This window comes from Ammospiza nelsoni, chromosome 3, assembly GCF_027579445.1.
Source record: "Ammospiza nelsoni isolate bAmmNel1 chromosome 3, bAmmNel1.pri, whole genome shotgun sequence".
NCBI classification, from domain to species: Eukaryota; Metazoa; Chordata; class Aves; order Passeriformes; family Passerellidae; genus Ammospiza; species Ammospiza nelsoni.
The window spans coordinates 22,906,542-22,977,526 of NC_080635.1; the positions used below are offsets into that span (position 1 = coordinate 22,906,542).

The 70,985-nt window shown below is 44.0% G+C and overlaps 4 protein-coding genes across 7 annotated transcripts in view; 2 read left to right on the forward strand and 2 right to left on the reverse strand.

Annotated features, from left to right (window-relative positions):
• Window positions 1-17,494: 17,494 nt before the first annotated feature.
• Window positions 17,495-22,789, reverse strand: TATDN3 (TatD DNase domain containing 3). 4 transcript variants are annotated; one of them, XM_059468965.1, is made up of 10 exons: window positions 22,691-22,789; window positions 22,574-22,606; window positions 22,420-22,493; window positions 22,151-22,235; window positions 21,338-21,400; window positions 20,209-20,318; window positions 19,763-19,818; window positions 18,838-18,950; window positions 17,987-18,061; window positions 17,495-17,710 (listed from the first exon to the last, which is right to left on the reverse strand). In XM_059468965.1, exons 1-10 carry the CDS (start codon window positions 22,742-22,744, stop codon window positions 17,567-17,569), a joined length of 807 nt encoding a protein of 268 aa, XP_059324948.1. In that variant the 5' UTR covers window positions 22,745-22,789; the 3' UTR covers window positions 17,495-17,566. The 4 variants fall into 4 exon arrangements, with proteins under 4 accessions (XP_059324948.1, XP_059324947.1, XP_059324946.1 ...); XM_059468964.1 differs by having other exon boundaries at window positions 17,987-18,064; XM_059468963.1 differs by having other exon boundaries at window positions 17,987-18,067.
• NSL1 (NSL1 component of MIS12 kinetochore complex) lies at window positions 22,743-32,299 on the forward strand. The gene is made up of 6 exons (XM_059468962.1): window positions 22,743-23,108; window positions 23,308-23,392; window positions 25,051-25,181; window positions 27,530-27,584; window positions 30,157-30,224; window positions 30,795-32,299. The coding sequence occupies exons 1-6, from the start codon at window positions 22,743-22,745 to the stop codon at window positions 31,071-31,073; spliced, it is 984 nt and encodes a 327-aa protein (XP_059324945.1). The 3' UTR covers window positions 31,074-32,299.
• A 3,431-nt stretch (window positions 32,300-35,730) lies between these two features.
• BATF3 (basic leucine zipper ATF-like transcription factor 3) lies at window positions 35,731-41,305 on the forward strand. The gene is given in 4 exon segments (XM_059468497.1): window positions 35,731-35,788; window positions 35,791-35,828; window positions 37,490-37,594; window positions 40,003-41,305. Coding segments are annotated over 4 exon segments (387 nt in total). The 3' UTR covers window positions 40,189-41,305.
• A 27,447-nt stretch (window positions 41,306-68,752) lies between these two features.
• Window positions 68,753-70,985, reverse strand: part of ATF3 (activating transcription factor 3) — a 9,819-nt gene continuing 7,586 nt past the window's right edge. Inside the window, exon 4 of the mRNA XM_059467763.1 lies at window positions 68,753-70,985. This exon is cut by the window's right edge and continues 712 nt beyond it. The gene's annotated coding sequence lies outside the window, so the exon portion shown is untranslated.

Here is a 70,985-nt window from a genome sequence, read left to right on the forward strand (position 1 = left end):
GATAGATAGATAGATAGATAGATAGATAGATAGATAGATAGATAGATAGATAGATAGATAGATAGATAGATAGATAGATAGATAGATAGATAGATAGATAGATAGATAGATAGATAGATAGATAGATAGATAGATAGATAGATGTTTTGTTCACACCTCTGCTCCCATTTTCTTTGTCCATCTGTCTCGTGGTTCCTTATCTGCACAATCCCTGCACTCCTGCTCTGCTTCAATCCCCACATCCCAACATCTGTGCTGTATGTGCACACACACACACAGACTCACACTTCTTGAAGTCTTTTAAACTGAACTTAAACACTGTGTGACTTTAGCTGGCCGCATGAGAATGATGGGGCGATAGTAGATGTCACCCTGATTTTTTTTAAGATTTTTCTAAGCCTTCTGATGTTTATATTCTTGTAGCAAACTTTCTCACACACTTTCTGTAAATAACTTATTGTTTTGCGGGTTTTTTTTGGAGGAAGAGAAATTTGATAGACTGTTAGTTTGTCCAGTGTCATTGTGAGGTGGCACTTTAACCCTCCAATCCACTGTCACTTTTGGTAAACTACAAATGCTGGAGTCAGAAAATAAACTTCCCTTTTCTTCACCTTGAGAGCAGCGGTGTGTATGCTCGTGTTGTTTCGTGTCCTATGGTGACAAGTAATGATGTGAATCATCCCCACAACATCTCCAAGGAAGGAGCAGCGCCACCTCCTTCCTGTAACCTTTTTGGTGGCTGGTGTGCTGGGTGGGCACAGCCTGGTACTTTGTGGCGCATCCCTCACCTCTCCTCCTGGGCACAGGCAGGGCACCTCGGCTGCTGCTCCATCTGAGCAGGGACACATGGGCCACACCACTTCCAGCACATCCTGGGAAAATCCAGGGCCTTCCCTGCCCTGTTAAGATTTGTCTCTTTGCAGTGGTGATACATAGAAATGTGCTGAAGTGATAAGAGACAGATGGGCAGAGGCAGAGCCCAAACTGCAGCAGAGGCTGCCAGTACAGCACATTGTCAGGGCGTGTGCATCCACCCCTGTCCTTCACTGCCTCCAGAGCCGCAGGCAAAACATTCCTTGTTTCCACTCAACCTCTGAAATTGGATTTGACACATACCCCAGAAAACTGGCCCTCTGGCTCATGTGGATATCACTTCAGTAAGCAATCTTCCCCCAGACCCTGCCCGGTCCATGTCTGCACAGGAGCAGTGTCTGGCAGCCCCTGTCACTGCTGGTAATTCTGCTGCTGCAGACAGTGTCCCCTAATAAAGAGACAGATTATTCTCCAAAGCATAATAAGAAAATACAGAAATATTTTAGTTTGCTAACAATGTTAATAGTATTTTACTGGTTTCTGTGGGAAATAGTTTGGAACATGTTCAGCAAATAACACACTGCACATTGTTCATGGGTAGGTCAGAGCCTAATCAGATCTGTCTGGGCTGTGGATACACTCAGCCACCAGTTCTAAGTACTCTCACTAATTAGGAGTTGGTATTTTACTCAAGACCTGTTGACCTATGTAAGCCACAGTTCCTAATCTTATTTACAGTATGGATAATAATATGAACATGTGCTTCAAACTATTAATTTGCCTATGTTTGCTTTCCCTGAGCACGTAGCTGAGCAACAGCAGGGATGATTGCAGGCACCATGGAATTTTAGAGACTACTGCAAGTAGTCCTGAATTTGCAGGTAGGAGGTGTGTGCAAGAAATCTGCTCTTAAAAATAAAGCTACCTATGTCAGATTCAGGCCCTTCTTGCCTCTCTCATTCCTGCCAAAAAAAAAAAAAAACCTGATTTATTTTTAGTTTTCCTCTGTAAGATCAGGTGCTTGGTAAATTTCTCTCAGTTTCTCTATCTGACTTGTTCTAAGTACTGTAGTAATAGAGCTTTTTTCTTTTTAAACAGGACCTCAAGAGGAAGAAGTATATTGGGAACTGAAACAAACATTGTCAAAGCAACAGAATAACTGGCTTTCACTTTAGGAGTGTATATCCATATTGCACATTGTGGGCTGAAAACACAGCTGAGACTCTGTCAGTGCCAGTGCTTGGCCCTTCATGAGCTCTGGCACAGGCTGTGGTTGCCCTTGGGGTCAGGGAAAGGGCTGGGACACTTTGGCTGGTGGAATAGATGCAGTGTTAGCATCCTAAACTATTCTTGTTCTTTTGGAAGAAGGTGCAAACACTGATCTACAGCTGACTTCATTTAACATTTTTTCCCCTCGAAATTTGGGTGATCTCAAAGTCCATCCAAAGACAGCATTTACTCCTTAAAACCAGATGAAAATAGGCTCTGTTCTCCGATTCTTCCTTTCCCTGCTGTTGCGTCCTTGCCTGCTCTCAGCTGCTGCCAGCTAACAACCTCAGAGAAGGGCTCAAACTCTTCCTGTGCTAAGAATGGCCGGCACATCTTGGCTTTCACCACTGCCATGCCCACAGAGCATCGTCTGTCCTTGCTATCCAGCCACTGCTCGGCACACTCGCTGTCATGGGCTTCCTGCACGGAAGCAGCAATGAGACACCAGGGAACTGCAGGGACAAGGAAAGAGGCCCTGGATGCAAGCCAGCTCCGGGAAGGAGACTTCTTCCAGAGAGAAGCAAGTTTATTTACAGCAGATGGACACAGAGGCAAATCCACCTTTGCTGCGCTGCGCTGGTCTCAGTGAAATCAAACCCAGAGTTTGATTTTGGTGAGGCACAACCAATGCCTTTGCATCCTGGGGACATTTATCTCCAGCAGCACCTTCCTTAGAAAGAAAAGACAAAGCAGATTTACAACATGATGGCTGTGAAAAATGGATATTTTATGACTGGATTTTTGCAAATATTAAAATGAATATTATATGTGTTATGTTAGAAAGTTGTACTGTATTAATTTTTTTAATACTGTGTTAAATGTAGTTTTAGGTTATAAAAAAATGTTAAAATAGAAACTATGCTATGTAAGATACTTTTTTTAAGGAAAGGATTCACACCAGATAGCAGCCACAGGACACCTGAATCTTTCAGAGAAAGAGAATTTATTGCCCCCTAATCAGAAGAAACGAACTTCTTCCCGCCTTGCTCAGCCATGAAGACGCCATTTAGGATTCAGAGGAAGAAGCTGGCACTGACCAGAGAGAATCCCCTGTTTGAATGGAATTTATGCATCATGTATGAGATGTATGAATATTCAACGGGCTATTGCTTTTAAGGGTTAATCCTCTGTTAATGTGATGTACTTTTTGGACTTATGCTGCCCAGAAAAAGGTACCCAGATGTCCGTAACTCTTTGTTTCTGTTGTCTCATATTGTCCTAATCCAAATTGTCCAAAATTATTATTACTCTAATTATATTCCTATTTTTATAACCATTTTATTACTATTAAACATTTAAAAATTTAAAAACAAGTGATTGGCTTTTTTCATAGTGGCAAAGCTTTGATATTTATCTCCTGCTGTATTTCATAGGTTTCACGAGCATTACTTCTGGTTTATAGCCATTTGTTCAAAAAGCAGGGCCAAGGACAAAGTTGCCCAGCAAGAGAAAGTTAGCCCAGGGGAAACATCCATTGTAGCATTTTACTTAAAATGTGAGTCCCTGGATTTCTGCATTTCGTGGACAATTTATAAAGCTAAAAACAGAACACTGATATCAAGGTTTACAGCACAGTTTAGCTTAAAATTGCTATCTGTTTTAAATTTACCCTCTAACTGAAAACTTAGGCTCCCCTGAATACTCCTATTTGTGATAGAGCCAGAAATTTCTCACGTACACTCAAGCAGTAACAAAGTTATTTTCCTGAATGCTCTGAAAAGGCCAAAATGCATCTTATGTATCAGCCAGTGACTGGGAAGTATGTGATACAAATTTACTCCACAAAAATTATTTCCTTGTATCCAAATTCCAGAAGGCAGGCAGGGACCTAACACTTAAATTTTTATGCTGGAGAAGGTTCAAAAGCAATTAGAAATGCCAAATCCTTCCTTGCAGTAGTGGTTTTGTTCCTTCTGTAGCATATGTGCCATTGAAAGAGGAGTGTATCTTCACAATTATTTTGAAACTAAAAATTCATCTTGCAGCTACTGCATGTTTGTGCAAAAAAAATGGCTCAGAAAGAGCCTTTTAAATTCAATCCAGGGCATTTCACAAAATACAGAAACTCAGCTGTAGAGTGCTGCTTTCAGGGTGTTATTAGCTTTTGGACACCCCTAGCTGGGTATCTCAGTCATATCAATTCCTAGTTATGTCCTCCTTCCAAACCTCAAAATGGTATCTAAGCCCCCCATAAAAACCCCACGAGACCATCCATCTTTGGAAAACATGAGGCCAAGGTTAGGAGTCTGAAATGGAGATTGTAGAATCTTGCAAAAATTCCAGCAATTCTAAAGAAACCCTAAAGAAATTTTATGTACATCAGACACACAGTGAAAAGTTCCAGATCTTCTGGTTTTAATGTTTCAAACCATGTATCAGTCTGCAAGAAAAAAAATTAAACTTTATTTTACAATGCATTTGTATCTTGGTTATGATGGTCAGTGCAAAAGCTGATCTCTCCATGCAAAGAAAACCTACACGGCAGGAGAGCACCAGTCCTTGTCTCCCAGATGAGTTGTTTAAAAAAGAAAACCACAGCAGCTCAAGAAAGGGATTTCAGAACAAAAAGATCTGAAGTTCCAACTGAGCTAGAAATGAACAATTTTAGCTGGATATTAAACAAAGCTCAATAAGCTGGACTTGAAATAAAGAGTTGGCAAGTCACACGCCTAAATGTCTTGGTGGAAAGCTCAGAGAGAATTCAGGGGAAAATGTAAACATCCTTTTCCTCCTATGCTGTCCTCATTCCAACTACATTTGCCAGGTGTCCCCACAAGATAAAGCCAGAACCCTCAACTGCAGAAAAAGCATTTGCAACTCAAGGCATTTGCCTGAAATTTGGTTGTAGCTCCACGAGTTTGCCTGGCCACCCCAGTTTGGGAATATGACTGCCCACAGCAGGCATGTTTGCCAATGACCTGGATTCAATTTCTGATGTACTGACAAGAATATATAAGTGCAGAGAAAAGTTCTGAATTTTAAAAAATGGGTAATTAACTTCTCTACCGTAAACAATAGAAATTTGTGTTCCTGATCTCGATCCATACAAAAGATGCAGAAATGTACATCTGGCACTTCTGTTTCACTGCCATCTGCTTTTATTTTTGTAGCTAGCTATCAATTTCATATATGTAATGGAATTTTACCCCTGAGTTTCCTAGCAAAACAAGCAGGGGAAAAACTACTGACACAAAATAATTTTTTAATGCAAAAAAATAATCATGTCAACAAATATAGTTGGCAAAATTTATTGGGTTCTTATTCTCCAAGATTAACAAGCTCTTCATATATTACAAAAAATGTAACTTTCATTTGAATTCTTTATGCACAGTAAGAAAAGTGTAAATGCCCACTAAAAAAATTGATGAAATGCATGATCTGTAGAAGGGTTGTCTTAGATGAACATTCTCATTTTTGATCAGCACTCATTCACTGGGAGGTTATTGAATCTGGGGAAAGGCTTGGAGGCCTTTTCAGTGGTGCATCACAGATTGCCTCCACTGATACACCAGCACAGCAAGGTGCTCTCAGGCAATCCTCATGCCTTGGGTTCCTTTCCTTACTAAGAGATCACCAAAAAGTGACAGGTGGCACCAGCCTGGACCATCAGAGGGCTGTGGAACAGGAGGGATGGAGAAGCTGTGCAGATGCAGCCGGAGGCATCTGGGTGTGCTCCCACAGTGAGGAACTGCTGGGCTGCAGCTCATCCCACCCCAAACACACGCCTGGAGTTGTGTAGGACTCCGCCAACACACTCCACTCAGCAACTCAGCTTACAAGAACTCAGCAATGTGGGAGTTTGTCTGTAGGCTGCAGCAGGACCACAGGTGGCTAAGTCAGAGGGAGCCCTCTGTGGATGCAGAATATCCACTGAGAGCTCCTGCACACACCTGCATAGGAATGGTGAGCAAGCAGCTGGTGAAACCACCTTTCAGAGCAGCAACAATAAAATCTTCACTTCTAGGATGTCTCAGAGTTACAAAAAAAAAAAAAAAAGCACCTTGCTCTTGGAAACCCATGGTGTAACTCTCCTTCACTACCTGATTCATTACACTTTACCTGCCCGTCCACGCACACAGATCCTTTGAAAACTAAATGAAAGGGACATGTGATTTTGGAGCCACAAAGAGCCTGGTATGAAAATGTGTCTTATAGGCAGATTGCTCACCCAAGCTTGAGAAACACTGCTACTTTTACTGTTGAGGAAAACCAAATATTTAGTAACAGCTTGAAGTTCCCAATTCCCCTCTGAAGAGGTTATCAGCAGGAAGAGAGCCTCTAAAGGTCTACATGCATTCCATGGGGAAGATTCTGTCTGGCTGACCTCAGCTTCACTAAAAACCAGCAGGATTTTTCTTTGTTTAGACTGGGTAACAATAAAAGATTCCTGCCCAGGACCCTGGCTGTGAGAGTACATTATGGAAAATACATTGATATTCCAGCAAGGTTAATCATTCTAAAAGGAAGTCAGACAGACAGACACCAGGGACTCTCCTTGTTGGATCTCCTGTGTTGGGAAAGCACTCCAAGAGTTCTCCAAAGACCCTTTTGAACAGTAGCCTTTTGCATCACAGCTACAAGATATAAACTCTTTCAGATTAGCTGCAAACCCACAATCTTTCACAGAAAACTCTCTCTCTTTTACTGTCAGGGGAGACAAACTTAGTGCCCACATCAATCAGTGGGCAGCTCCTGTGGCAGGACAACCCCAGAGCAGGCAGAATTTCTTGCATGTGAGTGACAACACCTACTCCATCCAGAGTAGGTTTAGAGACCTTGGCCTTCTGCTCCCACCTCCAGCCTGCACCAAGCCCAGCTCAGCTCCAAGCCCAGCTCCTGGTGGCACCACAGGGCATGGAGGGCACTCAGCTCCTCCAGCAGTCACCCAGCTCCTGACACCCCTGAGTGCCCACAAATACATTCATCAGTGTGTTTCACTGGAGCAGCAGTCAGAGGGTATCAGCCCAGCAGCTGCAGTGTTGTGGTGGTGCTCACAGGGGTCCCAGCATGAGGGAAGAGATGAAAGAACTTGACTCCATGTTTCAGAAGGCAGATTTATTATTTTATTATACATATATTAAAAGAAAATGATATATTAAAATTATACTAAAAGAATAGAAGAAAGGATTTCATCAGAAGGCTAGCAAGCAAAGGAATGGAATGAATAATAAAATCTTGTGACTGACCAGAGAGTCTGAGACAGCTGGACTGTGATTGGCCATTAATTAAAAACAATCTCATGAGATCAATCACAGATCCACCTGTTGCATTCCACAGCAGCAGATAATTATTGTTGACATTTTGTTTCTGAGGCCTCTCAGCTTCTCAGGCAAAAAAATCCTAGCAAAAGGATTTTTCATAAAATAACATGGCAACATAGTGTCCACGTAAAAACTGTTTATCTTTCTTATGAGTACCCTGTGGCTCTTAAATGTAGGATGACAGAATTTATTTTGGAAAAGATCCTTGAGATCATCAAGTGCAACTGTTAACCCAGCACTGCCAAGTCCACTACTAAACCATGTCCCTTGGTGCCACATCTGCATGTCTTTTAAATACCTCCAGCATGGTGACTCCAGCACTTCTCTGAGCTGCCTGTTCCAACACTCAAAAACCCTTTCAGCAAAGAAGTTTTTCTTAATATCCAATCGAAACCTCCCCTGGTGCAGATTGAGGCCATTTATTCTTATCTGCCCCAGTGCAGGCAGGGATATAAACACGAGAGAACGGCCCATGAGAAGCAGTCTCACTACAGCAATCCATACAGCAACATGCAAAATACATCCCAGCTCTGCCAGAATGGCATTCAGACTATTTAAGCCTTTGGAGATAATCCTACAACTCCAATGAACTGCAAACACAGGGTGAACAGAGTATTTGTGTCCCCTAAGACCCCAGACAGTACCAACAGTTCAAAGCTTTCAGAAACCTTAGGAGGGGAATGAGGTGGAAATAACTTGGGTCCTGGGAATAACTGTGCTCTGAGTGCTCTCTCCTCTCTGCTGGCTGTGCAGCAGCCCTGGGAGCTGTGCTCAGGACAGAGGTGGTGTTGGGGGCCAGAAGGCAGAATCAGAGCTGCTGGGAGGCACAGGGCAGCTTCACACCCTGGAGAAGGACCATCAGAGCCAGGAGCTCAGGGACAGAGCCTGTCCCCCAGAGCGCCGTGCTCAGGGACATCCCTGCATCCCTCCTCCCAGCCCAAGGGAAGGGACAGGGACAGCTCTGATTGCCTCCCTCACCCAGGCAGATTTGGCATTCTTGGTGACTCCTGTCAGCCCAGCTGCTGCCAGGATAAATGTCAGTGCTGGAAGCAAAAGCCTTGTTCCCCTTCCTCAGAGCATTGGGAGGGGATGGAGCAGCCAGAGCCTGGGGCAAGAGCAGAGCTGGGAGATGTTGGGATGGATGGTGCTGAAGGTGAAGCTCCCGCTGTTCCCTGACAAGGGCTGCATTTATTGAGGAACTGAAGATACCCACATGTTTGGGAAATTTTATTTATTTACAAACACCAAACTGTTTCACTGAGAATGTCATACTGAGCCTTCCCTTTAGAAGTGTGGAAATGTTCATTTTTATCTGGAGAATACTGAAAAATAAATGTGCCTCTAGTTTCAAGGTGGGCAGGTTTTTTTCAAAACAACAGCTTATAGGAGGCTTAGCTTCAAACTGATATGTGACTCATCTTTCTCATTGGGTTTTTTTCCTTCCAAAATCAAAAAAATCCCAGTGTCTCATTATCACTCCAAAGGGAAACATGGGCATTGATATGTTTAATGGCAGCCCCAGCCAATTCCTCATCCATGCTAGTATTACTTTTCCTTTTACATTGATTCAGATACTGGAAAACGGTATTTGCAAGAGAGAGAAAAAGGTGAAGGCTCATGCAATCTAATTATAACCCTGCTAAAATAACTTTCAGGAACTCTGCAAGGATAAACCTGATCAAGCCTTGTAATGGCAAGAGGGAAAAAAATTAGCAAGAAAATAATAATAATAAAATAATAAAAGAAAAATAATAACCTGCTTGTCCCTTTTCTAGGATGACAGACTGTGTCTCACCAAAGTTATGGAGCAGCATGTCCTGAGCACCCACAGTGTACCTAGGAAAGCCAGGGAGCTGGGATCAGGCTGCAGAATTGAGCAGCCCAAACCCTGTGTCTCAAACTTCCTTATAGCAGGATGAGAATACTGAAGACTTTAAGCAGAACTACAGCCACTGAAAAATGCAGAGCTTGGATTTGTTAACCCTGCCCTCCATATGGTGAAATGGCTGCTGAGATTCCCTCAACCCACTGGTAGGTGGGCAAGGACAACCAAATTGACTTACCAGCCACCAGAGGAGTGGCAATGGGCACATTTCTCATTTAGCACCTTCCTGGTCCCAAATGGGACTTGCAAATACAGGAAAAGTCTTTGTTGCAATTGCTCAGCTGCCTCTCTTCCAGGTTCAAGGCACTTTTTTCTGTCCTGTTGTCTTCTGTCACGTTTTATTTTAAGATATTGTTTTTCTAATGAGTGGAAAGGATGTCTTTTTCCCCATCAAATGAGTAAAAGTTGGCATATACATATCTGCTTAAAATAGAATAGGGAGAAAAAAATACCTCACAAAATAATACTTTCTTCCATAATTAAAAAAAATCCACTATACTGGGTAATGCTGTGGCAGTGGCTCCACTACCTTCACCACTCCTCCCCCAAAGTTACAGTGCTCTCCTTGGTCCCGGTTTCACTAATTTTCAGGTGTATTTTGGGATTCCTTATGTTACTAGGTCTGTACTAACCAGCACCCTTGAGCCTCTGAGATGAGTAACCATAAAAAGAAGTCTCCTTTGGGAGAGAGAATCTTGAGGAAAGGGCTAGGAAGTCTGCCACGTCCTCATCAGAAGCTCAGCTGGAAAGGGACAGTTTTCCAGTTGGCTTTTGGCAAAGACAGCATGCTCCTAGATGTAAGTGCTCACAAGTATGGTTATCTTTTCATCTCAAACCACTGAACACTTAGATAAACTTCAAAACAATCACCAGTGCTCCTTAGGGGATGCCTGTGGATCTGTGATGCAGGAAACAGGTGTTGAGCCTCGTTAAAGTCCCACGTACAAAGGAGACACCCTGAAAGGTTCTGACTCCTCCAGGCAAGTCCAAGTCCAGCTGCTTTGCTGTGCCAGGGGCTGCACAGGGCTCTCTGCTGCTCCTCACATTGCTGAGCCATGGACACAACCCATGGAGTGAAGTCCAGCCCAATCCACACAAAAAGTCATCTAAAAGTCATCTTTGTGAAATGTGATGAACTTCAAAATGGGGGGATCTAAAGCTTTTGCCAGCTTCATTTTCTCAGGAGAGTGGCAGAAACTTTTATCAGAGAATAAACAGAGCAGCAGACAGCATCCTTCAAAAGACAACAAACCTTGAAATATAGTAACACATAAATAACAAAAATCAAGAAAAAGTGGTAACAGCTGCAAAAACACTCCTGGCACAGATTAAAGCAGCTTCAGTAGATTCCCTACAATGTCTCCATTGCAGGAAGACATTAGCATTTCAGACATCTATCAATATGCTCCCTGTGTGGGGTTTTGCAATTTTCATTTTACTCCTGCGTGGATGTTTAGCCAAGAAAATGAAGTTTTGGGGTTTAATCTTAACTCATTTCATATCTATCCATGCAGAGGGGTGTAAGCAGTCAGAGGTTACAATGAGTTAGCTTCAGACAGTTTCCACACAGCCGAATCAAGCACCCTCTGGTTCTGCAGAAATCAGAGCAGATTGCCTCACCAATGGCCTCCAGCTTTATCTTTGTGTTTCTTGAAGAGCAGGACAGATTCCATGGCCTGTAATAAACCAGCTGAGCTGTGGCAAACAAGGCCACAATACAAAACTGTATTATGGCACAACTTGAAAAGCAGACCATGAAAATGACTGTCCAGGACAGAGGCTACCAGTCTCCTGTGCTGCTGACAGCTTCTAAATAACCTAATTACCCAGCCCTTTGAGAACAGAATTAAAAGATGAATTCAAAGGAAGTTGGAGGGATGTTAGTCCAGGTAACTCTGCTAGTGAGCAAAGAAAGGCCCCATTCTTGGTCTTGAACTGAGCCTCATCTTATAAGTGCTGAGAAACCTCTGAGAAACCTTTTAAAAGGTCTCTGGCAGCTGGTCCTGTGTCCTTTCCAGAGGAAAGGCAGTGGTCAGTGCCAGGGAGCAGGTCCTGCTGAGCCACCCTCCAGCCCAGCCCCACAAATCACTGCCTTTTCAGCCAGCCCTTCATCACTGTGGGCTGTTGTGCTGGTTGGGCTGGGCTTGAGTTAACTTTCCTCAGAGGGCCTGGTACAGGGCCGTGTTTTGGATTTGCTTTCTGCACAGAGCTGTAAATAAATCAAATACCTCGACTCTGTGTGTGGATTGGCCTCTTGCACACAGGGTGAAATAAAGTGTAGGAAACCATTTTGGAACAACAGCAGCCTACATGTGCTGGTCAAGAAATGCCATCTTTGGATAAATGTCACACATGTGGATTGTCAGTGAATGTGCTGCACTCACCAGGAGCACAGGAGGGATTATTTTGGACAGTGCTGACATCTGCTTGTGCACATTATACACCCCATTAGCCCACAGCATGTGCACCCACCATTGCTTCAACCCATCACAGAAGTCCTGTGTAGCACAGAGCTGAGTTTCCACCCTGACTTTTCCAGGCAGGAATAATGACCCTAGAGAAACGGGAAATTACCTGGTGATGTTGTGACTGGAGCTCCCCACATGGTGCTCCATTTAACTTGTTCCCACAGCACTCCATTTGTTTGCTTCCTCACCCTTTGTTGTGTGTCCAGAAACGATCTGAGCACAAAAACATTCTCTCTATATGGTTACAACAATAAAGGCAGTGCCAAGCAGCACTTCAAAGCTGCCCTCTCCACTTCAGAAAGACAGACCTTCCTGCTAGATAACCCCAGGTCCATTCCACAGGTTCACCAGTGCTCATAGGCTGAGCAGACCTAGGAGGCTCCAAGCAACAGGTCCAATTCCGCCCAGGAGATGCAGCATCCCATGCACACACATTTCTGTGGAATTAATTTAACATGCTGACCCTTAGTCCACATCCACAGCTCAGAGGTTTTTTATAATGGTCAACAAATTCTGGCAGAGAGACAAACGTCTTGGAGGTACAAAGTCCCTAGAAGGTTTGTGGCAGTTTGTGGACAGGTAGGTGACACTGTCCCTATTACCTCTTGTGGCCACCAAGAGGAGTCACACACCCTGTGCTGAGTCTGATGCCAGCACTATCCAAACATGACTAATATCCAGACTAAGCTTGCCTAAATGACAATCTAACAGTCTTGGGGCAGGCACCACGGAAGAGACATGGGAATTACAAGGAGATGACAGGGACACAGAAGAAAGCCAAGGTGATGTGACAAGCAGAGTCCAGAGGGTACATGGAGGAGCTGGTTGTACCATGACAGAGTTTAGGGGGAAACACTGGGAGGAGGAAATGCAGCCCTGGGATTGCTGGGCTGTAATGGGAGCATCACAGGACATGGGTAGGAGATTGGGATCGCTGTGGTGAGGAGATCATAAATCCCTGGGGGAAAAAGAAGCATTATTGGTTGTGCTGGTTGTGAAACAACTTCTATCAATGTTGCATCATGTACTTTAAGGCGTGATTGGGCACCAACAAGGAACCCAGCACACATTTGCACTCTTGGTGACAAAGCACACAGCCCTGGCACAGCCAAAAGGGCAGATGCAAAGCCCATATGGGAACACGAAACAATTTAAACCCAGTGTCCATGCTCTGCTGCAGAAATACAAAATATATGTGGGCTGGACTGTGGCACTGCCCATCTGCTCTGCTCTGAGTGGGATGAACCCCATCCCACACAGGATGGAGTCAGGATGCCCTTGGAGGGCTGAGGGAGCAGAGACACGTCAGCTGCTATTCCCTGCAGCCAGGGCAGCCCAGTGCAGTGCAGGCAGGCAGCCACGGGGACCTCGCAGCACATGGAGAGAGAGGAGAGAGGAGAGAGGAGAGAGGAGAGAGGAGAGAGGAGAGAGGAGAGAGGAGAGAGGAGAGAGGAGAGAGGAGAGAGGAGAGAGGAGAGAGGAGAGAGGAGAGAGGAGAGAGGACATCGGCCACGGGGAGGGAGGGCTCTGCCGCTGCTCAGGCACCAAGGGCTCGGTGAGAGGGACTGACAGGGTGGGGAGCACAGAGAGCTCTCCCTGCACTGCAGGCAGGCTTTAACAGCCAGGCCAGGCACAGACCCAGCCTGTCTGCTGCTGATATCTGGGCAGCAGGGCCTCAATCACACTGCCCATACTGTCACTTTTCCATGTCTGCACTTCCAGACGAGGGGGATGTGGCCCTGCTTCCCCACATGTCACTGCTGCTTGGTGGTCATTCAGGCAGCTGCACTCACCCCTGTATGGGCAACTGAAGGTTTGCTCAGCCTCAGCGCAGCCAGGGCTCTGCTGTGGCAGGCTGGGCTCATGTGAATCACTGCCCACAGACACCACACAGCTGCATCACCTGCCCTCAGAGGCAGGGTACAAGGCAGATTACCTCACCCACACACTGCAGACAAAATCCACATATACTGATTCTTCCACTTTGGTAGGACATCAGATACTCTCCTCCAGACTCCTTGTCCTCAGTGCCATGCCTCAGACGTCCTCTAGTGCCTCAGCACTTCTGCTTCCTCAAGGGAACCCCTTCTCTCTTTTCATCAGCAGACCTGAGCAGGGTGGTGGCACTGATCTCCTGTGTTTGCACAAGCAGCATCCCTCTGAGCACAGCACCAAGCATTTGGGGAGATGGGCACAGCCCCTGCCCCTGGGTTCAGCAGGACCTGGATCTCACTATGGTTCCTCCTTGTTTTGTCACTCACAGGAGCTCAAAGGGGCATAAAAATCCACCAGCTCCTGGAGGAGGCACTTGGCACTCACTGCATGGTGGGGCCACCACCCAGTGCACACAGGGTTTGCATGCCCATGCCCCAAGAGATTCACACTGACAGAAAAGCCAACCCCAGCAGGGAAATGAGCAGATGGATAACCACCTGCTGAAGAGGAAAATGTTGAGACAACTGGGTGATATGGCAATTCATATCCTTTCTTTGATCCCAGCAGTGTCTTAGTACTGCATATAGAAAGCAAAGGGGAGAACAATAAAGCTTTATGCTAAGCCAGTGACTTTCTCAAATTCACTTTCCTGCTCTGTAATGGGAACAGAGGATTGAACCCCAGCCTGCATTAATGAAAAAACAAACAAAAGCAGAACTTCATAAGTGATGAAAGTTGCATTTCCAGCCATTCATTTATTTGCTTTTGCCTCTTAAGAGCCTATCTATGCGTTGCATAGGAGTCTGTTGGAAGGACCTCAGTAAAAGTCTTTAGTCCATTTGTCTAAACCCTTATCATGATGAACAGCAGGAATAAGCAGCATTTCATCAACTTGGCCTCATTACCATCTCCTCACTTGCTCCCATGTCATATTCTGGAAAAACTCCTTTGCCCCAGAGTTCAGGAGATTCAGGCCCTGTTAACCCATGTCTAAAAACAAATTTCAGAAGAAAGACCCTGGGAGGGTGATCCACCTGCAGCCCTCCAAAGACTATTTCAGTGAGCACAGATAGAGCCCTTTCTTGGTTTTTAATCACTCCATGTACATCCTGCAAGGTAAAATGACATGGGGAGTCTTGCAAAGTGCAACCAGATCCACTTGATGTTTGTAGCATCCCAAGGAAAGCTGAAGATTTGATGGAGATTGAGACCTACCACTTCCCACACTGCTGCAGACAATCTGTGCCATTCCCCTCTCTGAGATGGAGGGCACCTGGGCTGTGTGTGTCCTTCAAAAGTGGTGGCATGGCTGAAAAGAAGACTTAAGTCACCACTAACTTTCCCAAAAACTGAATTTGCACTGTGTCCTTCCTCCAATATATCCTTGGCCATTTCCATCTCCTGTGTTATGTAGGGGAAGGCCTGGTTCATCCAGACACCCTGAGAGGCTTGCAACAGGGTTTAGAACACACTCTAATGTTGCTAAGGCCAACCTCTGTGGCCATGAAGGGCTTCACAGTGCACAGCCACAGAGCTCCCCCAAAGCCATCCTGCCTTCCCCTGCCTCTGCAGGCCAGGTGTTAGCCTGGGAATGCAGGCAGAAATCCAAGCTTTCTGTTAAATCCCCCTTTTGAGGTAAAGTTACAGAACAACTGCTGAGGCTCAGTGATGTTTTCCAGCTCAGAAACCACGTTTCTCACTGCACAGCAGTACCCCCAGGGACTGGGGCACAATTTGCACAGGCCAACCAGCAGCACTGGGAAAAGGGTGCTGCATCTGACCTTTGTTGTGTCAGGGATGCCAAGGCAGGGTGGGAGTGACACTGTATTTTCCTTTTTGGGACTCCAGGTCACCTACTCCATGACTTAGCTCTGGCGCCACAGGTCTAAGGAGAGCACAGAGCTGGTTTGTTTTGCCATGGCCCCCTGCCAGGCTCGCCCTGCTGTGGCTGTTGCAATGCCAGCTCTCCCTGGCCCAGGGGAAGCAACTCTGTGCCTCCTTCACCAGGCTCAGCCACGCTCCTGCACCACCAGCAGCAGCTCCAGGAACTGGGCTGTCCCAGAGCCCCAGGGCCCCGGGGCTGCCCACCCTCGGCAGAGCCCTGCCCACACAGGAGCTCCAGCATGAGAGTGTGCTGGAGGCTTCTGCCACAGCAAAAGGGATTCAAACACTCAGGAATCATCCTACTGCAAGGCTAAGGCTGAACCAGAGCAATGCCACCCCCCTGCAGAGACAGGGATTTCAAGGAGACTCCTTAATATTCCCCCTTCTTGCAAAACCAGTGTTTTCACCCAATGCTAAGGATTCCACAGAGAAAAATAATTAGGTCAAAACTTTGCAAACAGCTGGATGCCGCCTGACTTCTCACCCAGAGCACCTCCTCACATTGCAATTGCATTGGAATTTTGCATTCCCAAGCAATACTGGGAGACTTCCCAACACATAGGCAGCAGGAAGCACATGTGAGGCTGCCTGGTATCTATCACATGTTTAGCATCTCCAATGACATGATTATTAATTAAGCGAATACGCTAGTATTCTGACTATTGCACACCTGTTCCCTAGCACCACCTGCAGGCAAACCCCGTCCTTCGCCCCTTTTAGTGGAAACGGTGCCTGCAGATCCAGGGTAAGGAATAAATTCCTCTGGATCAAACACTCAGCACAGATCCAGGTGTTTGCTGCTCTAAACACACGTTGTAGTAGAGACAAATTGTGCAAGTTTGGTGGTTTGCTTCAGGCTGAAAACTGTTTAGGAACACATGTTTAAACTTAATCAGCTACTTCTAATCAAAAGGCAGAACAGCTGTTCTGATAAAGGCAGCAAAAAAAACCTCTTGACAATGTGGTTTTAAGAAACTGAGGAAAACAAAACTTTAGGATGGGGCATCGCTTACACTGCAAGCTTTGGCCCCTTCTCCTCTCTGAGGTGGTCATGAACTAAGTTAATGCTTGTGTATTTTCTTCATTGACCTGGTAAGACTCCATAGTGAGAGAAAAGCTCCACTTTCTTACTGGCCCTCAGAACAGTTGGGTGAAATATAAAACCCACCCCATTCAATTGCTGGTTTATAATCAACAAAGTTCTGATCAGCATTTCACAGGCCCACATCCACACAGGTGCTGAGAGAGCAACAGATTCAGCTTTAGGACACTGGACAACATAGCTGAATCCACAGAGACCACCTCTAAGATATCACAAAACTGAGCTTGTCTCCCTTTCACATCCTGTGTCTCCTGGTACTGAGCAGTCAGAAAAGTGAGTCCTTGAACTAAGACCAAACCCAGGCTTTTTGCTTTGAACACAACTCAAAAAATAAAGTATTTTAAAAACCCAAGAAAATCCATCTTAAAGTAGCCAAGGAAAAGAAGAAGGGCTATAATTCTTCTAACTGTATTTTGAAAAGATGTTGCTTCTGCACCCCTCAGTCCAGTCAGCACAGAATACAGAGAATGTCCATCCAGCTGGGTTTTTTAATGGCTCAGAAAGGGATGTGCAGGCTGCCAGTTCTAATAGGAGATTTCTTACCATGCCTGGGTCCACAACTTGTGACTTTCAGTCAGCAGATACAAGGAGTGAAGGGGACATCAAGCACTGTACAGTGGCCATCACCCAGACTAGGAGCAGCTGGCAAGAAGCCTGAGAAACTAAACTGACAATTTTATGGTGCCCTCCTTTACAAACTATTTGTTCAGAGACATGAGAGATACAAAGGAACAACATGCCTTTATCATGTTAATGAGATTATTATGGTGCACACCAAAGGCCTTTGAGAAATTCCCTATTTTCATCCTATCCAGCTATATAAACACTCCTTGCTTCTTGAGCTTCCAACTGCAAAACTCCACTTTAACACAAGATGTACAATAATTGGTTTTATTAATTACACCACAAGTAATACTTTCTGCAACATCATATATTTCAGTTTCTGAATCTATATCCGAATAAAGTGCTGAAGTTTAGGGAATACTTTTAGTGCATTCTGTGTAGTCACTTCTATAACTTCTCCAACTGGAATTCCTTTAATTTTGGCAATGTATTCAGCAGCAATGTAAATGTTTTTGGGTTCATTTCTCACCTGAAAAACAAACAAAACCAATCAAATTACAGACCCCTAGAGATCACAACTGTTTCAGATTCAGGGCTTTCTGACACAACTTCAGTCACACTGTAGCACGTGTGGCAGAAAAATCACATGTATCCATTCCTCTTGGATGAAGTTCCCTTGGTAGCCTCTTTCCTCTCTTGTAACTACACTCAAGACTACTTCACTACCTGTGCCAGCAGCTGACCTCCTCCACAAGGTGTAGGTCTGGATGCAAACACACAGAAGTCCCTCCCTCCCATCACCTACCTGTTTTTCAGGCCCCAGAGCAGGAGAATCAGTTTCCAAGCACATATTTTCCAGTGGCAGCTGTTTCACAAGCTTCTGCTTCTTGAAGAAAATAAGACAGTCATTAAATGCTTTATGAACTTCAAACTGTGGGGGGAAAAACACGAAGGGAGGATATTCCCTACATTTAGAGACAACATCAAAAGACTTTGGTGCCGCTGTTTACATTTTATCAACAATTTCTGAATGGAAGCAATAACACCAAGAGCTGCTTGAGAAGTCCCTTCAAATTAAGGTTCTCCTGTTCTCTAAATGTCCAAAATACCATTATCTCAAAGCTGAATTCATTGTAATTTATTTAATCATGCAGTTATATTGCAGTTACAGAGTTGCCAGTGCAATTCTAATTTGCTGTTTTCTGTGCATATAATATTTGTGTACTTTTTCCTCCTCTCTGCTTTACCTCTCAACCCCAGTTTGTTTCACTTCCTCCTAAGTACCTAGCCTCATCCCCATTTATATCATTTATATCCACCCCTCATGCTCCCTCCACTTGAATCAAACCTTTTCCTCTTTTATATTTCCCGAGCTTATCACAGAAAGCAGTGCTATCACAAAAACTACTCCTTCTCTACGTGCCATGTCCCTGTTGTAAAACGGTCCAGTGACAGAATCTTCTGCAGAAGAGCTCACCGGAAACCACAATAAAATGAGAAAAATCCCCCTTGTTTCTCAGGAATAGCTGAGCTGTTTTAGCCAGAATTCCCCCTCCAAAGCACAGCTAAGGCAAAAGCCCCAGGCAGCGATTCAGCAAAAGTAAAAATGTGCAATGCATGGAGAAGGAGCAGACCCCAGCTGGAATAAAACATTACCTGTTCACTCCTTACAATGGAAGGAGGAATGGAGAAGTAGTATCCAGCTCTCACCCCTTCCATGGCTACAGATGGCTTCCCATCAAAGGCATGGAGCAACACCTTGGTAGCACCTTGGAGAAACAAAGCAAACCACATCAGCAGCAGGGTTACACAGGGCTGCCATGCCAGCTTCCCATGGCACCTTGGTCCCACACAGAATTAACACAGAAACTCTGCACTACTGCTCCTGTGAAAAATGCATATTTTATGATTGGCTTTTCGCAAATATTAAAATGAATATTATATGTGTTATGTTAGAAAGTTATGCTGCATTAATTCTCTTAAGTAGTGTGTTAAATGTAGTTTTAGGTTATAAAAAATGTTAAAATAGAAACTATGCTATGTAGGATACTTTTTTTAAAGAAAGGACTTGCAGTGAGATAGCAGCCACAGGACACTTAAATCTTTCAGAGAAAGAGAATTTATTGCCCCATTATCAGAAGAAATGAACTTCTTCCTGCCTCGAAGGCACTGTTAGGATTCAGAGGAAGAAGTTGACACTGACCAGACAGAATCCTGTGTTTGAATGGAATTTATGCATCATGTATGAGATGTATGAATATTCAATGGGCTATTGCTTTTAAGGGTTAATCCTCTGTTAACGGGTGTCCTTCCCAGAAAAAGGTACCCAGACATCCGTAACTCTTTGTCTCTATTGTCTCATATTGTCCTAATTGAAATTGTCCCAATTATTATTACTCTAATTGTATTACTATTTTTATAACCATTTTATTACTATTAAACTTTTAAAAATTTAAAACCAAGTGACTGGCATTTTTCACAGTCCTGAATTAAACACACACAAACTGATGTGAGGACATGGCACAACTAGAGAAATCCTGTTGGCCAAAGCCACGGCAGAGGAAATGCATGAAAACCTTACCTTGTTCCTTCAGGAGATTGATGGTTGGTCTTCCAGCTGAGCGGGAATGAACATTTCTGCACAGCAAGGAGAGGCCCAGCATTAGGAAATTTAGCCAAATACCCTTTTCTTGCAAATACCAACAAACTAACAGTATCTTGGGATGAAAATAATGACTCCATACAATAACTTTTATCAAGGAAAAAACCCAGCATTGTATATATTAATCTTTCAACTACAGTGAAGATATAGGAACAACATAGCATGGACAGGGTACATAAGATGTCTGTACAGAAATGCAAACATAAGGAAAATTCTACAATTAAATCTCAAACTGGAGACTGACAGGACACATTAAACTATGCCAGTTTAATCCATCTAAGGAAAGTTCTGTGGGCACTTAATCTGGAAGTATTTCAACATGTTACTGAGACCTGGCAAATCCTCCTGGTACAAACAAAACCTACAATGGCAAATCCAGTCTTCTTGCCAGCTCAATCTGCTTGATCAAAACCTGTCTTTGTCCTTCCTTCTGTTCATCAGTGCTGGCAAATCTGGGAGTGAAATCTAGTCCAACCTACAGAACAAGAAGAGAAGGGAAAAGTTTTACAGACCTAACACTTAACAGAACCATAATTAGACATACAAAGGCATACCATGATTCAAAACTGCAAAACATTTCAAAATATGAATAGAGACGGCAATTAAAATGAGCTCAGCTGCAGCTTAAATAAAAAAAAAAAAAGCATTCTCAACCATAAACTTTTCAACAATGAAAGCATTTATGGGCAGACAGCTACTAACAAGGGTATTTAACATTTTAGTCTGTAACTGGTTTTCTGGGGGTTTACATTCTATTGAATATTATGTAAGATTAAGTCTCTAATACGTATCCCCAGTACAAGCAAAATTTCTGTCCTGAACCCATAGCTTTAGTCCAATCCCTAGCAAAAATTACCCATTAGTTCTATACTTTTTTGATCTAAACATGTTCAAACGTTTGTCAAAGCAGTCCCATTCACAGTTAGATGAACAGAAGTTCTTCATACACAGTACAACATGACATATTTAGTTACAAACTCTGTCAAAACCTGCTTTTTCTGTAGCCAGTGCAGAACCAGATGCAAGTCCCTCTGGTACTAACAAACAAATCGAGGCAAACTCCATCCTAAAGCCTCAATTCATTTATAAACAAATGTAAGACAGCAGACAACAGATGGATACAGATAGATGAAGGATTAAAAAAAAGAACTGTACAAGTCACTGAAATCACAGCTTAGCCTAACTTTGTCAGAGAAGAAGGCAGCAAGGACCTGCCTTTGGGTACAACATGAGAGAGCATAAGTATGTAATCTTCCAAAAACTCCAGCAACATAAATTCCATCTATTTTCTAATAGCAATAACAAAGGAAAAGAAGGAATCAAGCAAAGCTATAATGGAAAGCACATTAAGAGAACTACCAATCAGCCTTAGTGCTTATTCAGGCTGACAGCAATTCTTATCACACACAGAAAAACAAGCATTGACTCAGTTTTTGTAATTCCAGTGACAGCTGCTGCTGGAGAGATTTAAACAAGTTATAGAATTCCACTCACTTCTCCAATCCCCACCAACTTGTCTTTGTAACGTTCTATAAGAGGCAGTGCAGCATCCAGATCCTGCAAGAATAAAAGATGCAACTCTCACTGCCCTTACAAGGGGAAAGGGTTATGAACCCAGCATTATGATAAAATTGGTGTTTCCTTCACTGTTCTGAAATTCTGTACTTCACAACTTGTCATTACTGTGAGCTCTGCAGTCAGATTTTAGAAGTCTGAAGGATTTATCTTCTTTACTTAATAACCATTTCATTACATATATTCATTACATATTGTTATTACATTCTATACCTATATCTACCTGTCTCTCTCCCTCTGTATATATATATATATGTGTGTGTGTGTGTGTGTGTGTGTGTGTATATCTTAAAACCTTATTCTAAATACTCCTGAGCTAACTTTTCACAGTAGCAGCAGAGATAATTAAAACAAGGCCCAAAAATAACTCAGTAACCTGAAATAGCTGCAGATAGCTCCCTGAGATTTTCAGGATAAGGCAATAAACAGTTGCCTTCCAGTTCCCATGTTAACAAAGGAACATCTGCACATGTTGTTTGCTGTAAGCAAAGCACGCTTGGGATTTTTAAAACCATTTCACTGCAGTAATACAGCCAGATGACTCCAGAAAACAATTCTGCTTTAAGGGCTAACAGGGACAAATGGATGTGCTGAGAGAGCCTGGGATTTGGTGCACTGGGTCTCCTTGCATGACAGACGGCAGAAAAACCACTGAAGGTAAATCAGGCAGATCGGAGCATCCTATCGTCTGTCCTGAAAAGTCCCAGCAGTATTTTAGAGGCCGCGTTTTACCTTCAAAGTAACACTGCGCTGCTCCTCTGGAGAAATCTCTTGAACGGGGTGAACTCCCAGGCATGGCAAGACAAACCCTGGGAATCTAGGCACGGAACAGACAGCGAGAGTGTGAAAAACCACAGAGAACCAAGTTTAACGCCAAGAGCCCGCAGAGAGCGCAGGTTTAGAGCCAAGAAGGGCCGGCCTGACTGAGGGGGGCAGCGCATCCCCCGTCAGTCCCCAAGGCGCGGACCCGGGTGGGCGCGGGATCCCCGCCGGCCTCGCACCTCTCGGACAGCTCCACGACGCTCCGGAACTCGCTCGCCTGCTCCGACACCACCACCAGCGCCGACACGGCCGCCTGCGGCACACAGAGACCCCCGGCCCGCTGAAACCGGCGGGGCCGCGGGCAGAGGGTCCCCTCAGGCCGCCCCGCCTCACCTGCTCCGCCGCCCGCACCACGGCCGCCACGTCCTGCAAGAGACACGCACCGCCTCAGCACCAAGGCTGCGACCGGCACTCGGGACTGCCCCCGGCCGCCCGCCCGCCACCCCTCACCGGCTGGAAGCAGGCCGCGGCCAGGTGGCAGTGACAGTCCACCGGCCCCGCCATGCCGCGCCCGGCGGGAAGGCACCGAGCGGCCGCGGGTTCCGCTTCCGGGCCGGCATTTTCCCCGCGTCCCGGGCGGGAAATGGAGGCGCCGCCGAAGCCGGAGGCGGCGGGCGCGGGGCCGGGGCCGGGGCCGGAGCCGGAGCCGGGGCCGGAGCTGGAGCCGGAGCTGGAGCTGGAGCTGGAGCTGGAGCCGGAGCCGGGGCCGGAGCCGGAGCCGGAGCCGGGAGAGGCGCGGCCGGACCCGCGGGTGCGCTGCTGCTCACGGCGCGGGCTGGGCGCCGTGCTGGAGCTGTGCGCGCCCTTCGTGCGGGCCCTGGCGCAGGGACAGCCCGGCGGGGCCGCCGCCGAGGCGGACGCGATCTGGGTGAGCTCTGGGGAGCGGGAACGGGAACGTCCCGGCACAGGGCCCGGCGGGCCCCGCTGGCAGCGCTCGGCAGCCGGGGTGACGGGCGGCTTGCACCGGGGTGGGCAGGGCAGTCAGGCGGGACGGGCTCTTCCTGAGGGATGCATGTATGGATTCACGGACGGACCGATGGATTCTCAGTCTGCTCCGTGCATTGCAGAACTTCGAGACAGCGGTGCGGGAGAACGTCACCATTAACGGGCAGCCCTGGGAGGAGGCCTCGGATGACTCCCGGCTGCAGAGCGGTAGGCCTCGCTTCCATTCGCTTCCCGCTCCCCGGGCTGGGTTTGGTTTGGTTTTGTCCAGAGGTAAAAGGGGCCCGTTTGAAAGGGGAGCTTCTGACTTGATGTATGGAAGTAAAAACTCATTCCTAGGATAACGGAGCATTGGAAAAGGCTGCCCAGAGCTTGTCTCCAGCACTTGAGGCTTCCACAAACCCTCTGGAGCAACCTGTTTTGAAATGGGCTTTGACTCTGCTGTGAGCAGGAGGCTCTGGAGGGCCCCTCCAGCCTCAGTGTTGGGGGCAGTGACCAAGATCTGTCAGAGGACCCTAGGAGACTGTCTTGTGCTGCTATTGAATATACGGATCAAGTGTTGAAAGTTATTGCTATATAAATATATGTAATAGAAACAATGTATTTATAATTACTGTCTTTTGAATAATAGTAGTGGAGATACTTGGTAGTCTGGTGCCCAAAGAAAATTTCAGTGTGGTTCATTCACTCACCTGTGTTGGCTTTAGGTGGTCTTTGCCTGTAGTTTAATGCTTTTTGCACTTACATAGAGCTGAGAATACAGATACATTGAGCTACCTATGGAGCTGTTGAACCAAAAGCATTGAACCGTTTTTTTGGTCGGGATGCTCTAAACAGTGTGATCTAGTTGAACCTATGTACCTGCTCATTGCAGGGGGCTTGGGCTAGATCACTTTTAAAGGCCCTTCCAACCCAGACTATTCTCTGATTCTGTGAAGTGTCTGCTGTTGTAGTTCTAGAATGATAAAACTCCAGGTACTTGGACTGCAAGGTCAAAAATGCACAGAACTCATGATGCAAAATGCAAAACTGAGACACTGTCATCTGCCCACAGCTGCATAAAGCAGGTGTAAGGACTGTATTGTGTTTTTAATTCCATATAGATTTACTCATGTGCCTAGCTCTGATCCAGTTTGAGTCACCAAGAGATCTGTCAGTTTGTGCCTTCCATATTTATGTTGATCAGTGGCTTAAGTCTTTCCTGTCAATATTTAAATGGTTTCATGGTGATCTTAAAACAAACAACCAAAACAAACTCACAGAGTCCTAAAACCTTGGCTTTTCCTTTCTGAGTTTTGTAATCACTTGATTCTGCACAGAATTACCCAGAGGGGGTGCTCAAAATCCATTGTTTACCACTAGATTGAAAACATTGCATGGCTTGCAAGTTATACTCAGCACATTAGTGGGAACAGTGAATTTTAATCTTAAACTGCTTATTTGTGCACTGCGTGATGTAAAATCAGCTAGGCTTCCAATTACTGTTTGTGCAGTTGGAGTTTGTTTAATGCTTGTAAATCACACAGATAAATAATTTTTCTTCTTAAAAGATAGCCATTGCTTCATAAGAGTTTCTTCACAGATTCAGAGTTCATAGGGAAATACATTTGTTATTTTTTCCCCTGGATGGTTCTCTCCCTCTCCCCACCCCAGATCATTTACTTCAGAATAACTGGCCAACATCAAGTTATGCTCCAATCTCTATACTCTCTTAGCAAGGAGATTCAAGACATACATTTATTTCTGTGTTGATAATCATGCATGATTTTTTTTTATTTGAGATCTGAAACTTCTTTTTCTTGACAGGTTTGTCTCAAAAAAAAAAATTTGAGAATTCCACAGTAACTATGTGTGTTTGTCACTTTCAGATTCCAATATTAAAATTCTGGAGGATGAATTTGATGAATTAATAGTAGAGACAGCAACTAAGCGTAAACAGTGGCCTAAAAAGATCCTGGTGCATGCTATTGAAACCATGAAAGCAGAGCAGGAGATGTTGGTGAGTAACCTAAGACTTCCAGAAAACCTTTGCATTAAGAAATCAATCATCCAGTCTTGACCTTTAAGCTCCTTCCCATGATTGCTTTGGATTCTTTATCATAAAATGAAATTGCTTTTTTTTCATTAACTAAGGGTTAAACTTAGGAAGTTTACTGATGGTTGCTACAAAGCATTGTGACTGTGTCTGAATTGGGTCTGTGGCACAAAGAAACTGCAGCAGATTGCTTCAGCCTGGTGACTCAGGATTTACAAGCCGGTAGGCACCTATTATCTTCGAGTTCCTCAAGTCCTTGCCCAAGGGCTGGACTGGCTGAGGTTGAGGTGCTAAATGTTACACTACATACAGATAGATAGTATCACATGCAGTGTACCGCTTAAAAAATGTCAGTGGCTTCCTAAGCACTTTTTTGGAGCTAGTAAATACTGGGAGTAATGACTTTCAGTAAAGCAAAAGGCAGTGTGGATTAATGAATCAGCACAGTCAGTTCTGTGGGATTTTTGACACACAGTGTAAAGTAATTACTGGCATTAAACAAGCCCGTTGTGTCCTCAGCTGCTGGATTTCTTCACTGAAGTTATGTTAGGCCTCTCTTTTGCTTACCTCCTGATTAATTAGGATTCCTTTGGCAAAAATACAAGAGGCTGAAGCAGAGTCAAAGACTGGCACAAGCTGCCCAGTGCAGCTGTGCCATCTTCATCCTTGGAGAGATTCATGGATGAGGTTCTGAGCAACCTGCCCTAGTTGGCCTAACTTCAGGAGGATGTTTAGAGGTACCTTCCAACTTCAGCTATTCTATACAAAAGCAGACAGGGAATTTTTTAGAAAGTTGTGTAGGAGCCTGCATTGTATTTCTGAGGACTAAAATTGACAAATGTTAACTCTCTGGGTTAGCCAGGCAGAGATGATTTACAGCAAGGAAAAGTGCACGGGTGCACTTTCATCTTACACCTGACATATTTTATGATATATATTGCTTTTTGTGATCTCTCTGTTTTGTCAGTATATTAAGTATGTAAAACAAACAAAATCAACTTAAATTAAATATGCTATTGAATAACCCCAAGATTTAACAAGACCTTTTAATCTTTCTGCTACCTGAGTGCCACAGTGGATTAGTTATTTGGAATGCCTCTCATGCTCCTTTTTTTCTCTTGCTGATCTCTTCAAAGTTTACACCACCACAACTAGATGAATTTTAATTAAAATTCTCTGCAAAAGTTTAGTTTATCTCTGTAAGAATATGTAAAAATACATGTAAGAAATATGGAAAGCTTAGTTTATCTCTGTAAGTGGTCCTTTTTTTTTTATTTCTCAGCTATTTCTGCAAAGGTACCGGTGGTTTCTTTGGTTTTGGTTGAGTGTTTCTTGTGTTCTTTCATCATCATAGCTAAATGAGTGATGCTTTCTGAGGCATAAAAGCAGCCATGAAGATGTGATTTATCTGGAGAGAACCAGTCATTTATTGTGGTGATTTACTTGTCACTGCCAAAGCAGGAGATCGTCCTGTGGGTTTCCAGTCAATGTGGTCTGTAGAGTTTGAGGCTAATGCAAGCCATGTTTGCTCTCCTGCTTGGAGCTGTTACTGCAAACTTGCTAAGTTGTGTGGACTGTGAAAAAAATTTCTCTCAAAACTACAGCAAGGAATAATTAGCTTTCCCCTACTTGATGTTGCCTGAAGAAGGTTGAGGGACAGCTCCTGAAGTGGAGAACACTAACTTGCAGATACTTCTGTTCCCTTGGCCTTGCTTTGTGTCCTTCTTCCCTGTTAGCTGCTTCTAATTGCACCTTTAATGCAACTGAGAATGGGTTATATTCAGTTATTACTAGTTCTCTTCATGTCTCAGTTAACTGATGTAAGGCACAAGACTCACAGTGTGTGAAGCAGAGTGTTCTTAGTTCTGTATAAGTAATTGCAGGGCTAGAGTGTACTTGTTTAAGTACTTTTCTTTTTCTTAGCTTTTTGTCTTAATGCACCTTTTGTTGGAGTTTGTGGCTCTGGGAAAGCATGCTGGTTCTGTGAATGGCTCTTGAGAAGCTAGAGCAGCTCTTTTTCCTCAGTCATGCAGCAGGTGGCAATGCTTCTTCCAAAATGCCCTGGATGTCAGTTCTCATGCTTTAATAATTAGAATTCTGCCAACTAAAGCAGATTTCTGGAGATGTGTTTACAGTGAGTGTAACTGTGTTAACCAGAATGCTATTTTCAGTAACTAAGTATCTATAATCTGTACCTCTAATACATTCTTGATCTAAATAATTTCACCACAATATCCATATATATATATATTAGGTATCTATTAAACCAAGGGAATATTTCACAATTGTTTTTTTTTTTTTTTAATATGCAGAAGCTCTACCAGCCTGTGGTAAAACCAGCAGACATAAGACCTCAGCCTTCTCAAGGTAAAGACTTTGTGGGGAGGGCAGCTGTACTGAGGAAACACTGCCTCACTTACTGGCTAACTGTAAATGTTTGACAAGTTTTCTTTCTTTAAGCTTGTTTAAAATTGGCTGTTTATAAATTAACAAAAAAGCTAGAAGTTTGTCATAAGTGAATGTATTGCTGCCTGAATTTTACTGTGTGCATTTCTCTCATTCTGAGTGCTGCCTGCAGTTAGGCACTGTACTTGAAGGCAAAAAGCTCTGTGTGTGTGTGTGTGTTGGGGAGAAATTGTCACACAGCTACCCCCAGAAGGCTTCCTTACTTCTTTCCTTCATCACTGGTGGTGCCAGATGAGGAACTGATGGATCACTGACATAGAACTTCATCTGTTCTTGTGTTCATTTTACACAAGTACTGGAAATGCTTCAGCCTCTCTTCCTAATCAGTCATTTCCTTCGGGGAGTTGAAAGCTGTTGTGTAGGACTCAGTGATGGCAGTGTTGACTCTCCTAACTAGGACAGAGATTTCATCCTGCCTGTGTCACTTGTGAGGGTTGATGAGGGAACAGAGCTGCAAACAACCTTGTAAGTTTGCTGCATGGATTGGAAAGATGCCTTGTGCAGACTCCTTGGAACAAGGTGGTGGATTTTGCAGCGGATGATTGGGATGTCCTCTTTTGAGGCTGGCTTTAATAAATGGGGAGTTGTGTGTTACCTGTTGTTAAGTATTGAATAATGACAGATTTCAGCAGTGCAGTTCTAATTTGAAAAGTGAGCACCCTCACTATGAATTACTGCACATGATATAACAAGCAGCAGTGCTTAGAGTTTGAGGAGCTGAGCTGAGTCTTCAGTTCTCACCCTGCTGATCTGACTTCATTCCAAACATCATTTCCTCCTTTTAGATGTGAGACACGGCTTCCAGCAGCAAAGCAGCCAGTAGCAGCAGTACAGTGGTCACTTTGTATCTGAGTTCCTTTTGGTTTCTAGTGTCCAAATCCAGGCTTTTCTCATGTCAGTCCACTGCTTGCAAGTTAGTAGCAGCTTGCACTATGATACTGTGGTTTTGGGTTTGGTAACAGCAAAGTTGTAGCAAAGATGCCACGGAGTTTATGGAGCATTTTGGTATTATGTAGTCTTTGGGAAGTTTATGTATCCCAGTTTAGCAAGTACAGTGGCCAGAAACCAAAAATGTTTAGATTACTCAATACCTTTCATTTCCTTGTTTCGTTTCCCTATGTTTTGGAAAGCCTTGAACACTGAGGAATATAATGCCATCTATGTCAAGGCAAACTCTTGCAGGCAAGTTTCATTTAACTGTGTGTCAGTCTTTCTGTACAATAATCCAGATAATTATTTCTTCTTTCACTTAACTCCATCCTTACCATTTCATAAGGTCACCAGCCTCCTCATCCCAATACTTTATTGTAAGAATGCTTCATTGTAGAGATATCCTTCTTTTAGAGAATACCCTTCCACAGGGCTCTGAGATGAGTTTAAAGAAGTTGCTTCTGGACTGCTGATTCTTCCAAACTGAGTGATGGTGCATTTTAGTGTCTATGTTCATGTAGGGATCATGTGTTCCTAAACCAGCTCTGAGCAGCACACTGGATACATGGACAGTTCAACAAGCACCATCCCTTGGTGGTTACCACCTTTCAGCAGGGAATCACTGTAACCCTGAGCGAGAATGCTGTGACTGACTTATAAATGCCTTCAGCAGCACAGATAAGATTGACTTCAAAACAGAGAGTTGTGTTTAACCCTGACAGGGTTTAGAGGTGTGTGCACCACCTGACACTGTGTCCTACTGCAGGCACTGGTGAAACCCTACAGAAAACTAATAGTAGTGGAGGTGAGGCTCCTTACTTCCCAGAAGTATGCTAGTGTGCTCATTTTAAGTTTTGTGGATGGAGAACATGCAAAACAGTTTCATAATAAGCTAGAGTTTAACTCTTGAATACAGAATTAAAGTATTGGTGATCTTATCACATTGCTACTAGAGTCAAATATATGCTGGTGTTCTGCACCTGCTGCCTGCTTCAGTGTTCCTGAAAGCTGGGGGATTTTTTCTTGTTAGCACAGCAGAATTAATACAGTTCATGTTATTTATGTTTGGTTCTTTTTGGTGTTGATAAATTAAACCAGAAGAAAAAAATCCCAGCCTTTATTGTATTTGCCCTTCTGAAAATGGGTTTTCTAAATCTCCTGTTCCCCACAGTGGTGTCTGTTCTCTGTGTTCTGTGTGGGTTTTATCAAATGGAATATGAGCTTAAAAGTTTTGAAAACAAATCTTCCTGTGTAATTATTTCTTTACAACTGTTCTCTTATTTCAAATACTGGCTTTGTGTTTTTTAGGTAAGAACTTTGGGGTTTTCTGTAGTTGGGACTGCTAGCCTCTGCAATTTGAGTGATACAGAGTACTACTAGTGAGATATACCATGCCAGCTGTTCTCAGTGTTACAGTGAAAGGGATGTGCTGCAGGTTTAGGTTTTATATGGGACTTTACTGGTTTTCTGTCCATTTTCTGATAGTGAGCAGTGGGGGAAAGAGTTATGTTTCAGAAGTTGATTTGGCTGTGTTTGTCTACAGATGCTTACATCGCAGATCTGAAGCAGGCGGCAGAGGTGGCATCCAAACAGATCAGCGAAGCCATGAAGGTGAGACCTCCATGTGCTCCAAGAGAAATATGTTTTTATCTTCTTGATCTGGTAATATGTCACAAAACAGGAGTTCTAACTCATCTTTCTTATAGTTTGGTAGAAAAAAGCCTGTGTGTGTACTGAGGAAGCAGGTAAAGCATTGTGTGTGTAAAACATTCTCCCTCATGTGGTAGTAAGGGAGATTACCCAGGAAATGCTTCCATTGAGATTTTGGAACCTGCAGCATCTGAAAAACATCTTTTGAAGACTTGTATGGCTTCATCTAGAGTATGACATTTGTTACTTCAGTACCTGCTTAGGAGCTGTGGTGTTCCTGTGATACTGCCTGAGCTTAGAGATATCATGTGGGAACACTTCACCTTGGCACACTCCTTGCATGGTTTCTGGGTGCAGACACCTCACTATTGGGGTGGTAGCTCTGCATTCACAGCCCTCACTTGCCATCCTGAGCATCATCTCTGCAGACACTGAAGCTTTTGTGCCTGTCAGAATCTCATTAGCATATTGCATGCCTTATGACCATTGTTTTTCCCATGTAACTTGAGATCCTTGGGTTTGTTTTTGCAGTGTATTCCAGCACTCATAGAAAAAGCAGAAGGTTTTTCCCAAGCATTGACTATGCAACCAACCTTGGAACTCTGCAAGCTACGGCAAGAAGTCTTTTCTGGTTTCAAGGTGAAGGAGGAAAACAATGTCCAAAATTCAGTACCACCAGGAGAAGTCACACCAACGGGAACTGTTTGCAATAAAAATCCTTATGTTTTGCTGAAAAGAAGAAAAGCTGCAGATTCCCCCGGGAGAAGGCGCTACCCACTGCGGCGGAGGAAGATCACTCTCAGTGCATGAATTTCTCATTTTGTGCTTTCACATTGGAATCTCAGTTGTACTTTTGTTCCATGTGTTCCATCTTTTTTCTTAGAACTCATCTCCTCTCAGTGCTATACATGGGAGCTTCTTTAATGACCTCTTAAATATTTCTGTTTTGCTGACATATGATGATATGTGATGATATATGGTACATGTACCAGTAGCATCCAATATCCAGCAAGTGTATTTGCCATTTAACTAATTTTTTGCTCTTATATTGCAGTTTTTAGCTTGAGTCCTTGTGCTTCTCAGAGTTCATATGCATGCTTTATGTATGTGGGCAGTCTTTTAGGAAACCACTAACTGCTCATTTACATTCAGCATGTCTCTAAAGAGGTTGGAGAACGTCTAGTTCTCCTAATGCACCTTCATTAATTACTGAGGCATGTGGCTTTTATATTAATGAATTAATTGACACTGCAGCATATTGAAATCACCCAATTTGGTGCAATGTTGGAGTTTTAAGGAAGTCTATGCACACATGTGACATTAGTCCTTGCTATCCTACCTTTCCTGAATGTAGGTCATTTAGGCTTATTTATAGTCATGTTTGTTGAAACTTGGATTTTTAATAATTGTATGTATTTACTTGCAGTGTGCTCTTCTGAACACGAATTCAACCATCAACATCTTAGGGTCTGATAAATCATTTAATGTAATCCAGGTGTGCACCTGGGGTTTTCCTGAGCAATATTTCTACCCAAGAAAGGATCTTGACTTGGGTTATGTTTGCATTTGTGTTGTTTGACTAAACTTTAAAGATCAGTAGAGGTTACCAGTTAATGGTATTCACTTGAGCTAGCTTACTTTTGTTTTCTTTACTCATTAGTGCCTAGAATATTGGAAATTAGTACTAAATTGAGCCTTGTGCCTTAACCATTTATAACTTTTTCTAGTTTATGGTTGCATGTGCCTGCAGTAAATACTCCTGTCTAGTATGTAAAATATTTGTTACACAGTAAATGGAGGGGGGTTTTAGAAGCTTTATTAATGACATGTTTGGTGCTAAGAAGACAGGTCCAACCTCTTGTCTAAGAGACTGAGAGTTCACAAGAAAACAGATTTTAGCATCATTTCTTTTGTAAAAGTGAGCATCTGTACTGAGACTTTGTATATGTAATAATATGTAAATATCTTTCCTGACCTTGTATATACAAATGTGTGTTTTTATATGAAGTAAATTAAATCAATTAAGGAAGATCAAAGCTTCAGATAATATTGTCAGTTCTAATCCCGGAATAGATGGTGGCTGAGCAGTGAGTGTACTTCAGAGGACATCTGTGTTAAATTCTGGCTTGAGTAACTGAAGTAGTTCCATTTACTGCCTTTGAACTCACAAGTGTTATTAATCTCAGGGCTGCAAAGCTTATTGGGTGAGAGAGGACAGGATGTGAGAGGGACTGGAGCTGCAGGGCTGTGGGGTGTGTGGCTCAGACTGCTTCTCACACAGCCCCTTGCTATTTTGAGTGCCCATGCTCTTTGAGTGTGGCGTTGGAAATCCCTGCTACGGCTTTCTTCGCACGGATCCTGGCTGCTGCTGGGCTAAGGTGAGCCCTGCAAGATTCTGCATGGCCACTATTACAGTGTTTGGCCATTTCCTCTGTTAATAGGAAGATTCTCTGCTCTTCTCTGCAAATGACAGGCAAGTACAGAAAATAGCTAGGAATAGGTATCTCTTTGAAGAAGTTCCCTCAGAAATAGCTGGGGTAGGGACAAATGCCATAAGAAATTAAAAGGGAAAGCACTGTGGTTTAAGACTTAATAAATGAATTCACACAGTGCATATTTCTGTTTAGAGACTAAAGGATAGTTAGCCTGCACAGGATTTCAAGTTAGTGGGAATGGATGCTCTGAGTTAGAGCAGTTGGTCTTCTTTTCCATAGCCTGTGTTGCAACCGCAATTGGATGGAAGAAGAAAAATGCATCTGGAAATGCTGGCCAAGTAGACTGTATAAAGAAAAAGATAAAGCAATCAGGATTCCAAGTGCAGTGTATAAACTAGGAATTTAAAAATCTGATGGCTACTTTTGGCCAAGCAACACTGGAAAGAGAACCTTCCTTTAAATGCAAGTTCTGTGATGAGTTGAACTCAACATGAATGTTCAGCAGTTTTTCCAATGGTTATTAAAAAATTCTACAGCCGGTGATACCTGCAACTTGCTGTTCTTCCCATTGGCAGAAATACATAAAACACTTCATTTTTCCCCACTGAGTAGCCTTTTGTCCTTCAGTTAACTTTTCATAGGAATAGGCAGTGTTGTGCAAGACATGTCTAATCAGGCTTCTACTGAAATGTCACAACAGCCAAGCTTCTTATTTTTAACTTGGGGCGAATTGGTATTGCATCAAGAAATGTCTGGTAGTTTTTCTTTATATAGCCTTTGAATTTTGTAACACAGCTCAATGGTGAGGGATGCTTGGGTTCATTTGCAAACAGAGTTTGAATTTCTTGGCTTTTGGGGGCGGGACAGAACATCTCACTGTTTGTTAGTGTGTCCTGTCTGTGGTGTGCTTTTTGCTCATGAGGCTAGGCCATCCCTGGCCAAGAAGAATTTGCAAATTGGAGCAGCATCCGCACATGCTTTTGCTGTGTGTACTTTCTGAACAAAGGGGATTACGAACTGTAAAGAGGAAGCTCCTCTTCCAGAAATCTTCACATGGACCCTGATGTCTGTTTGGAAGCCTGGGTGCTCTGAGACCCAGTTCTGACACGTGCCATTCTCCAGGAGAGCCATGCTGTGCTAAGCTATGATCAGAAACCAGTCTGTATGTGTGTAGGCTGCTTCAGTGCAGACAAAAATCACTGATAAACTGCCATTATAAAATGTAAGCTCAGCTGACTAAGCTGCTTTCTGGGCTGATTTTCTCTCTTGCACAGAAACACTCTGCCTTTACTGCTGCACTACCTGGAATTACTGTGTAGGCATTTCTACAGATGTACCAGAGATAGCTTTAATACTAAGTAGAAACTTGTTCCCACAAGCAAATTTTGACTTGTCATTTCCTTTGTCATTTGTTCTGAACAAGAACAGACTATTCAGGCTCAAGGGGACTGTCCCCTGGCTTGTCCCATGCTTGTGTTATCCTGGAAACCTTATTCTGCAGCTGCTGGGAATTACTCAGTGAGGTGGATATTTACTCAGGACTAATAAATTCTTGGTGAGCTGCTCATGATTTGATGCTGTCAGGTAGCTGGTGCAGGTGCCATTTGCAGCAGCATTGCTCCTGGAGCATGGAGTTCAAAGTCCCTCCGTGGAAGGGGACTTTCTTTCCCACAGATCACTCCAGAGGGCTGTTGAGGTGTTTTATCCACATGGTTCATAGTAAGAGAACATACCTGTTCCCTGAGCTTGTGAAAATACTGCCTTCTAGTCCTGTTTATTTCAACGGAGCTAGAGCTACAAAGGCAGCAAGATCCCAATGCTCTCTTTTTAAGCAACTGTCCCAACTAAGTCTGTGTTTGTGCCCTTGTGTACTGCTTCCCTTTAACTGCACGAGGTGTAGTTAGGCTGTTTCAGAGGAGCAGTTGAGAGCAATTCACCCTCTAATAGCCCTCTGCCTAGTCCAGGAGGTGCTGGTCTGCATCCCCTCAGCTGGAGAATGGCACTGAACCCACACCTTACTGCTGCCTCCATGAGCAGCCCTTGGTGAACATCCTGCTCTTGGCACATTGGATGGCAAAGCAAGAAAGAAGCAAGACTGCTTTTGAAGAAACCAGGGAATGCCCTGTGAGATGCCTGGGAGAGACCCAGCACAGTCAGGGGCTGCAGGTTAGGTCAGGGTATATTGGCAAGTGTTCTTCCCAGCTGTGGTCACCAGCCACCTCCCCAGGGCTGTTAGGGTGGCAAGACTCGGTCCTCCAGGGTCGGAGAAGCTCTTGGAAAAGTGCAAAATCAAATAAATTCATGGATAGCCTGGAGGATTGAGACACAAGCTGCTTTGAGGTGGAACAGCTGGGGAGAAGCCCTTCAAACCAAGGAAGTCATGCTCAAGCCTTGTAGTCACAGTCCCAGAGCCTACCAGGAAACATGTGGCAGAGCACAGGCGTCACTTTGACTCTTGGACTCGGGGGAGCATGGTTCCCTCACCTTTAGCATGAACTGTTAGCCAGATCTTCCTGGAAGGATAGTCTATATTTACTCAGTTTGCCAACTCTATAACTTCATCAAAGCTGGATGACTCAAACTGCTGAGGAAACCAGAAAAAAAGGGAAGTATCAGATTTATGGAGATACCTGGGGCTTTGTGCCCGACTGCCCTGCAGTTGGGGGGCACACACCCTCCTCTCATGGCTATGTGTTCACCTCTGTGAGCTGAGCACAGCCAGGAGGGTACAAATCCTTTTGCAGAAGAGCAAGGATGTTGAAGTAGCTGTCAGTGCAAACACTCCCTTTCAGAGCATGAGGCCAAGGTAACTGCAATTAAAATGCAAAAAGGTATTCTGAGAGGTAAAAGAAACAGTGTTCTGTTAAAATACTCTCGACAGAATAATGGAAGAGAAAGATTTTTGTCTGCAGCAGCTGTATTTCCAGCATTCTTGGTCTGGCTTTGCCTTTACAAGAAGTCTGTCGCATTTCCTTATTATTTAAAGGAACAGGGTGAGTAGCGAAAGTGAAAATCGCTTTATCCCAGGACGGATGCCGTGTCCTCACACCCACGATCCCGGGCTGAGCTGGCTGTGCCGCATGTGGAGCTGCCGATGTCGCAGGAGCGCGGCGTGCAGGAGCGGCCGGAGGTGAGCGGCGGGGAACACACGGACTCCGGAGCAGCCGGGAGAGCACAGAAACTGCGGGGAGTTCAATTCTGCAGGCGAAGGAGCGAGTCAGGCCGCCCGGGGGGGCGTCGAACCCAGCCGGCCCGCGGCCAGCCCCCCCTGGGGCTCTCCGGGGGGATTTTCAGGCAGCTCCTGCCCGGCAGCGCCGTGACCCGGACTTTCCGCGGCTCCCGGCGGTCCCGGGGGGCGGTCCCCGCGGGGAGCAGCGCGGGATGGGGCGGCCCGGTGGTCGCGGGTTCCCGGTGCGGGCGGGCGCCATGTGAGGGCCATGTGGGCGGCAGCTCCGCCCCGGCCGCTCCGGCACCTGGCGGCGGCACCCCCGGCCCGGGGCGGCGCGTCCCCTGCCCCGGCCCGCCCCTCCCCTCCCTGCCCTTGCGCTCCCTTCCCTCCGCTGCCGGCACTCGCACCCCCGCGGGCCGGGGGAGCCCTGCGGGCGGCTCGGCGGCGCCGGCATGTCCTGCGCCCTCCCGGCGGCGGCGGCGGCGGGAGCCAGCGCGCTGTCCCGGGGCGCGGCGGCCGAGGGCGGCCAGCAGGTAGGGACCGGGCTGCGGAGGGGCGGGCGGGCACATGGGGCTGAGTCACGCCGAGCAGCGCCGCGCCGGGGGTGCCCCCTGCCCTGGGTATCGGCCCTTCTTTTCCCTGGAGGCGCCGCCGTGCCGGCTCTTCCCGGGTGGGAGCGCGGGCGGTGCGCGGAGAGCGCCGGGGCACGGCCGGGCAGCGGCTCTTCCCCAGCCGCGGGCAGCCGGGAAGGGAGCAGCGCTTTCCTGCCCGCTGCTCGCACCTCCGCCCGTCGGCCGCGCCGGAGCGAGGCAGGTGTAAAGCGCTGCCCGCCGGCAGAGCGGGAGCGCCGGTCCCCGCTCGGCTACCCAGCTCCCCCCAGCAGCAGCAGTGCCCCTGCCCACGGGGCTCTGCGACATCCCCGGCAGCCTGCCGTGCTCCAGCTCCCCCCAGCAGTAGCAGTGCCCCTGCGGCATCCCCCGGACAGCCTGCCGTGCCCCAGCTCCCCCCAGCAGTAGCAGTGCCCCTGCGGCATCCCCCGGACAGCCTGCCGTGCCCCAGCTCCCCCCAGCAGTAGCATTGCCCCTGCGGCATCCCCCGGACAGCCTGCCGTGCCCCAGCTCCCCCCAGCAGTAGCATTGCCCCTGCGGCATTCCCCGGACAGCCTGCCGTGCCCCAGCTCCCCCCAGCAGTAGCAGTGCCCCTGCGGCATCCCCCGGACAGCCTGCCGTGCCCCAGCTCCCCCCATCAGTAGCAGTGCCCCTGCGGCATCCCCCGGACAGCCTGCCGTGCCCCAGCTCCTCTCAGCAGTAGCAATGCCCCTGCCCGCGGGGCTCTGCGGCATCCCCGGCAGCCTGCCGTGCCCCAGCTTCCCCCATCAGTAGCAATGCCCCTGCGGCATCCCTCGGCAGCCTGCCGGCTTCCCCCCCTCTGCTTGGGGCCCGCCCGTGCACGGGGCCGAGGGATGCACTGCTGTTTGCAGGGACCATGCGGTCTCTGGGAGACCGAGCATCAGCGCTGTAAAGTTGGAAACGTTCGTTCTCAGGAAGTTGCACACCCGACTTCGGGCATCTTCTGTGTGCACCTTGCAAACTAGCGAAGTGTTTCTGGCTGGTGTCTTCCAGAGTCGGGAAGAAGATGACAGAAAAGTAAGGAGGAGAGAAAAGAATCGAGTTGCTGCACAGAGGAGCCGGAAGAAGCAAACGCAGAAAGCAGATAAACTTCATGAGGTACTTGGTTCTTTGCAGGCATGGCTTGGGTACCAAGCACAGGACTTTACAATAAACTGGAATTCTTAAGCAGGCATGGGCCTGTTTTCACACAATCCTGCTCAGAGAGCTGTGGGTGTGAGGCACTGAAAGCGTGCTATGGGATGCCTGGTCGGGTACTCCAGACACTGATGCTACTCTTGGACAGTGCAGCTCTGCCTTCAGTAGCACTGCTAGGAAGAGAGAGACATGGTCCAGCCCTTGCCTCATCCTCCCTCTTTTGCTCTTCCTGTGACCCCCAAAGAATGGGATCACAGGGCTCCTTTGGGCTAAACCAGAACCATTTTCTTCTGTAATAGTGTTACGCTTGTCACGTTTGCTGTGACAGTGGATGAATTCTTGCTGTCTTACAAGGCAGAAGGTGATGGAAGAGGAGGGGACCATGCAGTGGCAATGCTGGCTTAAATAAATTCTAGAACTGTGGTGTCATCAACAGGATTCCCAGACATACCCAGTTGAAAAAGCTTCTTAGGAACTTGGGAACCTATAAGGGTGAGAGCTCGGCTTGGCTGGCTGTTACACTTGTATGCTTTGAAAAGTAACAGTGGGTGCTCAAACAGATGAAATGAAAGTAATTGATTCTTACAGAAGATCTTCATATCACAATGTGTTGTGCTTTTCTTGTGTCCCAGTGCAAACACTGGAGGACAGGGATCCCTTTTCTCTGATTTTGGATGTTAGCTTACACCACAGTGCTCTTGTAGCCAGGTGTCAGCTTTTGGGGCAGGTGTCACTTTTGCAGTACAAAACTGACTGCCACTGTGGCTGAGTCAGTTGCTCAGCTCTGAAGGTTCATCACGGGCTTTTTTCTTTCTCACTGTGCAAGGATTTGCCAGCAGTTAGCAGAGACTAAGAGGGACAGTGTGGGGAGTTTTGGGCTTGGTTTTTCCCAGATCTCCTCTGAGTCAGCGCCTGAGAAAGCCAGGTGCAGGGTAGTTCTGAAAAGGGGTAAGCCCTGGCTTTTGTGGAATCATTTTTGGGCCCTGTGCCATCCTGCAGCCTATCTGATGTTCCTCCTGAACTTGAGGATCTTCCTCGTGCTGGGAATCTTCATTTTGAGGCACACAGGTTTTGCCAGCTGTGGGCACATCTGGTTGAATGGACATTCATTCTTAGCAAGAACAACGTGACAGTTTCACCCCTGAAAATGAGACTGAGCAATGGGACAGCAACATTTATTCCAAAACCCAGGACCATGGGGTTTGGGGCAAGAAGAGATGAGCAGAATGACAGTGGGGGTAAGACAGCTTGGCTGGAGTTTGGCTCCAGTGCTGTGTGCTGTATTAGGAGGACTGTGCCTGTTTCACTCTGTGAGAGGTGGCTCAGGGGTGTGAGGGAGGGCCAGGGGCCCAAAGTTCTGCAGCAGAGGGGAGCAGAGGCAGTGCCAGGCTGCCCAGGACAACATTGCATGAGAGCCTCTCCCTGCTGCCTTTCAGGCACGTGTAGGCTTTGAAGTTTTCTCTGGAGCTTTCCCAGGGAGGTGAGATTGAGTGGGTGGATGTTGAGCCTTGGGCCAGCAGCAAGACATCCATCTGCAGGTTTTCAGTGGGCTGGCCCTGAACCTCCAGCTGTCTGCTCTTTGGGATGGGAAGGCTTAGAAGCAGGGACACTTGGGACACACAGTTATCAAAAAATGTAGCACAGGTGTCTTGCATCCATCACATGCATGCTGCAGAGCAACTCAAAATTCCTCTGCAGTTAACAGCAGCTTGTTTATTGCCAGAGAAGCCTTAGCTCAAAAGCAGTCAGGTCAGGGATAACCAAAGGCAGTGGTCTGGCCTTCTGGTGACAGAATGAGTCTGGCCTCAAGCTGGCATGATGCTTCCCTCCTCCTGAGTTCTCAGGCTTCTGAGAAGGTGGCTACAGCTCTGGCGGGCCTGGAGGAGAGCACTGGACATGCTGTGCTAGCCTGGATAAATGGCTTTTCCCTGCACTGCCCTGGCGCAGGGGCTGCCCTTCTCTCACCAGCAGCGCCTCTCAGCAGTCAGTGCTTTCATTTTCTCTGATCTCACCGTGCAGAGTCCATCTTGGCCCTTGCCATCAGAGGCAGCCCGGGGTGGAAGAGGCCACCAGGGGACACAGCCATCCCTGCCTGCAGCCCTGGGCTCCTGGGGACTCTGAGGGCAGGTGGCATCTCCTGGTCTCTAGGGCTGGGAAAGGAATCCCAGTGCGCTCAGGGCACAGGTTGTAAAGCACCTTCCCTGTTCCAGCACCCAGGCTGGGTCTGTCTTTCTCTTAGCACTTTGTAAGTTGTACTAAGAAACCACACTGTTTTTCTACTGTTATGTGAATGTACTCGAGGTGGAAGCACTGAAAGGAATGTTTTGACTGTAAGTTGTTGTTGTTTCTTTTCTTTCCCCTCCTTCCAGGAATATGAGTCTCTTGAGCAAGAAAATACCTCCCTGAAAAGAGAAATCGGAAAGCTAACAGATGAAATGAAACACTTGAGTGAAGTGTTGAAGGATCATGAAAAGATCTGTCCACTATTGCACTGCACCATGAACTTTGTGACCATACCAAGGCCTGATGCACTTGCCAGCTGCCTACCAAGATGAGTGCTCTCCTCAATCACCTCTCAGTGTCATGTGTGAAAGTGCCATTAACGGGAGGTTTCAAGAGCTGCCGCAGCTCTACTCCACGTTGAATTGTTACAGTCTTCTGAATCTCAGGAAAACACCAGCATGGAAAAAAAGACAATTTGAACAGCAGCTTCTAACTTGGTAGACTCTTCAAGCCATGGTTTTGCCTTTGGAAATGTCAAAGTGCCGTGCAGCTCACCATGGAGCGATGGAGTGTAGACAGGGAAAAGTACCAACCTCAGCCTGGAATGCCTTCCTCCCACACATCCACTGCCAGTAACCCTTTGTCACTTGTCACCCATGCCTGTCATGATCAGGCTGCTGGGTTTTATCTCTCTAAACAGGTTTGGTTAATAAAAGTGATGTCTCATCTCTATAATGTTCTCCAACTTCTTCAATAATCGATGTCTTTATAGCATCTCTGCTTTTCATTTGCTGGTTGATGCCAAAGTCTAATGCTAATTTTACTGTTAGTTGTTCTATTATTTACTTATCGCCTCTTCATTGGTTCCTCTTTTGAAGTGTGTGTAACAAAAGAGTTTTCTTAGTCTTTAATATTCCAAATCATCAGCCCTACTGGCATTAGCCCTTGGAGTGTTTTATATCCTAAAATACGGCCTGGTCAGTTTCTGATGGTGATTGTCTGCTCTGTGTGGAAGAAAAGCAAACAGAGTTTGATGGTTTAAAACATTGTTTTAAAAAGCAGATTTTAAAATTTACTCTCTTAATGCACCCACTGGAAATGAACAAGTATCTTCATCCTTCCTTCATCTTGCTTATTGCCTCTGGAAGATTTTGTCTGTGGATTGAGTTTTGCTAAGCATTTTGTTCTATGTCCACACAGAAGGTGTTTGATAATTGCTTGAAAGAAAAACATTCTGTTTTTCTTTTTGGTTACAAAAAGGAAGTACGATTGCAATGTTATTGAGAAATACACAGAAAAATGTGTTTACTTTCTCTGAAGATTCCTAACAGTGTAAACCTCTTGAAATGTGGATGCTGTAGCTTGGGAACCAGCAAAGGGTCTTTTTCTCACAGTATTTCACAGTCAAAGAGTACCTTTGGATAATAAAAATCTCCTCCCTATTGCCAACTCTCTCACTTCAGCATTTGGAATTTTTTTTCAGCTAAACTCATGGGATTAATTTCTCCCCTCACCAGGATCACAGTATTTATCAGCAGAATATGATCTGAAATGTCTGGATGTTAATTTTTTTTAACTTTTTTTTTTTTTAAGTTTCTTTAGTAGAATGGTGCATTGCTGATCACTGCCAAGATAGAATTTGGAGAACCATGTAGTCAACTCTGCCTTCTAAAGGGCCCTCTTGTACCATTGTCTTAGGATAGAAACTCCAGATGAGCTGTTGGCTTCTTTAAATTATGTGTTAGGTTGTTCCCAAGAGAATTTCCAGAATTTGCATCTGCAGCCTAAATGCTCTCTTCAGAGTTCCTTATGGTCCCATAAGAACTGAGTCATCCCACGGAGAGAATCTGCTGCAGTCCCTCCCTAGGAAATCAAAAGTCTCAGTACAGCTCAAGATTCGAATTTTGGGAAATGTCCTTGAAACTGCTCAGTGTGTCACCCTTAAGAATGGAAGATGTCCTATGAATATTCATCCACACAACACATTTCCTCAGGCACTGCATGCCACTGTGTAATCTGGGCAGAGTAGAGGTGTAATGGAGTAGGAGTGGCATGGTGGAAATGAACAACATTCACTCTGGAAAAACCTGTCACAATTTAGGATGAGAGGGAATAATTCATATCTCTTAACTAGGTGTGTGCAGCTCACTGGGAAGTATCTAATTGAGGTCAGGACTGTACAAAGCTGGTCTCACATATGGAGCTCTGTGGACCCTCAAAAATGGGAGGAAAGATCAACTAGTCCAAGACAGTCCATCCCAGCAGAATCCTTCTAAAGACTTTTGTTCCACAGATGCTCTCTTCTAGAAGTAGAAATCTAGTTCCCTGTGTGAGATCCTCCTCCTTACACATGTATTCTTCTAGACATCTGTCTAGAAACTGACTCCAGCTTGTCACTTGGTGTCATATCCAATTCTGTGGTAGACTCCCCATCAGTAAGAATTGTTCTTGTTCTGCAGTTAAAGTTTTAATCCATGGTCTCTGCACTGGATTCATTGCTGTATTAATTGTACAATGTCTATGCAGAGTGTACAGGGGAAGACAGCAGAATTCCCAGCAATGTTGTGTGATGGAGACAACAACCTGAGTCCAAGAATATGCTGCTGTTCCTTGGGAGGGCTGGGAGCCCTGTGGGAGCCCTCACTGTCCTCACTTTTTCCCCACAACCTCAGGGTACAACTCCAGCTCTTCCTGTGCATCATGTCCTTTAGTAACAGTAGGGCATGGGTTGCTTCTTCCTCCATCTCTTGCATCACTTTTTTCCCCAGGAATATTTCCAAAGGGCCTTTTGCATCATTCTATTTGATAGAGGCACTAAGACACTTCACCAATCAGTATATTGTGTGACTGATGTTCAAAGGCAGCTGGGAGCCTCGAGTAAAAGAAGTGACCAAAATTAGTATCCCAAGCCACTTAAGTCCAGCATTCTGATATATTTATAGAATTAATGTGGTAGCTGAATCATGACTTGACAAAGACCATGAGCTGTTAAAGGCTTCTGTGTCCCTGCACATACAGATTATGCTTTTTGCACGAGCTGTGCGTAAAGATATTGATTTACAGGAAACTTCAAAACAGAAAGCATGTTCTGGAGCCTGGGATAATTTTTACATGAATAGGGAACCAGAAAGGAGAACAGAAAGGAAAAATGCCATTTGTTAAGGAAGCAACAGAAAATTCTTTTTCAGATCCAAACCTCTCCTTTTGCAGCAGCGTTACCCCATGAAAAAAAAAAAGGTTTCACATCTATATATGGCTAAAATCCCACTTGATATACTGTAGCTTCAAAAAGCTTCCAGTTGGTTTGACTTGTTCCCCACAAAAATGTGGTCTGTATCACATCCACATGATTTTCAGATGCAGGTGAATAGGGAAGATCTTTTCTATATTCAGATCAGGGTTCATGTGAGGTGCACTGTGAACTGCAGTCTTATTTGTGGATGTGTCATGTAGATGAGGGTTGCTAACAAAGCTGGATTTGCCTATTAGGTTCACAGTGAAGGTTACAATTTGTTTAGATTCAGTTTGGATTTCTTTTTTTTTGCATTTTCTATGAGTCTAATGAAGAAGCAAAGTGCATCCTACAAACTTACAGACAAAAATATTTCTTTTAGGAACAGACTGGGTCCAATTCAGCTATTTATCTATTATTTTCTTATGGGTTTAGTTGGGTCAGATTAAAAATGATTATATTTTAAAAAGTTAATTTTAGCCTCCAAAGCTAAAAAAATCAACAGAAAGGCAAGGTCAAGCTTCCCATTACTGCTTATGTGACAGAGATCAATTGTTGTACTTCAGGAGAGCTTATTAGAAAGTCTTGCTCCTTCCCACTGGTATTTTACATTCATGCCTGTGAACATTTATAAGTCTTCATGTACTTATCCAGTCTCACTGAAAGTACATATTTAAAAAAAAAAGAAATTAAACCAGCCAGTTCTACAGACTTTGTGTTCTTTGCCCTGGTACCAGTTACTGTAATTTAGTGCTCCTTCTGCAATGCCTCCTGATCTCATCTGCATTTGGTACTTTCACTAGCCTTTGTAGTTCATTATTTCAAATGCCACTTTTTTTTTTTTCTTCTTCCTGTATCCTTCTGTTTCCACACAGCTTGGTAAACTTGCCTTAATGGAATCAGTTTTAGAGGATCAAGGCTGATCTGTAGGGCCACATGGAAATTGCACTTCACTTGTATACCCTGTATGTGATTAAAGGCTCTGATGTGTGCCTTGTTTGGTCACACAAGTATTAAGGAGGTGTCAGTACAGTCTTTTAAAAAGTACTTGAAGGTGGCATAACCTTTACTTTAGCCTATCAAACCCATGCTGTTTCCTGTCCATAGATGAATGCTTTGCTGCTTGGCATTTGGGGTTTCCATCTGTGAATCAGTCTTGAATTTCTGTCTCAGTGAAAGTGATAGATAAAACAACCATTAAAAAAAATCCCTTTTCTTCCCATCAGTGCAGTGATATAATTCCTGTTACAGGAAGGAAGCATGTCTGATTAGCAGGAGAAGTGGGGGGGTTATCTTCTGTCACGAAGACTAAATGCTATTCTCTTTATAGGAGGGGAGGAATTTTCTGTTTGTAAACCCTGGGTTACTGTCAAGTGGTCATTGGAGAAACATATTACATGTACAGAGAGCATGTGGTATGGGCACACATCCAAAAGGGAGGGAAAGAATGTGGGTTCATTCTTTGCAGAAATGTGGGATTTACCTCAATTTCACTGGAAGTAGAAATGGTCCTACAGCTGCCTCAGAGGACATGCAGTCCTTTGCTTACTCACTTGGGTAATATTTAACTCAAGAATAGCTACAGGCTCACTGGAAGTGGGCACTTCTTAATAAAGAAACTGTACTAACAATCATCCCTGGGATTGCATGCTCCATTTCTGGCATTCTTTCAGATATTTTTTTCCTACATAGCTCCTATGGAAAAAAACTGTAATGGTAGAGTAGGAATCTTTTCTCACTGCAGAATTTTGAAATCATGACATCAAATGTATTGTGAAAATAGCTGGCATAGTTTTTGCAAATAACTTGTTTCCTGCTAATTATGAGTTTGGTCTGCTGTAAAGTAATCATTACTGTTCTCTTTAGAAGTGGAAAAACTTAACCACAAAGGTCTTGGTGTAGAATAAAAAGATTGGTTCGTGGAGTCAGTGCTGAATGGCTTGCATGCTCCAGTGTCACAGCTTATCTCATCCTGAAGCAGCTTCTTCATGGAGCCAAAGAGAAAATGACATCTGTAAAACCTGTGTGTGCTTAGCTTTTATTGTATGTGTTTATGAAGTTCTACAGGCTGCTGGCAGAGCTTGCTGCACCCCTGTGGCTGCAGTCCAGTGAAGTCTGCCCAGACCATTCCCCTGGAACACAGGGTGGGTACATCTCCAGTCAGGTGGAAAAGCTTTCTCCTTTCACTGTCATACAATGAGCTTATTGTCATGTTTTCATTATTCTAAATTATTAAAATATCAGAGCTCTTGACATTCTAAGCAAGGGTTGTAAGTAGTCTCTCTTGGGATAAGCAGATTATTAAAATTTGTCTTCCCATTGTAAACTGAATCTTGAGAGTACTAATTTATTGTCTGTCTCAGGTAAGTAATTGACAATAAGGAATAAGCAACAAGACACTGCTTCAATATTTGATGCAATGCCATATAAGATACAATTGCTTCAGCTGGAGATGTTGTGCAAGAATTGAAAAATAGGACTAGCTATTGAAAAAAGTAGAATTAGCTGAAGGAAAATGGCAAAAGTTATTTTTGAAAAGAGAGCTATTAGGCTAAGAAATTGTTTATAAGTGGAGGTTCTCACGGACTGGTCACAGACCTCTCTTGTTTAGATAAGTCTTTGGAAAAGACTTTGGGTACAAAGGGACCATTACTACAGGAGAAAACTGAAATATCCTGCAAAAGAGACTGCATGACCTTGCAGAAGGGAATAGAAATGCCATTATTCATAGAATCATGGGACAGCCCATGCTGGAAGGAACCCTGAGAGATCATCTGCTCCAGCCTTCTGGGGACAAGGGGACCTAGATGACATTATCTAGCATCCTGCCACAATGCCAAGTGCAGTCACACACTTGAAGAACAATTCACAAGAATTTCTGTCACAAGGTGGGGACTCCTGAGTTGGAAATGCCAACAGAAGGAACAGCAAAAGCACATTAGCAACTGAGGCTGAGGCAGCAATGCAGTGGAGCAAAAAGAAGGAAAGACAGGCACTCAGATGCACAGTGATGGGGCTATTTCTTTATTTGTCTATCTGTGTTCTTAAAATAGAACTATAGAATAGAAATATCAATGTAATTATGTGAGAGCCTGGCCAGACCTCATCTGAAATACTGTGTACATTTCTGCTCAACCACGACAAAGAAAGGTGAACCAAAACTAGTACAGGTACACAGAACGGCTACTGGAGGGTTAGGGGAATAAAAAATTATTTTTCCAGAGACAAAGTCTGCAAAGTGATGGGATCATTTTCTATGTAACAACATCAGAGTAAAGATCATGTGAGGGCTGCATAGAGAAGTAGTAGGTTTAGTAGAAGAATAAATAGGTATAACCTGTTCTTGTTTTTGAAGAACAGAAGAATGTTATGTGAAGAAGTTTCTACCTGTCAGAAGAAAGACATCAGAAAGTCCTCCAGCAGAAATTATGCACATGAGCAATTTTGTGGGTTGGCATGTGTGTGTGCAGCCCACTTAGTTTTGGGATGAAGGTCATGTATTTCATGTGGGATGAATTGAGTACACTGCTGATCCAAAATATTTCCTCTTTCCCCATATCCTTATTCTCTTTGGAGAAGGCTTGCAATTGAACTTTAAAAGAAAGCAGGTCTCAAAACAAACAAAGCAATCCCCTAAGAGTTCTTTATCCAGAAACTCATTTTCACAGGAGATCAGATGTAAGGTTTTGTCAGAGGAAGAGTTCTTACCAAATTGAATTCTTTGATTAGATCCATATAAGGAAAGAGCAGAAAAAGGGGGAGTTTTCTAAGTGCCTACCATTGAACCATGATATGTTCCCAGAATAAAAAAAAAAATAAAATAGAACACTGTTCACAGAGAACAGAAACAAAATCTACCAGGAATTTGGGGAATTTCCCAAGCTATTTAGCTGTTTACTTTAAAAGCTGAGTTACTCCATCTCTGCAAATATGCATTTCACAGAAGATTGCGGGCCATTTTTGTTTGTCTTACATCCAGTTCATTGATTAAATCTATAAACAGGATGTCTTTAAGAGCAGAAAGTTTTAAAACAGGATTTGATACTAAGCAAGAGCTCTTTTAGTTCCCTTTTAGCTATTTGAGTTTCATCTTTGCTTATCAGAGCTGTTTTAGGGCACAGTAATTTCCAAGTGCACTATTGGGTGCGAGGTAAATAATCTCTAGAGATTAATTTTTTTTTTCTTTCATTTCTTACAGTAAATGACAATAGTACATAAGCTAGAAATTTCCCTTGTAAATTCTGGTCATCCCATTTGTTTGCTAAGTTCCAGTATGGACCCAGGACCTATTCTGTCAGTGCACTGAGAGGTTAACCACCCTTGCTCATCCCTCTCTAGGGGCAGCTGATTCATCAGCTCTGTTAAAGGGCTTGGTTAATAGCCAAGAGCAATCAAATTTGAAAGAGCCTTTTTAATCATACAGGTGAGGAAATTGCTGACCACAGCCTAGGTATTGTCCTGTTTTCCAGGTGAGTAAATTGTTGATGGAGCCTTCCTGTGTGTGAACCTTTGTCCTGCTGGTGCTTCCACCCTCCTTCCGCCTGCAGTTCCGGATCCAAGCCGCTGAGCCAGCCCACGCAGAGCAGCTTGCAGCAAGAACAGCATCTTCCTGTGGACACAGCTCAAGCAGAGGAGCATAAATGGGGATATGGGTGATTGAGGGCTGTAAAACAAAGTTACATAACCAGCCAGGCTTTTTATGAGAAATGCTGAATGGCACTCACCTCCCAACACACCTGTATTTTTACCGTCTTGTTAAGAGATTGTGTAATCAAAATATTTTCACTCTAAATTATTATTATCAGCTTTTTATATAATTTTGATTGATATTTTGCAAAGCTCCATATATTCCACTTAATTCACATGAAAAACAATTCTCACAGTTTCCACTAATTGGTTTTCCATCATTATTTGTTTGGGGTTTTCTTCTGTACACCTCCAACTGCAATTTCACAAAACAACATACATTTGTAGATAATTACTTTGATACCAAATTATACATTTTATAATGTTCAGGAAAAAGAAATTATTTTACTTTTTAAGTACCAGGTGTATGCATTCAAAAGAAAAACCAGATTATATGTTTTCAATTTCACTTTTATCTCAATATCTGATATCAGATGCATGTGCAGAGACTCTTAGCTGTCATTATCTTGGTTTGCTCTCAAAAATTTGAGGTATATACTATTACAAATGATAACACAAGGATATTAAACTGTTGCATTAATAAATTAATATTTGTTAATTATTAATAAGCAATATTTATTAATAAAAATCTCATTCCACATCTGCTGCTTGTTTTATACTGAAATAGTGTTTTATACGAAACAGTAATATTTCAAGAGCAGTGATTCGGTTACTGAATATAAATTAAAAATAGTAGTGAGTAAGAAAGCAAAAATCTATCCCAAGTGGATACGCAGAGTCTTTACATTTTGTACACAGGAACATTCCAATTTTCCTTACAATACTGACTTTTCTTTTCTGCTATGCATCTTCAACTCCTGTTTAATAAACAAATGTTCTTCATTTAGGCCCACTGTGCTTTGCAAGGTACATTTCTGTTTGTCATTTATCAGGTTAGATATATCTCTTCCCAGCACCATCTGACCATTTTGCCTAGCAATACAAGTTCTTCAGGGCAGGGGGGTTTGTTGCACTGAGTAACAATTCAGGGAAATGCTCCAGTACTTTCCTGGTTTTTCCATGTCCTGATACACCTGAACAAAACTCCTCTGCTTTTACTCATGCTTTCTCATGCAATAATGATGGTTGTAGGAACACCAAGCTGTATCATGTAACCTGGACAGGTTGGTTCTGTGTTTCATGGACTGAGGCTTCCTAATAACTCAGTGATGCTTTCCAAAGCCTCTGATCTTTTTATCAGCCATATGCCCTGCCTGTGCCAGCTGATCCCCTGTATGAGTGTGCTTTGATTTATTTTTCCTTACCATCCCTTAAGAATACACAGTGTCTGCTCATGCTTGGCTCAGGTTGTGATATTTTAGCTGTAATAATTCATTGGGATTTCGTTTTCTCTGTACTGAAATGTTTGCTTAGCTACAACAGAATCACATCCATAGTTAGTGTATATATATAGTGTAAATATATGTAGATAGATGGATAGATGTATAGATGTATAGATGGATGGATGGATGGATGGATGGATAGATAGATAGATAGATAGATAGATAGATAGATATAGTGTAAATTTTGAGGAAATTTACACTACTTACACAAGTAGTGTAAATTACCTCAAATTACCTCTGCTTTTACTTGGATGCTTTTCCTTGGGTTCAGCAAGACTCTCATCAGCCACATGGCACCCAAAAGGCAGGCCATGGAATATGACATCTCATTTATAGAAATTACCAGGTGTTAAAAAATGTGTCCAGTCCTGCAGCACATTGAAGAAACTCAGCACCTCCATAAGGTATTGTCAGAACCCACTGCTCTATTATAGCACCAGAGCCTGGCGGGTTATGCCTCAATGTGAGAAACAAAAAAAATGCAATTTTCTGCTTTGGGGTTCCTTCTTGTTGCTTAGAGGCTGGACTCCCTGCATTATATGTCTTCTCTCTCAAATGATTTTGTGGCATGCAATGTTTGCCAGCACAATATTAAATGGTCCCCAGACACCATTTAAACTCACTTGTCATATTTTCTACACTATACCTCACTTTGTAATTACTGCCTCCCACTGCCAATAATTCATGCCCTCCAGAAGGCCCTGTTTAGGTCTGAGTAATAAAATACCGAGAGATTAATATTCAGTTGATGACAGATCATTTAATGCAACTCCTTACAAAGCTCTCCAGCGTCTAGGAAATTGGCAGAACAGGGCTGATGGCTGCTTTCTGATGTCATTCAATTAGCAGCCCAGGGTTAGTTCTCTGGGGTTATTCTATGGAGTTTGATGGAGCAGACTTCTTTCCAACCTTCAGTCCACTCAGGGAACTGTATGAGGCAAGTTTAATTAATGTATATTTGGCATGAAAGTGGACTTTCTTCGTTTGCAAAAAAAGATTTGCATTACTGTTACAGCACTGCAGTTAGCAAATTTAAATATTTTAATTTAATTGTGTGCTGATACTCCCAGTGAGGGCAAAAGAGATGCATGCACGGATCCATATTCAGGCTGTGAAGCTGCACATAGCAGTCTAGATTTTCTCAAAATCTTGGGGGAAATTGCAAACAGCTGTGTATGCTGTTAAGTGCTTGAATGATTTGCATTGTTGTTCTCAAAACTGTGGTCCTACCAACTAAACTCATAAAATGAAACATCACTCCTGCTTTTTCTTCCCCATGCCCCATCTTTATGCCATCTTGGCAGTACAAAGGAGTTTTAAAATAGATATGGATGACAGCTAGCTTACAAACTGATTTCAGTAGGGATGTTTATGTGGGTACATTCCAGCTGAGTAAGAGCACTGAGAAATGGCTTCTGGTAAATGCAGCAGCCACAGTTTTGTCTGCATGGATGTCACCCTGCTCCTCTGCCCATTGATTACCAGAACTGACAGAAAGGGACAAACCTCTGCCTAACCCACTTCAGTTCTCACTCAAATGTCTTGGTTCCCTTGAAAGGCCACTGAGGTTTTAAGGTAAGCATACCACAGTGTGCTTACTTGTGGTTTATTGCTGCTGCAGTCAAAGAGTGAGAAGTTTTGGTTTTAATCTTGTGAGAAACGCCAGGGTGAAACCTGCTCCTCTCCATCTCTCAGCTCAGTGGTATTTGCCATCAGGGAATGCCTTTCTGCCAGGCTTTCAACCAAGATGCTCTGCTCCTACTCAGAGTGGGGAGAGAAAGGGAAAGGGAAGGGACTCCAGCCATCCAGGGGAAAAATGTCTCTGAAAACCACCTAGCCTAGAATTTCAATCCTTTGCATGAGAGAGTAGGTGCACATGCAATTTTCCAGGTAGCAACACCAGCTAAAGCAGGTTTCAACCTCTCTCTCCCACCCTTCTCCCATATTGCTGCTCTGCCTCTGTTGGCAGCACAATGTTTATAGGCTGTGTAATAAACTTGGTCATTGAACCGTAGATGGCTGAAAAGAAATCTTGTGTGAAAAAAAAGCCTCTTTTGAGCAACAGTTGCCTGGTTCTGTTTGGAATGACTTGGCAAACAGCAGACATGGCACAGCTGAAATAGGGGAGATGGCTATGGCAGAGAGACAGAAGTAAAGGCTGGGGAATGCCTTGAATTAGGAGATTGTGCTTGCTGCTGAACACATTGTGTTATGAACCCTTTCACCCTCATCTGGCATCCACCATTTGTGTACATAAACTGGACAGATCATCTGTCATTTGATATCTGCATAAATATCTCAGCTGGCTTGTTAACATTCTTCAGTAATAGCTGAACTCCTGAGTGCTGATGGGCAGCCGTGGTGCTGTCACTGATCTGACCTGCCCACTCTGACACAGAGCACTGAACACCCTGAGCTGGAAGGGACCCATCAGGATCACCCAGTCCAACCCCTGGCCCTGCACAGGACACCCCAAGAGTCACACCATGTGCCTGAGAGCATTGTCCAAAGGCTTCTTGAGCTCTGCCAGGCTTGCTGCTGTGACCACTGACCTGGGGAGCTGTTGCAGTGCCCTGCCACCCTCTGGGTGAAGAGCCTTGTCCTGATACCCAACCTAAACCTCCCAGCCTAAACAAGTTTTCTCGAGTCCTGTCACTGGTCAGGAGAGTGAAGGTATTGATGCCTGCCCCTCCACTTCCCCTCAGGAGGATGTTGAAGACCACAATGAGCTCTCCCCTCAATCTCCTCTTCTCCAGGCTGAACCAGCTGGTAACTCAGAAATATGTTCTTCATGGTCTGTGTTCCTCTGGAGCTTTTTAAATTCAAATGTAATAACCTGTAAAAATTCCTTTCCTTCTCCACTATCCTTTGGGAATAAGCAAGGTGGAGATTTGGAAGTTTTCCTGTGGCTAGAACGATGACTTATTTATTTCATATATGGAGATATTTTTTATGGTCGTGTCTTCTTGGGTATGTTGTGAAGTTTTGGGCGTCACACACAGCTTTATTTTCAAATAAATTTATGCTTTCAAGATGAAGCATTAAGTGATAAGCCCTTTTCACCTCTATATTAATACTTGCTATGGCAGTGCAATTGCAATACTCATAGATTACCTTTAATAATTGTTCATGGCATTTTGAAACCCAAAAGTATCCTTTGCAGTAGTGGGACCAGAACATGCACGCTGCATTTGAATCCCATGAATTGGGCAGGATAGGCAGCCCATCCAAATGCCACTCTGCAGAAAGGTTTGCCAGCACCAATAAAATGGAATAAGCTCATTTGGAACTCAGAGCTTCTTGGAGTTTCCTCACATAGTTTTTATTACAGAAGAAGTTGCATAATGCACAGTGGAAAAACCATGTCTTACACAGCATCTGATGTACAGAACAGTGTACCCAAGCAATGAGTCAGGGCTCCCAGGTGAGACATGAGTCTGTGTCATGCAGGAATATGTTCCACACCATTCCCTTGGGAGCTGCAAAACATTAACAATTTTCTCAGGTGACGTTTAGTTCCCCAAAAAGGCACTCAGAATACTAAGTGCTTTTACAGAATGATGTGTACTTTCCCCTACATATCCCATATGCCAGTTCTCTATGATTTTTTTTCAGGGATATTGATGTATAAAATAAAACCATTTGTCTAGTATAAATTCCTTTAGGACTTGCCCTCTATAATATTGTGTAAGGGACTGCAACATTCACATGGAAAGCAGTGCCTAGGGAATCCTTCCAGAGTTTACACCAAGTTTGCTGCCTTGGGGGACAGTGCTTTAGCCCCTGGGTGTTATTCTTGCTGACCAGGTGTGATCAGTGCAGCCCAGGATTTATGTGTCTGTCTGAGGGAACTCTGAGCATTGACTGAAAAGCAGTGAATGAAATGTTTGCTATAGATTGTACAAGTAGCTGTACGAGTAAAATACTAAAAGCATTAAGATAAAGCTGTTAAAAAGAGAAATTGCACTTGATAAGAAGAAGATTCTGCTTCCAAATGAGAGAGAATTTTTTGGGGTAATGTTTTTCTATTTAACCATTGTGTTAGTGAGTTTAATATTTGCTTTTAAAAAGCGGATACATGTTCCTTTGGTCATAATTTCAAAGACTATGTGGCCTAAGTTGAGGGAGGCCACTCCTGTCAAGATGACCTTGGAGATGTTTGTTGCTCCCTTCTTTCCAGAAGTTTCCAGTTCTATAGCAGAATCAGCAGACCAGATTATTGTTTAGTAATGATCAAACATTCCTTGAGCTGCCTCCCAATCTTTGTACTACAGTGACTACCAAGGGATGGTGTGATTTGTTACACACACTCTCCTCTGAGTTGCTTATAGAGTCACTATGCATGCTTGTTCTCTGAGTGCACCTGTACACCCGAGCTCAAGTGTGTGTGGACAATGCAGGGTGCAATAAATGAAAAACCTCTGGGTGGGAAGCAATGCAGGTGGATTGACAGGATGGGATAGTTAGCCTCGCTGAGCAGCGGAGCTAATAATAAAGGTTTTTTCTTATTTAGGGCTACATTGGAGCAGTGCTGGAGTGCAAACTGCATGGCTGTGCAGCGTTTTCAGTTTTGTGGCTTTGGCAAGATGGATGGGTAGCAATCCTTGTGCTGTTAGAGTGGGTGTTCCCTCTGATGGACATCCCACTAGGGGGATCTGAGCTGGTGCTTCTGTCTGTGCCCTGAGGACACGCATTAAAGGTGTTGGCTCAGGGTTAGCAATAATTCTGTAATTCTGGCCATAGCTTTGTTCAGTGTGTGCCCACAGCACTGGCTGTGCAGCTGTCGTTGGAGATGCTCAGTATCTCACGAGCCGTTCTGGGATCTCACCCATGCAGTGGAATAGGCTCCATGGACACAGAGTGCTCTGCTGACTGTCACCGCTGTCACCTTCATGTCCCACTCTCATCAGGGCAGCTTGCCGGGCAACACCTGAAAGCCTTCAGAAAATCCCAGGGACCCAGTGATCGTTAGTCACAGCTATACAGTCTATAAATTGCCCTCAGGGACTCTCCATCCAAATAACTAGCAGGCTCAGAATTTTCATTTACTGGATCCGGGCTCGCCGAGACGGGGGGAAGTCCCCGTGTGTGCCAAAGCGCGGCGCACGTTTCACATGCCTGGAAGTCCCTGCAGCCCGTTTCCGTGCGTCCCGCGGCAGTTCCTGGGCACCACCAGCTCAGCACCATCAGCTCAGCACCCTCAGCCCGTGTCCGTGTGTCCCGCACGGCTCCCGTGGCTGTTCCCCAACACCCTCACGGCAGCAGCCCCGGGATCCCGGCCCGGAGCCCCGGCAGGCACAGGGGGTGACCGGGCAGCGCTGGCCCGGGGCAGGAGGCGACAGCAGCGCCCCCCGCCCGCTCTGCCCTCGGGCTCACGGAGGGGCCGCAGTCCCTTCCCGGGTCCGGGGCTGTGCGGGGCCGGCCCGGGGCCCGAGGTCCTCTGCGTTGTCCCCAAGCCGTCCCCGCGGTGTCCCCAAGCCGTGCCCTCAGTGTCCCCAAGCCGTGCCCGCAGTGTCCCCAGGCCGTGCTCTCAGTGTCCCCAAGCCATGCCTGCAGTGTCCCCAAGCCGTGCCCGCAGTGTCCCCAATCCATGCCCGCGATGTCCCCAAGCTGTCCCGCAGTGTCCCCTGGCGGTGGCGCTCCCGTCCCCGCGGCAGCAGAGAGCGAGAGGCGCCGGGGCGCGGGGGAAGTTTCGGGGCCGCGGAGAAGAGCTCGGCACCGATCCCGGCTGCGTCCAAGGCAGTGAGGGCAGCGGGGCGGGAAGGGATCCCGTCCCTCTGTCTGTCCGCCCGGACCCTCCCTGCAGTGCTGCGATCCCCAGCTCCGCGGTCCCCAGCGCGGGCGGGACACGGACCTGCTGGAGCGACTCCAGCCGAGGCCACCAAGTGGATTAGAGGGATGGAGCATCTCTCTTAGGAGGAAAGGATGAGAGAACTGAATTTGCTCAGCCTGGAAAAAAAACCAAAACGGCTTCGGGGTAACCTAACTGCAGCTTTCAGGTGCCTGAAGGGAAACTACAAGAATGATGGAAAGGAACTCTTTACAAGAGCATACACTGACAGGACAAAGGGGAATGGATTCAAACTAAAAGAAAGTAGGTTTAGATTAGATTAGGATGAAGTTCTCTGCTGTGAGGGTAGTGAGGCACTGGCACAGGTTGCCCAGAGAAGCTGTGGATGCCCCATCCCTGGAAGTGTTCAAGGCCAGGTTGGATGGGGCAGCCTGGTCTAGTGGAAGGTGTCCCTGTCCATGGCAGGAGGTTGGAACTGGATGATCTTTAAAGTCCCCTCCAGACCAAGCTACTCCATGATTCCATCATCCAAATGCCCCTTCCTCTTCTACCCCTCCACAATGAGAGAATCAAAGAAAGGGAAAGCTTGGGCCAACCCCTGGCCCACCCCAGCTTAGGGGCAGAGAGTCTCCCTGCCAATGAGGGAGGCTGGCACATCCCTGAGCTGCTGTAAGGAAACCTGCTGTGGGATTTGGGCCAAAGTAACCACGTTTTTATTATTGGATAAAAATAGAAAATGTATAAATCGCCTTCCAGCCCAGCCAATTCAGTCTGACTTTTGGGAATGTGTTGAGCTTTAATGATCTGCTTCTGATGATCCTGCCCAGCCTGCTGCAAGCAGCCAAAACCAGCACTGCTACAAGAGAATAATTCTCATTCCAATAGAAATTCCAGCAGCCTTGGTGTGGGTAGACTGAGTATCTGCTTAATGTTGGCTTACCATTAAAGAGCCAAACTCCTCACAGTGTACTGCATGCAATGCTGTTTCAAATTAACTAAAACACTCGAATCACATCCAGATGATGCAAAACAGACTTGTATTTTAGTGCCAGAAGTATGTAAAGGTCCTGCACAAGCCATGCATAATAATTGCATCTTTTTGGCGCCAGCACTTGTACTTGTCATTTGCTGACACAGTGCTGAGTTCATCTGAGAAGCAGAACACTACAGCGTTTCAAAGAATCGTGCTTGTTTGGAGGAAGGGAGGGGAAACGGAAAGGCTACTTACACTTGGATATTAAGTGTTAATGTGCTGTCCTATCTTTAGTCAGTGGGGGAGAAGGAATGGGGCTGCAGTGAGTAAAGTGCACTTGAAAGCTTGTTTCACTTCTCCTTGGTGCTGCCCACTGTGCAAGCAGCGAGTATCTGGTTACCGTCCTTGAGCTGTTCACACAAGCTGATCTGCCAATGGTTTGATTGAGAAACACAAGCTGGAAATGCCACATTTCATAGAAGGAGGCTGTGACAGAAACCCTATGTTTGGATTCTGTCTTATTTCTCACAATCCTTACTAGAAATGCAGCAGCCCACAGCTCTGTGACTCAGTGCTGTGCTGCTCACTGCATGCTCCCAGCTTGTGTTGAAGCAGTGGAAGTGCTGTGCACACGTGTGAGTTAAAAGGTCTCTATGAACTAGGCATTTTTGGGTTTGGGTGGCCAAACTATGCACAAGAACCAAGCCACCTGTTAGAGGGTCAGTGGAAGACTAGATTGCAAGAACTGAATTTTGCCTCTTGTTGTATCTCTTGAAATCAGGCATCGGTGTCATTTATAAAATCTTAGTAGGAGCAAAAACCTTCATCCCTCATGTTGCCTATGAAAAGAGATTCCACATTATGTTCTGTCCCTCTAATTGTCCACAGTCCATAATACTTCCTTTCCCTACCTTCGTTCCTGTGGATGGTGACTGTTTTCCTTAAAAAAGTCAAAGGAGATGCAAGAAACTGTCTTATTCCACAGACTGCATATTCTGATCCATGATTTATCAGAAGTGAGGCTATTTCAGGGAAGTGTCTCAGAATCATCTTTCTGGGAATTGTAATTTCTAAGGGGGAGCCTGAAATAATTTTTTCTTTCAATATTTTCTCTTATATTTCTGTCTGTAGATTATGTTACTGTTAATGTCTGTTCCTATTTAAAAAGCAGATGAATATATTTTCCTCTGCCTTAAATAGTCTCACAGCTTTTTGGCACAATTTCCGTCTTTACCAGCTCAGGATTGTAGGATATAAACCCCAGAGCCAAGCTTCAGTTTCTTGAATCTTTCAATCTAATAAGTATTTCTGACATTTCTCTGCAGGGGATGTTTGCCATTATTTGTCTTGTTTTTTATTCTGGTAAAATAATGTTCTCTGTTTTGCTGTATTAGGTAAATGGAAATTCACAATGGTAGAATCAAAGAGAATCCTCTTGCTTCTCTTTGTGAAGAAATGTCCACCTCTGAGCTTTTTATGGAAAACAAATCCAGATTTTCAGGGACTGGGACAATGAGGAACTTCCTGCTCTGGGAGAAGTTCTGGTTCAAGATCATCTAAGGAACCTGATGGTGCACAAGTCCATGGGAGCTGATGAGATGCATCTGCACATCCTGAAGGAAGTGGTAAAGCACTATCCATCATATTTGAGAAATCATGGCAGTTTGGCTGGAAAAGGGGAAACATAACCCAAATTTAAGAAAGGGAAGATCCAGGGAGCTACAGGCCAGTCTGCCTGACCTCTGTGCCTGACAAAATCATGGAGCAGATCCTCCTGGAAGCTGTGTTAAAGCACGGGGAAAAAAGCTGATTTGCAACAGCCAGCATGGCTTCACTAAGGGCAAATGGTGCCTGACAAGCCTGGGATCCTGTGCTGTGCAGACAGGCTGAGAGGGCTGGGGCTGCTCAGCCTGGAGAGGAGGAGGCTCTGGCTCTCACATTCCAGTACCTAAAGGGGGCTACAGGACAGCTGGAGAGGGATGTTGGGCTGGAGCAGGTAGTGATGGGACAAGCAGCAATGGCTTTAACCTTGAGTACCCTGTGCAGTAAAGCAGGGTGCAGTGAGGTGGGGTTGGTGTCTTCTGCTGTACCTGCACTGAGAGAACAAGAGGCAATGGCCTTAAACTTAAAACCAGGGATATTCTGTGAATATATTAAGAAAAAAACTTCATTGTTAGGGTGATCAGATATTGGAATATGTTGTCCAAGGAGGTGGTGGAGCCACCATCCATGGAGGTGTTCATGAGGTGTCTGGATCTGGCACTGGCTGATGTGGATTAGTGGTTTCAGTGGTGCTGCTGGGCAGACTGGATGATCTGGAAGGTCTCTTCCAACCTTGATGATTCTGTGAATCCATGAAAGAAGATGGCATCAGATCAGTTATTAGGAAGAAATTCTTTACTGTGAGGGTGATGAGGTGCTGGAACAGGTTGCCCACTTCCATCCCTGAAGCGTTGAAGGCCAGGCTGACTGGGGCTCTGAGCATCCTGTCTGGTGGGAAGTGCCCCTGCCTGGGGCACAGGGGTTGGAGCTAGATAATCTTTAAGGTCCCTTCCAATCCAAACCATTCTTTGATTCTATGAACTGTTTACTGATCAAAATTTATGATTTGAGCTCTCTAGCTGTGTGTAACCATCTAAAAACTTACAGTCAAGAGAAAAGTTCAGATGCATACCAAAGAGAAAATGACATCATCTTCTCGGGGATGAACATAACCACAGATGCTCCAATTAAAGCCCAGATTGATCAGAATTTTTTTGAAAGGCTGAAGAGCATAACTTTGCTTTGATTTGTTTTTTAACAGGTTGATGAAAGATGAGGTAGTAGGAAGCTTTCTGTCTTTTCCAAGGAAAAGAAGGTGAGCTCGAGCTCAATGGGCTGCTTGCTCCTGGTGAAGCCTTGCATTGCAGGGGTTTGCTCACCCATGTCCAGTGGGAACAGTGATGCGGCACTTAGACTTTACTGAAAAATAAACTGGTATTGGAAAACAATAGCAATAGGTTTTTAGTGCCTGAAGTTTGAAACAAACTCTTTTGCTAATTACTTTTTTTTTTTAACAAGTAGTTTTTTTTTTTTTTCCTATTTAAAAACAAAACAGTTTTCACTCTTAGTTATGAAATGTTCTGAATGAGAATGTGTGGAGTTCTACAGATCTCCCAACAAGCTTCATGTGCTGGACTTCCTGTCTATGTAAAATGGGGAAACTACCTTGTGACTGAACTCATTGGTCCTCACTCATAAATTGGGAATTGAAGCAACTCTTTGTACCATGTCTGTTTTTTTCTAGACTGGATTTTAGCACTTGAAAGAATGGCCCATTACTTTGTATTTGTCTGCTGCTTGGTGGCATAAGAAAGCAACAAATTTATGTGTGGTTTCTAAGTAGTGTTTAGTACAATGAAGACTGAGACAAGCTTAACAATGACTTATATAATGGGATAAGTTTTTCATTGTGTGTGAATTATTCCTAAAAGAGGAACATGTGACAAAATGCAATAACTGCAGCTAATTCAGCCCTCAGCAAGCATGCAAACAAGTGTGCTGGAGATGCTTAAGGGGATGAAGTGAGGGAAGATGACCTGTATATTTGGGGAGAACAGTTAAATCAACTCTTCTGTTAGTTATCCATGTCACAACAGGTTGGACATCAGGTGCTTTTGAAATAATTGCTGGTAAGCATGAACTCAGCCTTCCTGCAGAACCTGTGGAGCACGTGCTCAGGGCAGCACCACTGGGGAATGTGGCTGAGTTTGAAGGAGCTGCTTACACACTAGGCTGAGCTGGGAGTCTTGGGAGATGCAGCAAAGAGAATTGCTTGATAGATGTGTGGGTGGTTTGTGTTTTGAGTAGAGAGGTGGGGGCCAGAGTAGGAGGGTAGGCTACCATAAAGCTATGGCTGAAGAAGTGCCAGAGAGGGAAAACTGTAGTTTTCTAATTTCTCTTACCCTTTATTGTAATACTTCCAAGTTCTGCTTATCCAAAAAGACAGAATGCAAAATAAATGTTTTATTTCCCTCTTGACCTTCATCTTTCTCTGCCAGAACAGGTTTTGTGGCATTGCTGCAATGAAACAGAATTTTTTTTCATCTTCAAACTGTAGTTTACCTGCTGAGGAGGGTAGATATATATATAAATATATAATAGAGAGTTTGAAAGGAAAACTTCCAGGCCAGTGTCACAACGCTTGCTATTGATGTTGCTATTGCCATGGATATCATTGGTCTTTGTCATCAGACAGATATTAATGTATTAATTTTATAAGCCTGTATATATTAAATTTGTGCAGGTCACTCTGCTCAGCACCTATCTGTGAACAGTTTGTTGTCTTAGGTTGATTCTCATCTTACATACTCTGAAGAATGACCCCTGAAGTTGATGATTTACGTTTCTTGGACACCAGCATTGTAGTTTGTACCACTATTTAGTCACTGCTAAATGTGACCCATGCAGTTTTTGGAGATGCATATTCCTACCCTGCTTCTGAATTTAGCTCGCTGCACTCTTACTAAGTAGAAGTCTGGAAGGGACAAAAAGAGACCTCCCTCTGAAATTTAATCCAGATCACACATGTGGTGTGGTAGGGAACAAGAACCACAGAGACCTCTGCCAGCCCTAGATCTTATAAAATCTAAACACACCAATAATCACTGAGGTTATTTTTAAATGTTTAACATGACTCTCCAAAGCACATACACATTTAACATCTGTATCTCTTTAAAGAGTTATTTATTCTAATATATCACAGCTCTGGCAGTAATTTTGTGTTAATTGCTCAGAACAGGCTGAACTTCAGAGGGTTATAAATTTCAGTATGACATGTACTGTGGATTTGTTTTAGTTTTGCTTTTTTCCCCCCAAATTTACATATACTGAATGGCCAACTAACCTGACATCATTGGGAGCTCAGGATGGTTGGTGTCTGTCCATTTCACTCCACAAGTGTGGATTTATGGCCATGAGTCATGGAAGTAGAATTACCTTTTCATGAGGTTAGCGTGATCTGTCTTTCCATATAAGATGCTTCTATGGTAATGTTGATCATGTTACTAGGGTGATGTAAAAACATTAACCAAGTGTTTTACACAGGATTCATTTTAAAGGAAACTGGGCATTAACTTCTGTTCCCTTACTAATGCATATGGTTATCCATACTTAGAAATACACTTTAGTGCTTGAATGTTAGTCTGAGCGCTAAAGTACCTTAGTGACACTTAAATCCCCTAAAGGATTTTAGCCATAATTCCAACTCCCTGCTCCCTAACGCCAAATTTCTGTTCTGTTTCTGCCCATGCACAAACATCAGGATCCATCACTTGCATTTTCATTCTTTGTGGTTGCACGCACCCGCGGCTCCAGGAATGTGCTCCGAGTGGGAATCTGCCTGCCTGTCTGACCATCAGGACCTAGTTTGGCTTTTATTTCGACCACACACACATTTCATGAAGCCGTGGAATGGTTTGGATTGGAAAGGACATTTGAGAGCACCTAGTTGCAGTCTCCCTGCCATGGACAGGGATGCCTTCCCCTGGAGCAGGCTGCTGAGGGACCCGGCCAGCCTGGCCATGAACACCTCCTGGGAGGGGCGTGGAGCTGTGTTTAGAGGGCTTGCTTAAAAAATTCATACTCCAATGGTTTTCCCACCCTGATTATGTGGATGGCACATGCTGGTCAGGGGGCTGTGGGTGTCGAAATCTCTCTTTAAAACTCGAGGTTCTTTATCAGCTCTGGCAGGTTTTTTTTTGGCAGGATGCCTTGTCCAGCCCCCTGCATTCATATCCTTGTTTCATTTGCGTGCACAGGAGTAGTACATTAATGCTTTACTACTTAAGGAGCAGTCTGGAATACCAGACATAACTGGACAGCCTCTCAGCAGCTACAGCACTGATTAAATGTCTGTGAGCAGCAGAACTGGAGGCTTGGCAGAGAGAATAGGATCCTATAGTGTGCTCAGTGTCTGTAAATATTTAGAGTGAAGGGGTCAGTTGTGAAAGAATTTAATTTTAAAATTTTTCTCTGCTTTTGCTTGTGGCAGGTTGGCTTTCAGAGGGAATCCATTTCCCATATTTGATTGCTGTTTCTGAGCAAGCAGCGTCCAGAATGACCTTTCCTGTGCTTTAGGAAATTGTTAAATAACAATTGTGAATGCTGGTGGGGGACTGTGCAACCAATCTGGAGAATGAAACAATGAAATGCATCTTAAAGTACCTGGAAAAAAACCCACCAATCTCTAAATGGATTTAAAGGATGGCACTATATTTCTGGGAAGAGATAGAAAATGGTTCTCCATCTATGCTCTGTGTCCTTCTCCTCTGGTGCACTTATTGCTGCCCATGGACATTGTACTAGGTTTGTGTGGCCAGGTTTTGGTAGCATTTCCTCCTTTTGAATAAGTGCTTGTGCAATTTAATATCTGCTTTAGCTTCCTGTAGAATGGTTTCCCTTCTCTTTAAGGGAAATACTTTGCTGTGTGCTGTAAACCAGTTTTGTAACATTCTGCTTATTTGAGAATCGACTCCTAGAAAGACAGGAAGTGTCAGTGCAAGAGGGCAGGAGGCAAAAATGCTGTGAAGAAACCCAGGTCAAAATAACAACAGCTAAACAGAGGGCTTCTTGGTGCTTTTGCTAGATACTGAGAAGTGTGGTATTACTTGAAAGGTGGGCAAATTTTTTAAAATAAATCTCTCCTTCCTTTTGTTACTAATTTTGAGGATTTCTTTTTTTGAACCCAGTATTTATAAACCCTTCAGATATTAGAACAAGAATTAGATATTAGAATTAGAACAGATAACTGGTTTCTCTAACCATCTTTTTCTCTGTCCATAGATAGTTTTACTGCTACAGGGAAATGTGGTGTGGCCAAACTCAGATATTCAAACAAATACATCTGACACACCCATGCACAAACAAACAAAGCAGAACCTTTGGTTCTAAACATGAAATGTGAACAGTCTAATACACTAAATTTATTTTCTTTTCTATTGGTTTTGAAATTAGTACACACAAGTAATTTCTCTAAGTCTTTTTCTACAGTCATGAAGAATGAGGATGTCACACCATCAGATGTGGGGCTTGGAGAATGGGTGACAAACCCATGGGGGTTAGCAGCAAATATGGGGGTTACAGGCCCTGTGTGATCCAGCTTCCATGGTTGTAGTAGACTAAAATAAGAGGGGAAGTTCTCACCATGCCAGAATCAGAGGGCTGTGCTTCTCCAAGGCAGGTGAGAAAGGATCCCTGGTTTTAGCCAAGGAAAGGTAGCAGCACTTCATTCAGCAGAGAGATTATTGTACATTTATTTGTTCTCATCTCACCTCTCAGCCAAGCAGTGGATGGAGAGTTTGGACTGTGGTGGTGGTTTGGATAGCAGCATCCAAAGCATATGTGCTCTTCCCTCTCAGAAAAGTGTCTACTGTGTGTCCAGGAGAACTCTGACTGAACTCTTTCAGTTCTCCACGTGGGCAATTCTGCATGTAAAACAAATCCTTTGGAGGCAGGAAAATTGGCCAAATGTACATTTTCCACTTAGGTTACAAAGTAGCCTGGAACTATTCTGTAACCTGGGTAACTGATGTTCTATTTTATTATACAGAGAATTCTTTTATCTTTTAATGCACATTTGATTCACAGATTGTTTACACTGGGGGGGTCGATATTGCTGGTAAAGATAGAAAGTATAAAACACATTAACAACAAAATCTCCCCACCCAAATTCCCAAACTCAAACAAACAAGGGAACATAAAAGAATAATAAAAGAAAAAAAAAACACACACACCCCCCATTCAAGAAGACCCTTAAACACTGTGAGTTTTCCTGGGGTTGAGAGGAGTACCAGTAATTACTGGTGGTTTGGATGGTTTCACTTGGCTGTAAGTGATAATCACATGGCAATAAAATTTACTCTTCTGTTCAGGAGCTTCCTAGTGACTTAACAAAATTTGTGAATCTTCATGAGTCTTGCTCAAAAGACCCAGCTTTCAAAAGTAAGGGATTTTATTTTCCTTGGGATGAAGAAAGGGTAGAAAGAATGGTATTGGTCATAATGCTTGTCTTTCAGATGGAGGAATTGAGGCATTGGGTAGTTTGTGTATTTAAGTCACACAGCATGGCAGGAATTAAAATGTGATAATTAGATGTACAATGATTCTTTAATGCCACAGAAAATCTTGGAGTAGCTGACAGACTCTAAAAGCTCCAAATGTGATTGAGGATGATGAAGACCTCATTGCAGGGGACATTCAGGAGATGGCACTTAGGTCAGAAGCCTGTCAGAGAGAAGCTGGGAAACAGAGCAGCTAAAGGAGCTGAAAAGAGCACTGAATCACCCTTCAGATGTATTAGTGATAGTTAACCCATTGGCAAGTGTATCATTCACATCCTCTGAAAAAATTCGCACAGGATTTTTATCCTGGGAAGCTGAGAAGCCTCAGAGAAAAAGGAAAACAATTCTTACCTCATTTCCTTTTCCTCTGTTTTGCTGCTTTGGAATGTGTTTGGAGATTGTTTATCCAACAGGTGATTGTTTCATTGAATTCTGGTGTGAGTTGTTTTGACTCTTTGGCCAACCAGGGCCAAGCTGTGTCACAACTCTTTCCAGAGTCACAGGTTTTCATTATTGGCTTTTTAGCATTCTGTAAGTATCCTTTCGGTATTCTTTGGTATAGTTTAGTTTAGTATTCTTTAATATTATATAGTATCATAAAGTAATAAATTAGCCTTCTGAGAACATGGAGTCAGACTCATCATTCCTCCCTGGCACAGGGGTCCCTGCAAATACAATAAGAAACTCTAGTGAGAACTGATGATCAAAGGGAACAAACACTCAGAGGGCTGAGAAGCTGAAGAAATAGAGACAATTCCCCAGCCAGAACCCTCTCCATGACAGGACAAAGTGAAGAACACAAGCAGAGGATCTGTCTGACACTGAAGTGACTATAGGTTGAGTTTTTCAGAAGAATCAGCACTAACCTAATGAGTTTTCAGTAAAAGGCTCAAACAAAATGGAAAAAGAAAATTGCTGAAATACTAAAAATAATACATAACACTCTCACTGTCACTCTGGCTTAGTCTTTGTTGGTGTCTGAGGACTGGAGTGGGGCAAATATGCCACCGAACTTTCTTAAAGGTTCCAGGAGAATCCAAGGAACTATAGGCCTGTAATCGGAACAGGCAAGTTAATGGGAATTAAGATAAAGGAACTATCAATTAGTAGGTACCTAGAGAAATACTTGAAGAGAGTCAGAATGGATTTTATAACATTTAATTCAGGCTTACAGGCACATCTGCAGTTCTTGGAAAGAGTTGGCAGATATGTGGATCAGGGATATTCAGTAGATGCATTTTATGACACCTCCAAAGAGGTTTCAGTAAATTCACTCAACAAGTAATTATTTCAACAAACTGAATAGTCATGAATAGAGAAAATGCATATATGTGATTAAAAGGTAGAAAAGAGAGTAAAATAAGCTATGAACTCTCCCATGAGGGGCAGCTCATGCAGTGATGTTCCACAGGAAACTTTACTGGGACCTGCAGAGCTCAAAACTTTCATAAATGATCTGGTAGGAGTGTGAGTAAAGTAGCAGGGTTAATGATGGTGCAACTTTACTTGGGACAGACAGGAGAAAGGCAGTTTCTGAAGACTGGAAGGAAGACTTTACATTTACATTTTGGAAAATAAAAGGGCAGATAAAACTCAATGTAAGTAAACATGAGGTAGTGTATATGGGAAAAATCAGTCCTAGCATCGTATATGAAGAGTTTCCCTTGAGTTTATAATTGCTAGTCAGGAAGGAGATCTTGGGATTATGATAGATTGTTGCATTGTGTGGGACTGGATGCTGGGCAGTCATCAAAACTGCAAACCTATTTTCTGGAATTCTTAGGAAAGGGACAGTGAACATCAAGATCCTTCTGTATCAATCCATGGCTTGACCACAACTTGAATACTATTAATGTAGTTACAGTTCTTCTATGTTTAAGGGTAAGGGAATGGTTAGGGTTTCTTTTGTCCTAGGAAAAGTCACAATTTTCCCAGAAAAAACGGGGTAAGAGGAATAATCAAGGATGTAAAATGGCTGCCAAAAATAAAAAGAAGAAGAAGAAAAAAGACTGCTTAGGCTAGGACAAGCAGAGTTACTGGGAACAGGGTCAAACAAGAAGTTTCTTCTTCTCAGTGGTGATAGCCCTATGATAGCCCTGCCGTCAGAAGTTGCTGCAGATGCTGGTACTGTGGATGAGAAACTGGTGAAAACATTTGACAGGAAGATCTGTGGAAGGGTACTACCTAAAGAATTTACGGAAAGCTCGTGTGACTCACCAGCTGAAAACAGTTGGTGTGGGAAAGCACCCAGGGGAAGCATGCTCGCCCTGCTCCTGTTCTTCCTTGGACAGCTGCTTTAGATCAGGGCTGCAGGGAGAGAGCAGGGCTGGGTGGGCCCTGGGAGGGGGTTGGGGGGCTGCCAGCAGGAATGCAGGAGCTACGTGCTGTGCTAACCTGGGCAGCAGCACCAGGGCCCAGCTGGCTCTGGCTGAGCCCCCTCGGGGGCAGCCCCAGCCCCAGAGAGCTCCCCCAGGGCTGGCACCCACCAGCCGGGCTGGGATTCCTGCTGTCATCACTGGGTGTGCCCAGCTCTCAGCTGGCTGATATAAAATATTGCTACTCCTCACTGCTATTTGCTGCCTGGGCATTCCCACCCGGTGAGCATGGTCGTGCACCAATTATTCTGGTGGGGTCTACAAATATAAAGATGCTAAATTCTCAGAGGAGGAGAAATATTCCAGCTTTAACTCTCTCGGTTTGTTTCCATTTTCTATTTATTAATTTCATAGATCTAATGATTTTTTTCTGAGTGTCAGCTCTAGAACATTTACATTGGGGTCTGAAAATCATTAGGCTGGGGTTTTTTTGTTAATGGATCTCTGTCAGCAATAGTAAATATTTGCAGCCAGAAGTGATGCTATATATAAGAAAAGATTCCAGTGTATTCTCTTTTTAATTGTGATGGCTTTGAAGATCTAACAGCACTGAAAATTAGCGAATAACTATTTTTATCCCTGGAGTCAGCAGTTCTGACTCAGTGTCCATTAAGGAAATGAATTTTAAACAACAGGATTCTTAAAAATTATTGTCACTCATTATCTTAACTACACTTAAAAAGGAATGGCATCTATTATAGAAATGAAAATATTCTATTGGTGTAATTATAAACTAATAAAGACCGTTAGAAAGTAATTATGTTAATTAATGTAATTGCACATTTAATCCCGGGATGATTCTCAAGGTCTCCAGCTGGGGGCACTGGGCAAACACGGAAACCTGGCAATGGCCAGCGCGGGTGAGGCTTGCACCTAGACAAGAGCTGTGCTGGAGGGGAGGAGGCAGGGAAACCAAAACCACCAAGGAAAATGGATGCGAGGTACAGCCATCACCCTGGATTTGAGAATTTCCTAAGATGAAATACATTTTATTTTCAAAACTCTTTTGTTAGTGACAAACGGTTGTATGCTTTTCATTACTCATAAATTATCCAGATTCTTTAGCAAATCTATCCCTTTAATCAATAACTTCCAATTCTAATGGACCCAGATAGAAAAATTATTGTAAATTTCAATTTGTTGCCATTCAGTTTCATTAAACATTTCCAGCCTTGTATAAATCATTGTCTCTACCTACCTTTAGTATTGCTATTTATTCATTTATATCAGGGAAAGAGCTAGAAAAGAAACAGAAGATGCTCCTTGTCAAAGCATAGTGTGAAGCCCAGCATGCTTTGAGGTCTGCATGGGCCTGGAGAGACAGATTTAGCATCTAGAACAGGACCTGAGGAGAAGATGTGGCATATAATTTCTCAAGGAATACCAACTATGCTATAAGGAATATGTCAGAGACCAATGATGGTTTCATGCTTTCAACTCATACCATTAAAAAAAAATTACAAAATACCAGTTCAGGAAATCGTAGCCCTAATTTTGTTGGTAAGGTTCTCTAAACCAGGGCAGGCAGGTGATTTTTAAGTTAGCCAATTTAGTGTTGAACTGGGTACTCAAAAGCAGAGTTTGACAGCAGCTATAGGAGAATGCATGAAAGGGTGAATGTACTTATGGGGACTGCACAACTGCAAATGGATGGACCAATAAGGAAAGTAAACATTCAACATTGCCAAGCTCAGAGTAGCCTAGATCTTCCTTCCAGATGATATTTTTAACTGGATTTTGCAATAGAGCAATGGATTTCCTGATCCCTGGAGCTCCTGGCCTTCTATCTGGCCTCTGTGTTACAAGTTATGACTGCTTGTAATGGATTGAAGCCAAAAGTTGTGTCCACATCACCGGCTGTCAAAACACAGGGACTTCTGTCTGGGTGTGTAGATACTCAGTTTTGGAAAAGCAGGAGAGAACATTTTGTTCATGTTTCTCCCCAGACACACCAATACACAGACACAGAGAAAAAACCAAAGCCCTAATCATGCCATACTTCCTTAGTGTCTTCCATATAATTGTAGAAAACAATCTAGAAATATTAAGGCTTCAGAGTAGCAAAAGCATTAAATTCATTAGGGAACCAGACAGTTGAAATAACTATCAGCTGGTTGGTTGCGAGGTTAGGAAAGCTTCAGGAGTTCTGTTTTCCAGTCCTTTAATCAAGCTCTAGGCCACGAATAAGAAGTTTGCCTGGAATTCACAATCAACCTTGCAACAACAAAATTTTGTTTACACCTTGACAAGCAGTGAACAGTACCAGTTTTACCTTATAAGATGCTCATTGTTGCAAACCCATAAAGAGTGTTTGCTTTTTAATATTTCAGTGTTGTTTCAAGAGAATGAAGTTGCTCTTGGACCTTGACACATAGAATGAATTAAATGACACTTGAATAAATATATATTAATTCTTTTTTATTAAAGTATCAAAACAAACTTGAGAATAGAAAACAAACTGCTTTTTAATGCATTTTAAGGGTTCTCCTGAATAAAGTATACTTTGAGAAAACTCATGCAACATACTGTGTGGCTGTTCAAACACTCTTTTCCTGGGCACAGTCAAGTGACCCTGAGTACCATCATTTCCAGAACAGCGTGCAGGAGCACACGCACACACACACACACACACACACACACACACACACAGAAGGAATACAGAGCAGCTATGACTGCACATGTAAAGAAATAAAAATAGATTCTCTTCTGACAATAGTAGTGGTACCATATTAACATTTGGCATGCCGAGTAAATAAGAGCAAGCAACAAAAGCATAACGCCTGCATCACCGGTGATATGGTTAAAGCAACCATACAAATTCCCTAAGAGAGACACATGAATTTTGTCATTACAGTCTCTGTGGTAATACTTTATAACCAATCATGAGACAAACAGCCCTGTCTGCAGGTATTTGAGAGGCAAAAAGCAAAGCCAAGGTGTACGATACCGGGGCGATGCCTTGGTTTTGTATTTCCCCATTACAGAAGTCAAATAATGAACATACTTTGACAATTTTATTGTACACACACCATGTAGATCTGTTGTCTGGTAAACAGCTGGCCCAATTACATGTAGAACTCGCCCTTTAAACCAGAGAAGTTGCCAAAGAGGCTCCAAACTCTGCTCACAGGACATGAGAAAACTCTCACTGAAGTCAATAGAACCTCCTTCCAATATACAGAAAGATCATGGATTCTTAAGACAGAATTGGACCTAGAATGCCATCTTTGTAATACATTCACTGTTCAGATACATGAAGCACATACTCTTAACATGTGATACAGGACATTACAATATATCCAGATCTTAGGAAATGGTACTAAGTAGTTCTGTTGCAGAATATAACAATCATATGAGGACCAGGTACAACATGTGGTGGACTCATGCGAGACTTGCAGGGTAAGAAGCTCATGGCTGAGGTATCTTCAAGTTTAGCCTTTAGAGCAAACACACAATTTCAACACTGCAGAACTGGTGTAAAATATTATGCATTGTAAGCTCCACTTGTATTTTGCTTTGTTTAGATTGTGGCATTGAACAGTCAGACACCACTGATGGAGGTACAAAATGTTGGAAGGCACATTATCTGCACCCAATCATTCAGGACACTCAGTGCCTCATCTTCAAAAAAGATGAAGGATAAGCGTTTTTAATAGTGGTGTCTCAAGTACAACTGGTGAAGTTTAGGAATATATAATATTAAACACCAAGAGATAAAAGACAGCTCAACACTTTTGTTTTCAGTTTTATCTTGCTCGCAGTATTTATTAGCTCTACTCATTATGATATTAGTGATAAATAAGGATAATACTTTCTTTTACAAAAAAAAAATGTAAGGGTATATTTTATAGAAATAAACAATCTGAGAATTTCATAGAAACATCAGAATTTCAACACTCATAGCTCCAACTGTTTTGTCCAGCAGCTCTTCTACCAGTTCAAAAACATCCAAGGTTAGTATTTAATAAAAAAATTAAACTATTCACTACATCAAAACTCTTGCCTCCTTTAGATTCTAAATAACACTTTAGATTGACTGTAGTTGCCACTCAAATGTAAAACAAAAGTAGCTACAATCATAACTTTTCCCTCTGAGTCACCTGGCAAAAGGAAGTAACCCTGACCAGGATGGAAAAATCTTTGCCAAGCTCTTATGCCTGTAAGAGCTATCTGCATGAGCAGACCCACTGACATCCATGGAACCTCTTCTGTGACTGAGGGGTAATAGCATGAATTAAGGCATGTAAGATTAGATCCTAGATGAATTTTAAAAAAAATTTTTTTCCAAGGCTCAGGAGTCTGGGATTCACTCCTGCAGTTCTTTACTTGAGCAAAACCTCTATCAATACCCCATGCACAGTTAGTTCCTTCTTTCCAATTCAGTGGGCTCAAGTCACCAAGTCAGTAAGTGACGGTACAAGCTGCTCTTCAGCAATTCAAGGAAAAATTGAATTGTCCCCAGGGGGTAGTATCTGGGGTGATAGCTCATAAAATACAAGCTAGGTTACCTAGATGTTCTGCAAGGAACTTTTCTTTGTCACACTTACTAGACCCTTCAAATTCAGTCACTGAGATGAGTCACAGAAAAACCCACATGAGCGTTGTGAAAAATATGAGAAAGCTTGGTTGG

Bases quoted from the DNA above. Each gene is read 5' to 3' on its own strand.
- TATDN3 (XM_059468963.1), bottom strand. From the start codon at position 22,744: ATGGCGGGGCCGGTGGACTGTCACTGCCACCTGGCCGCGGCCTGCTTC. The intron at 18,951-19,762 runs GTAAGGTTTTCA...TGTTTCTCCAAG, and splicing joins CAATCTCCTGAAGGAACAAG to GTGCTACCAAGGTGTTGCTC. The intron at 18,068-18,837 runs GTAATGTTTTAT...ATTTTCTTCAAG, and splicing joins CCATTGTAAGGAGTGAACAG to AAGCAGAAGCTTGTGAAACA.
- NSL1 (XM_059468962.1), top strand. From the start codon at position 22,743: ATGCCGCGCCCGGCGGGAAGGCACCGAGCGGCCGCGGGTTCCGCTTCC. The intron at 25,182-27,529 runs GTGAGTAACCTA...TTTAATATGCAG, and splicing joins AAGCAGAGCAGGAGATGTTG to AAGCTCTACCAGCCTGTGGT. The intron at 30,225-30,794 runs GTGAGACCTCCA...TTGTTTTTGCAG, and splicing joins AGATCAGCGAAGCCATGAAG to TGTATTCCAGCACTCATAGA.